Genomic DNA, 61,586 nt, shown 5'->3' with positions numbered 1-61,586 from the left:
TTATATACTCTATTGTATAAACACACATACTACTAAGTATATTATATACTTATTTGAAATCAACTAAACACGCACAACAATATTGTTGTGTGCATTGTTAAATTAACGACATGGGTGACAAATCGATCACGTATATTAGTATTACTGCATTAGGTAAGTATATCGAATATATAAAAAACAAACTGCGTTTATTAATAATATCCGACGTAATTGACAAATTAATTCCAAAAGCACATACGTACATTATACCTTATACTTTACGTTAGTCTATCTGGACATTATTATTTGTTTGGTTTTAGATTGATTTCAATACGAATTCAACAATTTCAATAATACGTACTTCATAGTTTATGACTATTACGATTACAATTTAGTTACAATGAAACTAACATTATTATAGTATAGTTAATATAGACATATAGTGCATTTGTACAATTTAACTAAAATACTAAATCATTTCACAGGCAGATGCTTGACTCACTAATACAATCAATACAACTTTTATAATTGCTATACATTTTTAAATGAATTTAATTATTATAAAAATATTATTATTATGCACGTTCAAAAATAATAATAGTATATTATCTAAAATGCAGTTGTACACCAATTGTGTAGTTCAGGAAATACAAAAAAAAATGTAATTGAACTATGTTAATGTATACAGTTGAAAACATCGCATTAATTTTAAAAATACCAATATTTTTACATTTTAATTGAAAATACAATATTCAAATTAGGTATAAACATCGACGTAACTAGGGGTGTCTAGGTGGCTTAGCCCCCCCCCCCCATAAGGTTTTACTTTTTAGCCTCAAATAGCCTTCAAATTATTTTTAACTTTGGTTTTCTAGGACTCTAGCCCTTGTAACTATTAAATCCTAGTTACGCCCATGGGTAAAAACATTTAAAGCGATTGGTGCTAATAAAGGTTTATTGTTTTATTAAATATGAAAATGATTTTATCTGTAATATGCTTATTTGCTAAATTCTTTCAATATAAAAATATGTTTTTATAATTAATACAACGTGTTTTGTGACTTGTGGCCACAATTTTTTCCATCTATTATTTATCAACTATCCGAGTAACAATCAAATTTAACTGTATAAAAAATATTTATAAATATTTATATACAACACACTAACATTAATTGTATCGAACCATTCAAACCATTATTTGATGCCTCTATTTTATTTTAATTAAATAAATATCTTATAGTGCGGTTAAGCGTTCGGGTGATATGATGGGAGTTTAAAGTAATACTTATATACTCAGTGAATAATTTTTGACCATAATATTTAACATTACCTAATTTATTTACTCTTTAATCTTTATGAATATGAAGTTAGGAAATCTATAAAAGTTACATAAGACCCTGAACCCACAATTCGTTTCAGTCAGCAAAAAGTTACAATTTAGTATTTATTGGCCATGTGTAAAATTATTGCCAATTATATGTTGATCTCTCATAATTACCTCTAGGAATAATATCGATAACGCCTCGAGGTTTTATTATTTTAAGGTTACAGTAAGAGATATTCCGAAATCATAATCCAGATAAACGACTCGACGGTCTCTGGCCAACCTTGGCAGCAACTTCAGAGTTCATGCGCGCTTAGACAACAAAGTACTTCAGACATGTACCTTGAAATGTGCAATCAAAACATACTCCTCAATATTTGTCTCGATTAAAAAGAATTACATCAAACATTTTAGATACTTTTATAAATAACTGTTTCCTATTATTGTATTTTAGGCTTATTTTACTCAATCGTAAATATTAAATCTAGCGTCTTCGAATAAACGTTTCTTGTTATATTAGATTAACCTAAAATACTAAATTTTATAATTTTTCATTACATATATTAATATATTATTATACTATTGACTTATAAATATTGAACCAATATATAATTGATCTATATTATTTTTTTATTAAAACATGATAATTAATTACCTACTAATTATTAGAGTCGTTTTGATTGTTATATTAAAAAATATAATTTTGATATGTACTTACATAAAAATTCTATATTTAAACTTTAAATTAATAATATTAATAAATGGTTAGTTTTAAAATATTTCATTTGGAATTTAGTTTATCAAGGATTACGAACGCATAATAACAATGTTATATTGGTAATTAAATATTTATTAATATTTGGGTGGTTGCGTTCATATAAATAATAATATAATGTATTTATAATATTTATATATTACGAATTATACGTACAAATATAATATATATAAGTACCTGTATATGTTTACAAATTACAATTTACATAATTTTTTATTAATTATAAATTTACTTTAAATAGCAAGTGAACCGTGGTCAATGCCATTTGATCACAATAGATTCACTGCATGTCAATAGCCGTAGTATTCATCCGTCACTATTCAATTTATTGACTTCATATTTAAATGTACCGTAGGAAATTAACAATAATTTGGTATCCGCAGACTGTACAATCACTGTATACAATTATTTTGCTATTATATAATAATTTTAAAATGGGTTATTTAATACATAGGTAACATTTATGATTAACACGCGTATTAAATGCGATACATCCACTTCATTATCTAAAATATTGTGTATAATTTTATACCGAATACATATGCAAATTATCCTATGAAAAATGTCCTTTAATTAATTATAAAGATTTAACTATTTTTTTATGTCTCCGCAGCCAAAATAATTTGACCTCCCCACATATGTTCTTCGATTTATTATCAAACAAATGTCAAGAAAACGTTTCTTTGTTTTTTGTTTTAGCTGCGATGTTAAAAATTTAAATAATGGCAACGGCCGTCAAAACGGCAATATGAAAACTAAAAAAAAAAAGCATGTGACACACAGACCCTGAAACTTAAATAGCACGATATTCTAAGTTTTTCTTCACAGTCGCAAGGGGACATTGCTATCGGGCATCGGTCAATTAATATTGTTAAGTTTAACCTCCCGCATTAATTCCTATACAGTTACAATATTATTACTACCTACTATAACTACCTACTTTAAGTGAGACAATATGATAATTAACCGTTTCTAGTTTATAAACTCTAAGAAGGTGATTAATAATAATTTTTAATAACATATATTACACTTATTCGAGGTTAAAACTACTTAACTACGCATACAGTTTTCAAAGTCATGTAAACGTATACTGCAGGCCTTCATACAGGAAAACATTATTATATATACCTATTTTTCCCCACTATAGTTACGATTAATTTCCCTATTCAACTTTTAGTTTCCTAATTGTTTTTTTAGACCATTTTTTTTGACTAGATTAAAAAAAATCGGGAATTCTACATTTGACTCTTCAAGTACCAACTACATTCAATGTACAACCAGTACTCAGTATTCACGCTCAAATTTTAAAATAAAAAGTAGAACAAAGACACAAAAAACACACATCATTATATAGAATTAATATATTATTCATCATTCAGCTCAAAATCCAAAATACAAAAGATGTACTTATCGGTAAATTATTTTTTTTTTTTTAATATGGATTTACTTCAAAATATGCAAAAATATGTAAAAATAAGTATTTTTTAATTTTATTCAGTATGTAAACGTGTTTATTTTTATCAAGAAAAAAAATTTGCATTCAATACAATTGTATATTTACATATAAAAATGCATTTTAATAAAATTATAACAAACATTACGTTATAAAATATAGTAGATCATATTATTATGTAGTCAATTACAAAATATTTTTTAAGATGAATATCAGACAAGCCATAGTATTATAGATTGTATTTCTAATATAAACTTTCAATAACAAATTACCATATTTTGTAATAAGTAATAAATAGTTTTTAAAAAAGTGTAGACGATCCATAAAATATATTATTTTCAATATTAATTAAAGAACCATTAGATAATATAGTTGATGTAAAGAAAATGTAATACCTATAGATAAATAAATTAAAACAAGTGATTTGTAAGCCCGTATCTATCAAGTAGCATAGTTACTCACTTACTCTACAAATAGCATATACGATATTATCACTAATTACTATTAAAAGTTCTGTTTTAAATTCAACAAGATTTGGTTATAAATGTATGTTACTGCGAGTAGGTGGTAACTTTTATTATTGTGGTTGTTTAATATGAAGTTAAAGTGTTTTTTTTTTATCATTTGTGATGTTTTATTATCACCTCAATAATTATCACTATATAGTCATCAAAAATTGACACCTGCAGTCATCGAGTAATTGGTTAATGGTTATTTGTCCAACAAGTTTAACCTGTTTTTTAAAACCAACATTTTATTCTCTTTTTAATTCATAGACCATAGTGTAATTGATTTATATTATTATATATTTTTGTTTTTCATTGTTAATTTATATATTCAATGCGTTGTATTATAATATTATATATTAATTCTTATTAATACTATAAGCGAATTCGTATTTTTGTCGCATATGGCACTAAAGTCTATAATTTTTTGATCAGTTTAACCTCTACTTTAACGTCTTTAACACATATGTATTCAACTAATGTTAAAGTACATGTAACCTAATAGGTGTGTCACAGGTCTAAATTATCATTGTGCCCCCTATGTCCTTTTTTAACAGAGGGTCTATTGAGGTTCGTTCCTTTTATTTTTAAACAAATTACTCTGTGTCTTGGCACGTGATGACCTAGGAATAGTTCCAAATGAACCGATCGACTGTCATATATATTTGTTTGGGGGGCTGAAATTGTTTCGGCTTTAAATAACTCTCGTACTGATGCAGACACGAGGGTGTGGGGACATTTTACCATCATACGGCCATAGCCGGTGACCAAAAAAAAAAAACGTATTCGAAGTACTTAATGAACTAGCCCGGAAAAAAAGTTACATACAATTAAGATTTTAAAAATAAATTTAACATCGTAAAATATTATACATACCTCTACAAGTTATATTATTTAAGTAATACCTAATACATTTTGCAAAAGTAAATTCAATAATATTAACATTTTCTGTCCAAATATAATACCTTTTCTATTTGTTATTACTTATTTAAATAATAATATAAATTATAGTTATTAGTAAAATATCACTATAATGTACCATATTCGTATAACATAATATAACTCAATTTCTTGAACTAACTATTTGTATTAAACTTTTTGTTAATAACTTATATAGAATAATGAATTACATAATTACTACTATACCATTAAATAATTTTTCATATATATAATATGATTAAAATTAAATATATTATAATAATATATAATATAATATTTAAATGATAATAGTAATTGGTAATACCACAATATTTTGTTTAGTTAAATTAATAACTACGAATACCTACATTTATATATTTAGATATACGTTTTATATATTATGAATATAATCAAGCATTATATTATGTATAATATGATGTATTATTTGTCTTTTTATCTTTTAATATTTAAATTAGTACGATGTGATTGAAATATTAAACAACCAAATGCAATAAGTAATAAACTAATAACTAATAATAAAAAGCGTCATAAACATAATATTAATAACAACAATATTTATGTTTTATAGTAAACATTCAAGCTACATACACGCGGCTGTTGTGCGCTGTAAATATAACGGAAAGAGTGTGCGAGAGAGATAGTATATGAGAGTGTGATGGTGTGTATGTATGAGACGAATATAGAGAGAGGGAGTGAGTTCATTGAAGGAAAAATGATCGAAACACTCTCGTGAATGTGATTACAACCGGAGTCGTTGAAGAGTGCTCGAGTGAAAGTGGTACAAACATTTATTGTCTTCCAGGACTCATCAACCTTCGGTTTTAAATTTCGACAAGCTATAAATACATTTTCTTTTTACTTTTCAAAATGCCAACCACTCAAGGCCATTGTCTATACATGGTACATAATATTATTATTATATATGTATAATACATATAAATAATATAATAGTATAATATGTACCCGTGTTCTATATGACTATAATATAAAACGCCTACTCGTGTCACGAGGGAATTCGGTCAGTAATGCGTAAACACGTTTAATCAGATGAATACAGTATCCCACGTCTCACGAAGAACTTACTAAACTCATATCATGACGACATGAAGTTTGATTTTCCTGACACAATACATTGCATTTGCGTTTCTGTTCGAACAATTCAAATCGTCATGAAATATCATAATATTAATATTATATGCACGATATACACATTTTTTATAACTAATTCGGTCAACTATTAAAAATTAAACCGATTTTATTTTTTTGTCATCGAATTAATTAATAATTACGACTACTTCGAATACATTTCTAACCGTCAACGGACCATATACAGCATCCTTTATATACTATATAAACGTATTCGTTTATCGCGACATCGTATTAAGAACTGTAGACAGTATTAGACAGACCCTGTGTATCAATGATATGTTTTTAGTTTTTACAATATAATCTATGAGTAGATGAAATATCCGTTTTTTGTCTTTCACCTCAGGTAGATGAATTCACACCCAACTCATTTGTATAATATCGCAAGTTGATTATAACAATTATACGAAAATGTAGGTATACAATAGTCAATAATATTAAACAATAATAGATTTAAATATTTATAGTGTAATGTTTATAATTATATTTGTTTCAAACAATTCTCTGATAGTACCCTACTACTGTTATTTATATTATCATAGCTAAACATTCAAGTAATTGAACTAATTGAAGTTAACCCTTATATCACTAAAATCGAGAAGGAAGCGTATTATCCATGGAGATATATGTTAAGTATTTATGCTATCACATCATAATCTATGATAGGAAATTAATAAACAACAACCACTTATATAAAATATTATATGATAAATAATAATAGTGGTGATAGTATATTGATCAATCAGAACAGTTCCGCTGACGCTGAAATTTTAAAACATCTTAATACAACAAGTGGGCGATTATGTATAATAACCTGTACAGGTAAATTAGGCATGATTTTTTTTATCAAGGTTGACTTGAATTTTACAAACCTATATTTTATACCCTCTTTATATTATTAAAATACATTATACAATAAATTAAACTAGGTGATAATGTACAATTACAGTAATAAAATCAATAAAAATACTTCATAATATTATATTTATAATAAAAATCATTTAATAATATACTTACAATATAGAGTACCTATAATATAAGTCAAATTAAGATTACCCCGTAATTTTAATAAGGTCTATAAATACAATAAGTTCTAAGCAACGATCGTAAAGGTGGCGTTTATGCAACTGTCCAACTTAAAAGCAGCTTGTGGATATTATAGTTGACTGATATGCGTTTTATACTTTGCCACCCGACGTGTATCCTCGAAAAAATGAAACAGCGTTCAGAGATCGAATATTATAGTGTTTGTTTTATTTTACTCAATTCGTTCGGAATAAAAGTAAAAACAAAAATCTATCACGGTGCCGCGAAGTCGATTATATATTATTATGTTTCCAGACATCCAGTATTATATTTATTTACGCGACGAAAATCGCGTGTGATAGGTCGATTAGGTACACTAAATAATATTGTCTGGTCGTTTAATTGTTTATATATAAAATGTATTTTAATAACTTTTTTGAATTATTATGTACACCTGAGTCCTTCAATAGTAGCACGCAGCACTATATAGAAGTAAGAGTGTATTGATGTCTCCGGTTTCTAAGAATTCAACTATTTTAATAGGATATTAGTAAAAGTAGTGATTTAAAATTAGTAATTACAGTAATATAAAATACATAAAATTGAATACTATATATGTCTAAGTGATATTATAGGCTTATAGTGTAATAATATTTTAAACCAATTTAATAATAGATTTTTAAAAGTCTCATTAATATTATATTACGAGTATATAACAAGACTTATTGGTGAGAATTCCAAACGGCCAAACAGGGATGAATATTTATACCTAAATTAACCTACTTATATCGATATTAAGCATAAGAAGGTGTCTGTATTCAAAAACTGTTTTGCTTCGGAACGCGACTGTCACTTGTGATCAGTACAAAACTGTATTCTGAATTCCAATGTTTCGCTTTTTTTCATGACGTGTCAACACTTTCGTTGGTCGTTCACAACATTATGTGTTCATATACAACGATGATGCTGCAAATCGTCTTGATAGATAATGATAAACCTATAGTAACATAACATTAAACCTAACTGTAAAATATCACGCCCCTCGATGGGAGACGCTGGGAAAAAATCGAAAGGAAATCCTAACTGCCGCGGCTGCAACACAACACGTCCAAGAGGAAACGCGAATCGGTCGGCCGTCGTCGCCCAACGCAGTGACCTAAATGTCCGATCCAAAGTAAACGTCATATTATTGTAATTATAATATTATAGTTGTTCAGATTTCCCGAACAATATTATCGCGTTGTACCGGAAAATAACATGACGTGTATGGGAAAACAATAATGTATAGGCATGAGAACCTTAATTAGCCGCGTGTGGGGGCGGGGAGGAGGGCGATTAAATTACTTTAGAGTGGTTCGTCGCGGCGGTGGGGGCGGTGGAAGTGTCGTCGGAGTGGGTTGCGTTGGAGGTGTCGGTGGAGGATGTAAACCGATTGCCAAGTTCACGAGCGCGCCCGCACGAGTGTACCTAAGTGTGTGTGTGTGTGTGTGTGTGTGTGTGGAATATATTTTTATTATTATGATCGTGCTTTATCGTGCCGTATTATATTCTAGGGGAGGGGATCGGACGGCCGTGTGGGTAAACGCTCGCGAGCGCCGAGGTAAGCGGACGCGGTGGCGTTGGTGACGAGGGGAAAAAGTGTGTGTCGGCGCGTAGAGCGCAAGCGCGCGCATCGACGGCGGCCGGAGCAGCGCCGTTCCCCTCGCGCCCCCCGCACGACCCGCTCAGCCGTCGGTCAGGGTTCAGAAGCCTTTTCAAGGACAAGGCCACGGGCGGCGGCGGCCGGTGCGCGGAGCACACAGCCGGCCCGATGAGGCGGTGGCGGTGGCGGTGGCGGCCACGGCCGGCGGGTCGTGGTCTAGCGCGGGTCGGGGTCTAGTACGGCGCGCGCGCACACAAACACACACGCACACTTAGAATGGCAACCGTCTGCGGGGCCTACTAACCAACACGAGGCGGCCACACACACACACACACACAAACGCGCGCGCGCGCGAACGGCTCGCACGCACGCACACCGGCGCGCACGCACGCACACCGACGCGCACGCACACACGCACGCACGCCGCGTAGCGAGAGCGCGCCGCCGCCGCGCACACCGGGGAGACACCACCGCCGCAACATGCGCTCACTTTCATTCCCGGTCCGCCAGCGGTAGCAGCACGCCGCGTGCGTTCCGACGACAAATCTACTTACGACGACTGTACGAGAGTACACACGGTGCAGTGTGCGCGCGCGAAGTGTGTTGTTTTCGTTTTTCGTTTTCGATTTTCGATTATTATTTTTTTTTTTTTTTATATATATCGCCGTTTTCGGGTATATTTCGCCCATCAGCACATATCGTCCGTCCGTCCGTCTGTTCTCCGCCGACGTCCACCGCAGCGAGTACGTACACGTATGCCGTCGTCCGTCGAACACCGTCCACTAGTGCGTCGTGCAGTGCGATTCGCGATGATACAATCATCATACGATTATAGTGACAATAATCTTTCCGTACTCTGATAATAATATAAATATTATATCACATCGTCGTGCGAGTTTGGGTTTTTCGATTTGCGTTCCGTTTTTTGTTCGTTCGAATTTTTTGCGGTCTCTTTTTTTTTTTCTCACGCTCGTCTTGGCCCTCCCCGCCGTGGGTACCGCCGAAAATGCAATTGTCTCAAGTGGTCACTAGCTCGGGCGTACTGATGCACGTGTACAGCGCCGAAAGACACCAACAGCAGCAGCAACAGCAGCAACAGCAGCAGCAACCGTCGCAACAGCAGCAACACGGTGGTGACTTTCGCGTACCACAATCGCCGGGCGTCGTGTCGTCTTCGACCGGTAGCGGCGGAGTACCGTCTCCGCCCGCGCAGCATCATCATCTTCAGTTGCAACTGCAACAACAACAGCATCAGCAGCAGCAGCAACAGCAGCAACAGCAACAGCAACAGCAGCAGCAGCAGCAGCAGCAACAGCAGCAACGGTGTTCTCTGCCACCGGCTCCGCCGTCGTCTTCAGCGGCCACGATGCGCCCACCCGCCGCCCCGGGTCCCCGGTGCAAGCCGGTCCCGTCGGCAGCCACCCTGACGATCAAGACGGAGTACAGCCGAAGCCCTCCGATGCTCTCCGAGGAACCGACCAGCTCCATACCGGACTTAGGTAAATACCGTCGTTTATATTGTTATCACGCTTATTATTATTACCCATAAATTAAAATTTGGTACAGCGATCTTACGCGATACGCGCGTGTTGATCTTCATCCGAGCATATAATGTGCATGACGTGTGAAATGCATTTCGGTGCAATACCCGCCCACCCCCCATGTACAGGCACGTGCGGTTCGAAATTGTTTCATGTTATGGTTATACCGCGGTCGTCGTCCTGTCGTGGATAGGTATTTAGAGTGAAAGTGGCGCCGTGCTGGTGAAAGATCCGAAAGGGAAACGATGGTTTTCGGTGGACAGGTGAAGGTTTTGCTTTCGTTTTCACGCGCGCCGAAAAAACTCCCAAGATATCGTCAAACCGTGTTATTATGATCGTACCTTCTCTGGTCCGAACGCTCGTGCTTTTTTTCTCCACCGGGTGTTTTCCTCGATTTCAGTCATATAATTTAATAACTATTATGAATTTTTCTTTTCGAGCGCGTTTTAATCGTTTGTTGAAACGCGTAGATACGTCGTAAATCGAAAACGTTTTAGTAAACCATTTTATTCTGGTCCGCTTTACGATAATTGTTACGTTATTGCTCATTAGTCATTAGTCATTACCAACGTTGTTTCAAGTGCGATTACGTTTTATTTCGTCAGGGCCATACGTTAATTTAAACTTGAACTTCGACAACTACTGTTCATGTAGTTTACATTTTTTTTCTCTATATTTTATCGGTAAATAGCGTCATCGAGGTCGCGCGCGATTGTAGATTCGCACTATATATATATACCAATATACCTATATAATATCGATATTTTTATGATTACTGATGTAGTATTAATATTTAATTTATTAGAACCCGGACAAATACACGTGCCTACTTAATAGTACTATTATATCACTCGTAACCGTGTCACTCATTTCCGTCTCACCGAAAAAACGTGTTCGATATTCCCAAAAATCTATATCGAATTCATATTTGTTTTTTATTAACGACGGGGGCCACGTGTGTAACAGATAAAATAATGTTATGTTTTTGTAATTATAATAACAACGACGGCGTGTGTTTTGAAATCCGCTGATGAAAAGTGTCGCGATCGCGTCTAGACCGGCAAAAATTGCACACGTTCGTCGCGACCTTAACCGTGGTTTGTGGGGGGGAACCACCGCACATCGCGCGGCGGCGGTGGCGGCGTAATTATTCGCAACGTCGTGAGAATATTGCCACTCCTCGGTTTACTGTGATTATTATTAACTTTCCGTTTGTTATTGTTATGACGGTAATTTTTTTCTCCATCACACTGTCTCTTAATTTTTTGATTTGGAAATCGCATTTTTTAATTTCGTTTAATATTCATAAAAATTCACTTCTCACGAATTTGATTATTTCATTTCATTGCTAGTAACATCTCTGACCTTACAACGTACCTAATTATATGACTGAGGATTAAAATTTTTCTGGTACTGGAAGACCCCTAAAATATTTAATTGACGTTTACGGTGTAACTAAAACATTGCATCTATTCATTGCAACCATCATGGTCCAGCATTGATAACTACAGTTCGGGGTTATTATACAATACCTATATATATTATTATATATTATTAATTTAGTATTGAAAAAATCCATATTCAATGATATTTCCTACTCATGAATACGAAATTACGAGTTATCTAATGTTTAGTATATAATTATCAATATTTGTCTTGTTAAATAAAGTTTTACAACTTTACACCATACATAATAGTGTGATGGCGATGGCAGCGTCTATGGAAATTATAATTTATTATAACATATAATAAATAATCTATACATTTTTGAGTTATAAAGTTATGAATAAATGTAATGTATAGTATAGGACGTCTAAGTAGTTAGAATTTTATGTACTATGAGAATTATTTTGTCGAGAAAGTAAATGGGTGACCTCGTACTATAAGAAAAAAAATTAAAATACATTTTCAAAAATAAAAATGAAAGGATCCTAAATTCTAAAAGAGCCGCGTGCGCCCACATAATATGCCAGTACCACTTTCACTTCAGTAGCTTCTTCGATATTCGTTTTGTATATTATAATAATAATATATATATATAATCGCGCGTTTGGCCTGGGGCCGTTTTCCTCATGTACGAGAAGCCGTATCAATTTGGTTTAAATATATTTATTGATATTGCTTGCTACAGTCATTTAAAATAGCCAATATTAATTTTAGCCTATAATGTATGTTTACTACAGCGTATTGAAGTGTGTCATCTATAATATATAATTATTATTATTATAAATTTATTTCTAAAAATGTTAATTTAATCGTCGAATTTATAACATCTGGAAAAAACGATAGTCATAGGTACGTGTTTACAATAATAACTTGTCTGATTAATATTTAATCTGGTTTAAATTTCAAATATTGTTGCTATCAGAAAATATGTAACATGTGTAAACTTATCCATAATCTTTAGTCTTACAGTTCATATTATTCAATGTTGTGTATACTCGGTGTACTATATTACATAGTGAGCTACGTTGTTTCTCGGAGATAATATGATTTAATTTGTTCGACCTTAATATTGACACGAGATAAAACATACGCGCACTATCTATATACCAATATGTGTATGGTGGAATTTCGGCGGCGTGGTATCTTGCCATTTGCGGAACAGGAAAAGACGATGATCGATTTTATTTTTATTTTTCCCGGGTGCTTGAATAAATATAGAAAACGTACTGGAAATCATGTTTAATTATTATAGTCAGACTCGAACAGATCATTGATACGTATAGGTACATCACAACATTGCATAATATATTATATATAAATAATAGATGTATAAATATATAGTAAAACCCTGACGAATCGCAATCGGTCTCAACCCATAGTTTCCGGCGTTAATAACGAGTTGGTCGTTGCCACAAAAAATAAAAAAAAATAAAAACACAAACAATACGTTCGTTCTGGATACACTTAACCCCGGCGCAACAGGAATGTTTTTTGCGTCGTACTAAATACATAAAAACACTATGTTTATCGTGCAATGCTACGTCAGGTACGTCATTCGCGTGGATCGGAGTTGGTTAGGTTGTATAATGTATATATTATATTATAAGTGTGTATGTTTGTGTGTGTATGTGTGTGTGTGATAGGCAAGGGTAAAAATATTATTACAGTAGGTATATAAGCACGTGGAGAGGGAAGTCCAATGATCTACGAAGGACAGTGAACCATCCGCCGCCGGCTGCAGCAGTGCAGGCGGCGACGGCTGCGGTATAATAATAATATAATATAAGGTCAATGTTTGCGCGTTGCGTGCGCCGCCGAACTTGGCCACGACGGTAGTCACACGGTACACATATTAATGCGGGCGGCCGGGTGGTTACGTCACCCGCCCCCACAGTCCAAATGGCGAGGGATGTTTTTTCTCTCTTTCATTCTCTATACACACTCTATATAATATAATGTTTCGTTCAGGTGTGCCGACGCTGCTACTGCAGGCACAATGGTGTATATTATGTTATAGTGAATAATATAATATTATGTATAATAATAATAGTAATATGTTACATTATATATTCGCTCGTTGCGTTATACACCCGATTTTCCATCTGCTGGTAGAGGGGGAACGCGCGCAAAAAAACATCAGGTGCGAAACGATATAGTATTTGTACTTGTGTGCATATATATATATATATTATATATATTATACATTGCATTTATTATATACGTAAGTATGTACACCCGCAACCCTTTCGACCTCCAAAAATAGGGTTGCGTTCGTGTGTATGTGCGCGCGCGCGCCCGTTTATAAACACCCCGCGGGTGCGTTTTTGTCCGAAGGGCGTCTCCGCGAGGTTTCACTTTTTTCCCTCTGTCTCTTATTCGGGAAGCGACTCTTCTTTACAATATTATTTCATATTTGTACGCACACGGTCGTTGCGTCGCAGCCGGTACCTACATACATCACTGTGACGACAGACGTATTATTGCGTGTATATAATAATAATAATAATAATAATAAAATGTTTAAGTATAATAATGGTGGGCATATAGAAAACGAAAACACTTTCCGCGGTCATAAAACCACGGGGGTCGACATTGAAATTTTTCAAGAGAAAAAAAAATGGTCAGTGACCTTCGTTAAGGGTCCAAGAAAGGGAAACGTCTGGGGAGATTTCGGGTCCAAGGCTGTTACACATATAAATATAATATATGGCTTTGGTTTTTTTTTTTTTTTTTATTAACCTCTTTCCCGGGCGAGCACCTAAACAGGTAAGTATCGTATATAGTTTCACGGTCATCTCACGCCGGTATTGTTGCCCCGACAGAAGGTCGACCTCTCCGATGACGATGACGGCGATGATGACGACGTCTGCAGCGGCGGCTGCGGAAGGTGAACGCAATATTGGTAGTACGATTTTTTTTTTATTATTATATGAAAGACTAGAACGAACAATCAACAATAATAATTATATTATATTATTCTCTATACCTGAAAAAGGAAGGTCGCGTAGAACACATGTTATATGGAATTTTTCTTTTGCACCGCAGACGATAATGGCGAGAAAGGGTAAAAATCCGCGATAGGGTTGTAGACGGTGACGGTGGTGTCGGGAACGTCCCAATTGTTATTTATTTCTCCATCCGGCAGCTGTTGTGCAATACGTCGGCAACAACAATAATACTCACAAACACACACACACACACTCGCGCGCGCCTACATTATATTTTCTTTTATCTTCCACACCGTGGTCTATATATTATATCTTTGTACTCGTCAGAATATTTCGCACATGTCTCCAAAAACAAGCCTCGTGCATGTTTAACGTCGCGTATCCGTCCGAATTATTTGCATTTTGCCTCCTGCAACCTATATATTTTGCCAAGCACAGACGTATTGTATATATACGTGTGAGTTTGTGTGTCTATCGCATTCTTAGAGCGTAAAGAGTTTGGATTTTAGGCCTTTTACCGAGGGTGGAAATAAATCGATAATCCGCGCCGTTCTTCGCAGTATATACGTAATATATATATACGTACATTAATATATAGCCATGTAGGTTTATATTATTTATTATTCGGTCGATAGAACGGCGAACGCCTTGCGAGAGTCTAGCCTCGTACATATTGTATCGCGTATACACGTCGGCATCAATAAGTGACTTTGAAACCGCAACGTAATATTCACGGCCAAATCAATTGAACGCCATCATTGGCAATCTAATGTGGAATAGATCTGGAGAAGGGGCACTTGATATTATTTACTCGCCGTGCAGAGTAGGTATTATATATTATTCGATTATGAGAATTATATTTTGAAAAAAACCTACGCAACCTTGGTAAACGAATATAATATTATTATACATAGATAAACGGTCTTTGTGTAGTATTTCATTATATATACGTTTTATATACCTATGTTTTCGGTGTTCTCGGCTGACACGGTTCGGCGCTGCTGCGGCGTGCGAGTCAACGCTCGAGTAGGTACACCCCGTATCCGAGACACGGTCGTAGACACGCCGAGATGACACACCCCGGTTTACATAATAATTCGTGTTTACTGTTCGTGTATACATCCTTGGACGAATCACACGACTGCTGTGGTCCCACTGCGGCACGGCAATATTATAATCGATATGTATCCGTCTCGTATTATATCTGTATATTAAGCATAATATACCATATTATTATTATTGTCATAAGGCCTCGTTGCGATTTCGGGATTAATAATTCGCGTCGCACACCGTATATAATATGTATTATGTTAAGCATTATATATATATATATATTGTATTATAATAATGTTCGTTCGAAACACGTGCTCATCAGACTTGAATAATTTTTGTCTACAAAGAATCACTTGTGGTATAATAGTAGTGTGGTAGTGTGGTAGTAGTCGTAGCAGCGGTATAATAAAATGGTTTCGTAGTATTATTTAGTAATCCTGTCCCGCCATGTCGGCGTCGTCGTAAATGCAGTCTTCGCACCGGCGACGTATCGATTGCTCCTTATATACGACGCGTAGTTTACGCTTGGGGTGCGTCCTCGTGCTATGGGTGTTTCGGTGTGTGTATATATATGTATATATCTATATAAGTATAACGACGCGCGTCTGGGAACCCTTAAAAATAAGTTCAGTGCGCGCGTTTAGGGAGGACAAGAGTCCTGCAGAGAGTGAGACAGAGACAGAGACAGAGTGGGAGAGAGAGAGAGAGAGAGCGATATGAGGGATAAAATAAAAATAGGGGCAGAGAAATAGCGAGACGAGAAAAGGGGTGTGCGAGCGGCGTGGGTGCGTGCGTGCGTATATAAAAAGCGCGCGCCACGCCGAGCCGTCGTCGTCGGAAGCGATGCAACCGGCTAAGTATAAAGCTTATACGGCGGTTTTCGTCTGCACCGGTATAGGTCCCCCGTCGTCGCCGCGCAGTAAACAACCGTCTCGTGTCCATAGCAACGCCCCAGCCTGCCGCGTATATTATACGCACACACAAGTCCGACACACTCCCCCGCGTTATGTGTGTACGCGCACGCAGACCTTCGCAGTCATTCCGATGCAGCGTTATTATTATTGTTGTTGTTTATATATATATATGCGCGTGTGTTTTCGTCGTATTTCGTCTTATAGGCCTACACGCCCTCGAGTATACGTTATATATATATATATACGATGTGGGGAAAGCATACACACACACGTGTATATAATATTATATCGTTTTCCAACGGCTTCCGCGCCGCGTTGTCGCTGCGGTGTATTACGGGAAACCGGCCGTAAAAATAAAATTTTATAAACGCTCGTCAAACGCACGGTTTTCAGACGTCCGGACTCGGATTTCCCGCGACGGTAACCCCTCTCGCCACCTCCCCCGCGCGATATAGTTTCCTGCACGCCCACTCGCCGCGGCGGCGGTACGCGTAAAAAAAATTTATGCGGTCACGTTTCGCGCGCGCGGTTGTTGACCGCTCGTCACCGCCGCCGCTGCCACCACGCCGTCCGTATATATAATATACTGCTGCAGTCATCTACGTCCGGCGGCCGGTGGTGGCAACAGTTGTAGAAGTCGTAGCTGCAGCAGCAGCAGCGGTGGGCGTTTTCCACCACGTAATACTATACATAATATTATATTGTTATGGTGCAAGTCTGCATGCAGCGCTAAAGACGAAGTCATTATTGTTGTTGTTGTTGTTGTATCATTCTCAGAGTATGGGCGCGAGAAGCCGAAATTTTTCGAAGGAATTCAAGTCTCCTGCATGATATTGATTTAAAAAACGTGTGGCTTAGTTCCCACACCCTCGTCCGCAGTTATCGGCACGAACATTTTAACATATTATAGATTATTATGGTTTACGTCCATTATTTAAGTATTTTATAAATATACACTATATATACGAACAAACGGTGTAACTGAGAAATACACATTGGTATTCTGTATGGTAAGATATTACTTTGATCGAGTCATTGTAATGTCATATTATTCTCTTGCCGAATTTTCCACCAAAAAAATATAACAATTCTTATCGTCTGTAGTGCTCAGAATCACTTATATCGGAAATACTGTAAAACAAATTTTTAATATTTGTTAATTTTTTTTTCCTGTAATTTTTATCGGTTTTTCATTTCAAAACTGTAGATCTGAAAATAATTATATTTACTCGGTTACTAAAGTTTACTCGATAGTTTTGTCGTCTCCGAGACCCCCGAACCACCGGCTTCATTCGCCCCGATGATCCTCTATTACGCGCTTTGCAGCGACGACGTTTTTATCATTCACGTAACACCGTCGAGAAATTTATTTCCCCTCGGAGTGGGTTTTAAACGTATTCCTTGCAAGACAACGGGGTACACATGAAATCGATACGATTCGAATACGCATTATACGAACGCTGTGCCCGCATGGCGCGGACACGATATCATAATAATATCATCGCCCCGAGACAGACGGTTCGGCGTTGTGCGCATATACATTAGGGGTAGCCCTTGAACTCGTTTCTCAAGGGCGCGACCGCAGTCGTGCTTGGGGTAGTCGCCCCGATCGGCCCCGTGGGGGAACGTACGCGCCGCCCCGACGGTCGTAATAAAAGTCCGGCGCCGCGGGAACGGACGAGGGGTAGTCGTGTTTCCGAGTGGTATCGTCGTGACACGCATCCGATGTGAGCGCGCCGTCGTCTTCCTTTTTCCTGTCCGGTATTATTTCCGAAACGCTTGCTCGGACCACCCACGCGTCCGGACGGTAAAATAAAATAGTTCATGACGCACACAGAATATCGCGGCGGATTGATCGCCGATTTTTCGTCGACAAATCGTGAAAATGAAATCTTTCGAATCAGTAGGTGTATTCAGCGACATTTGCACTCACAGTTTCGTCGCACGAATCCGATTTTCGCAGTATTACGCTTGACAATATTATGATTCGCAAACGAACGAAATGACGAATGTACCGAGTGTTCGTGGGCGTGCGGGGGCGTGTGTTGTTTTCCTGACGATAGCTCGTGAACGGGGATCCGTACGCGTGTGCCGTGGCGCGCTCTAGCCGTCGATTCGTGACTACGCCGGCTCGAGACTAAACGCCGAACAGAGTAGTGGTACGACGACGACGGCGTCGGAGGCCACCACCGTCGACGATTGAGCGCCGCGATCGTTTTTGTCGGACGTTTTTAATCGAAAAACATATTATATTTTCAAACGGACGATTTTCCACGGTCGTGGGCTCCGCGTCGTACAAAATACAAATAACACGGTTTGAGTTCCGATCGTTTGGCGCGAAAACGGCACCCATTCGCCGGCGCACGGATGATGCAGGCCACGCGTACACCCGTGCGAATTGCGTTGCCTACACGGCACCGGTCCGGGCGCTCGTCAAACTCCTCTGCCGGACGCGACGCGCGACACGGTAACAATAATAATATTATTATTATTATCGTCGTCGTCCGTCGGATGTTTTTTTTTTTTAAATTTTTTTCCCGTTTCGAACGCGCGAACGAAACAATATAGCGCCGCGCGATTCGCGTTTGCTCACGTTTTAATTCGTAGCCGTTTTTTTACGTATGTGTGCGCGTTTTTACGTCCCACTTACGATGATTTTTGCAACGCACAGCGCCGGCGAGGTCGACAACCCGGCCATTGAATGCGCGTAACAATAATAATATTGTAATTATTATTATGTCGGCGATCGCCACGCGGGATATCGCCTATGCCCGCCATTTATTATATATATATAACAGTATAGATTGACGCCGCGTAGGTATCGTAACGTACATATTATATACGAACACACTGCACTGTGTCGTATTATACAGTGTTATACGGTCTGCACATAATCGCATTCAACACACACACACACACACACATGTACATATATAAAATCACACACGCGGCCCTCGGCGGTATTAAACGCCTTTGTGTCCGGCAGCGGTATACCTATACGTTTTATATATATATATATAGGTCAATACACCGAGGCGGCGCGAGTCTTTGACCCGTCGGAGGGGCGGCCGTAAAAACGTTAAAAAAAATATAAAATACCTCATATCGTCATCGTTATACATATACAATATATATTATCGTATACGCACACGGATATAATATAAAACTATAACAAGTGTAATAATGGGACGAGTATATATTATATATATATTATATATTATACACACAGGCAGTGACGGCGGCGTCAGTGGGTTTATTACAGAACTCGAGTGCGTGTGTACAAATATTTTTATTGTTTTTTTTTTTAAGGGTCTCTCTCACAGACCGTACGGGGTCAGATGTGATTGACCCGAAATTATCACGCGTGAAGGACAACCGGTCTTCGTGTTTCACCCTCTCGCGCGTCGGCGTTATCCTCTCGTCCTTATGATGATAATATTATATAATATCGTGTACGCGCGTACATAGGTATACGTTATAATAAAGGTACAAACGGCGCGCGTATACTTGTGTGTGTACCGCACGGGTAATAACCTAATATAACACGTCGTATAACGCGTGTGCCCTCCACATAACAAGGTCAAGTCGGCGGCGGCACGTATATATTATATTATACACCGACTGTGCTGTGCGCAAGACGAAGGGGTTGATTGAAAATAAAACGATTATCTCCTTGTCGTCGTACGCGTATACATATATATAAATATAATATATAATATACTTCCATTGTATACGCGTGTGTCAGTCGGCCGGCCGGCCGGTGTCGGGCCTTTGTCGGTCGCCGACGTCTCGGTCCAGAAGGTCATCGGTAAATGGATATATTATGTTGTTGTCGGTCAGGAGTTATGGGCGGTATATGTTTTTTAAGAAAATCGAAAGGACCGTCATCAGAAAAGGGAAATCGAACAACTTTGTTTGACGTCCCCGTCCACATAATAAAATATGTAATATATTGTGTACCTTTATAGTAATCATTGTTAAGTACATGCTCTTTAATAGTCGGCCATCGCGGCCGTCGGCGATCATTATGTTTGAAACCAATTTGAAAATATTATTGTGCACGTATGCGTTCGAGTAATATAATAATATAATAGCGTACTAATCAACTGTCAAGTTATTATTGTTATACGTCACGCAGTCGATAATTTATTCTGGTATAACACTCGTTCTGAAAAAATATCGTAAACCAAAATAACTCATAATAATATACTCCGATGACCATTTGTTATAAATGATAAACTTTAAAAACGCCTAATAAAGCTGGATATTACACACCGTCAACGGATTCTAAACCATTTGGGTATATATAGTGGACAACGAAATGTATAAATAATATAAAATTTAAATTCATTATGTCGAGACTTAATCAGTTGACGTGATATCGATTTGCTATAGTACAATATAATATTGTTTGTCGTTTGGTTCTCGTATAGTAGGTCAAAACATTTTACTCCGATAGATGCATAAACTTTTATGTAGGTAAATAGGTCAATAATATGGATACCACACTTATTTACACTGTTGAGACTGGCTTTTTATTTCTTATAGCTCTTATACAATTTTGTTGAAATACGTGTTGTGGTCCATTACTTATCGCAATGTGCAAAACGCTAAAACATATATACATCATAAAAGTTTCGAATTCAGTTCACGTCTATTGCAGTGTTCGGCGCAAAAACGCCGTGTGTCTATATTTAAAAGAGACAGATGTATAATTTCACGAATATATGACCTTTGAATGCTTTCAATATAAGTAAAACCTTGGCGGTTTTTTCAATACACGTGTGCATGTGTGTTGTTGCGTTGGTTATGTAGGAATGTGTGTGTTTTGCGCGCTTAAAATATCCCGTCGAACATCTATTCAAAAAAACGCACCATGCATGTATGCGTATGATATATTATGCACAGATTAATATACATTTTAAAAATGTAAAAATTATCGTCTGGATATGTAACGTGCCATGATGGTTTGTTTTAAATTTTTTTTTTTTTGCGAAAACGCCGAACATGAATTGTGGAGTAGTCAGGTATATACATTATGTTAATGCCTACGATGACACATAGTGTCACTTACTACTCGTGTGTGTACGTAATGCGCTAATATGACGTCGGTGTTGAGTAAACAGCGCCGTACACGATACATTGAACCGCGATTTTAGTGGGGCGAAATTCAATGACTACCAAAAATTACGCATATTATAATATGTATCTATAATATACACGGTATATATGTATACCGCAGCCGTGTAAGTATGACGGGTTCGCTTATACGTATGGAAATTGTGCGTTTAAAATTATAATAAAACCTTGGTAGAAAATAAAACTAAATTATGATTTATTATTCGCGTACGAAAAGAGATTATCTGCATTTTCATCTCCTGCAGTGACACCACTGCGTTTTATCTACCTATATATATATATATATATATATATATGTACACTGACCTATACGCATCCGTCTCGAAAAAAAATTAAACGCCAAGAAAGCGGTTGATTTGTCGTCATTCCCGAGAGGATTATTCATCATATCACTATCGTTGTCGTCGTCGTCGTTGTTGTTGTCTTATTTACCGTTATATTATTATTACGGACGAATCCAGTCAGATGTATATAGTTGTTTTTATCTCATTATTTTCACTGCTCCGTATACGCATTACATTTTCTCTCGCTTGGACTCGATTATTGGTTTCCTCGAAAGACTATACGGTTGTTTTTGTTGTTGTTGTTGTTGTTTTCCGAGACGAAAAAACCACTTAACCAGTTTTCTCGTACGGTGATCTCCATTATTATTATATACCCCCGCCGCGTCCCGCGTATACTTAAATACACCTCTATGTACGGCGTATACGAGTGTCTACGACCGGAGTACCGTTAGATAGCCGTCGCCGCCGCAGTTGTACGGTTAAGTACAATTATTTTTTTTCACCTTCGTTTTCGAAACGAAAGTAACGGAGAAATCTCATCCGCGTCATTCCGGTCGACGGCGCGCGCGATCGGCCGGCGAAATGGAAATTTCGCTTTCGTCGGAGGCAGTGACCGCTTTTTCTCTCTGCGTCTCTCTCTCTCTATCTCTATATACAAGAGTATCTACAGGACATTGCTCTCGATCGCCTATATTCCCATTGTCGAGGTGCGCAAATTCGTTTTACCGTTTCTCAGAACTCTCCGTTCCTCTACTTCACACTCGGTAGTAGTAGTAGGCTTAGTTGTCGTTTGAAACGTTTCCTGCAGATTTTGTTATTTTATCTTTACTGGCTTGACAAATGTTAACACATAACGCGCCGTACTATGGACCAACGTCCCGGTAATACTGCGGCGTTTGACCCATTTTGGCACACTGTATGGTCTTATCAATTGGATAAATATATGTATATATTATACATATATGCATAGCATAAACGTATATTTACGTATATAATAACAATAAAACCAACCGTGTTACCTTGGACGACGGCGGGCGAGCACATATGTCATGGAAAGAAAAAAAATTGTTATAACAATGCCTGGGTGTATAATGTATATATGTATACGTATTATGTGTATAGTTATATAAACTTGCGTATCGAAAGTCAACATCCGCTTGTAATGGTTCAAATTATATTTGGCAACTGTTTATTTTTCATACATCCTACTTAGAGGCCATACACCTGTAAACGATTATCAACAATAATTACACTCATGTATAATATATTTTTGTATTACATGATCTCGTCATAAACTATTATAAACATATTAAACACATATATTGTCGTGACATGTAATTATGTGCATTTGGTTCTTTATAGTATATGTCCCAAAAGTCCGTTCGTCTCGTATCAATTTAATTATCTCCGTAACAAGTCAATAAATTGAAATGTCGGTGTTAAGTGTAAGGAACGTAACTCATTAGTCATTATCCATTACCTTTAAATGTGCTTATAAAATGTGTCCCATTTAATTTATTATTTAAGATTTTTCTATGCCGATATGCCAAGGCCTTGAAATTGAATCTGAATGAACATAATATTTCTGCTCCGTTTAAAATAGGCAATTTTTCAAATTTCGAAATTGTATGATTTTAGAATATTTATTTTGATAAAAATGTTAAAGAAAACGATTTAAGGAATATTTCCTTGCCAAATGATACGTAAAAAGAAAATGTATACCATTAAATATATTGATGTGCCACGGTCTCACATTAGAGACACTAGTGGGATAATACTGGACTTTTGGGACATACTGTAGGTATTCTATGTTTATTACTTCTACATAGTTTGTAGATTAAAGGATAAACAAAATGACGGGTATTAAATAATATTGATGCATGATATGTATAACTACAAAATTTCCTGACTTAATGCCTCTTCACCCTTTTCAAAATAATATTTGTCTAAGTGTATAAAACATCTGTGACTGAATTATTATTTATTTTTACAAATATTATATGTATTATAATTTATAATGTATGCCTACCTAAATGCATGTTTGTTCATACTTCATAATATATACAAATATAGGTAATATAGTGTATCGTTATAATTGTGTCCTTGGAATATAATATTTTTGAAACACTGTAATTTATACTTATAGGACTATTTGGTAATTGAAATTAGTATACGACAGGTGGCTAATAGCGGTCGTTCAAAGAGTTCAAGGGAACCTAATACATCTATATTAATGTATACATATATATACAATATACACACACTGAAGTATATAATAAACTGTTCAATGTACAAACCATTTTTTATACATCGATTAAAAAATGTATCAAACTCAATTACTCATAGAATATAATTTTATAGTTATGGCTGAACAAAACGTGTATTCGGTTAACTTCTTAGAAAAATGTATTGTGCCATTGCACAATATGTATATATTAGTATATAAACGTTTTATCAGTTAATTCGCGATTTAGCAATGACACAATTGTGAATTGACTTTTGTTGTTGTGCCATTTTTTAAATGTGACACTTGAAAAATAGGCTTATCTGTAACAAAATTGTAGTATACATTTAAAGAGTCAATGACACCAAAGTACTTTACCGTCGAAATCAATTTTAGTATGCCAAGTACTTTTTTTTTGCATATTGTTTACAAAAGCATTTCGACAAAACAATGTCATAATTACGTTCATATCAGTAAAACCCATCATCATAAATCTTAAAACACAGTACCTAATACTCTAATTATTTGTCTAGGACAAATTGTATATTACTCGAGTATAATATACGATTTTATTATATTTTAATCATAAATTGCTTAATCATTAAACATGAAGTGGAGCTATATTTAATGCATGTAACAATTTGACCGCATTTGGCAAATTATTTATTTCATAAATTGATTTTGTTATCAATATCATATTATATGTATAGAAAATGAGCATAATTCATCGATAATCTGTCGACCCTGCAACTTATATAAAAAAAATTATTTGTATTATTTATGGTATTATGCTATTTAATTATATTATGCGTACCATTATTTTCATACTCTTCGCAATAATAACTTGGTATTATAATTCTATACGTATATACTTCAAACAAATTGACGGTAAACCCGTTGACGGTTGTTTTGAAAATTCATATCTCGAAAGCACAAGTAACGGATTTATTATAATAAATGTGTATAATGTATGACCGTTATGATGATGATCTTGATATCGGTCACGTTTCGTTTTTCTAAAAGAAAAAAATTATAATAATGAAAGAGAGAGGATAGGGTTAACGGACTCGTGTGTTTTCGAATTGTTGACCCGTTACATTGACGGGATGGGGGTCTCGGGGGCGCGCGCGAGCGATGGAAGTCGGTGAAAGTAAAACGACTGTTAACGAATCGGAATACGAAAAAACGGATAAAACACTAATAATAATAAATATAAAAATAATAGTAGTAATAAACGGTGACCGTTATAAACCGTTAAGACGTGGTCCTCGGGAGAGTGAAAGTGCACCACGTCATTGAACTCTCGCGGGAAAGCGGAGCGGTGGCTTTATTATTTTGCATTTTATTCCGAAGAGCCGTGTGTAGGTATAAGAGAAATTTCTCGTTTCGAGCTCTGCGCGTCTACAATATTACACTTGACCGTCGCCGCCGCGACTACCACCGCCACCTCAATGGGTACAGTAACGTCTCTCGCGCGAGTAGAGAGAGCGAACAGCGATCGGTCGGGGAGAGAGAGAGAGAGAGGGAGAGAGTGAACAAAAGAGAGAGACGATCACACGACGACGGACGGACTGGCTCCTCGTGTACCGGTACGGTTTTCACTTTCAGTGTCATCTCGACAGCTACACAAATAGGTTCTTTCTACAGGACCGCGATACGTGTATTATACTTTATTATATTTGCAACGGTAGACGATATTCTATGTAAAACATAATATACGCATAGTTGTTTATAGTACAGTCTTATCGTATATCGACTCTGTTTTCTTTCAGTGCGTTTGAATTTTTTTTTTAATGTATCACAACAATTGTCAATATACACTTTCGTTATTCTAACCCGTTTTCCGGCTACCTATCTACAACTGTAGATATAATACGTAGTATAACGGCGGAGTGCGATTCCGAGTTTGTTGCATTTAAATTTCGCCGCCGCAACGATTACGACGCGCGCACGCCAGTGCAACAGTGTTTTGAGCTGCGTACCGTCGTCGACGCCGCAGTGTTGTAATAACGCGCGACGTAAGCTCTTTTCGATCTTTACACCCGCGTGTCCGTCTCTCTTCGCTGCGGTTGTAGCTCTGCGCCGTCTTGTCTAACGCGCGAAAAAAAAATATCAGTGCGTTTATATAATATGGACATCGCCATTGTCTGAACCACGGCCCGGGTTAACGGAGACTACACCGATTTCGGGAACGTTTTTTAATCGGACAAAGGCTAAGACCATGACTGTTATAAATTTCAAACCCACCGCGGACGTCGTCATCGAACAGCATCGGTCGCCGCAGACGACGGGCGAACACTTGCTATTGGGCAGAGTGTTAGCAGGTATATATTATAAGCACATAACATATTATTATACGCATTCATTTAATTTACGCTTTCTGTCGTGTATGTATATTAGTTAGGAAAAAAAATTGGACAAACGGGGTGTCTCGTGTGCGGTCGTCCGGTTCGGGGTGCGCTTAAGTCTTGTGTAACAATAACTCATAATAATAATAAAGCATATCGCCGAGGGTCGTCCACGCGGGGCGGGGGCGACAGGGGGTGACCGCGAGTCCCGCGATCTGGGTCAGGTCGTTGCTCTCTCTCTCCCCCGTGAACCGACTCCCGCACCGCGGCGGCATTTGGCCGTGGGTTTTCGGGAGAGCGTTGTTTCGTCTCTCTCTCTCTATATATATATTTATACATACATATATACATATTATATATTATTATCTGCGTGCGCGAGCGCGTTTTAATACGCGTTATACGCGCGCCGCTATTGCGCATGCGTGCACGAGATCATTCGCTCGCCCGCCCGAAGGAGGTCAGCAAACACAACAGGGACCCCATTAGGTTATTCAACTCGGCCGAAACTGGGGCAAGATGTTAGTTGCGAACGGCCCGGTGCCGTGCGTCCGAACCCTATGCCCGCCCGTTGGCCGTCGCGAACACACCGCGGTCCGTGTAGGTTTCGCGATTACGCTCACGGGCCGCGCGCGCGGTCCGCGTTCGCACACACACACACACACAGGCACGCTGTTCTAGGACACGAGTTCATTGGCACCGCCGCCGCCGCGGCACGTTCTCGGCTCATGGCGCTCTGGTATATTATAAGCCGTCAAGGTGTTTTTCAATACGAAATGTGCTTATATGAACGTGTGTGTGTGTGTACAATGAACAAAATACGCAGACATATTGCATATTATATATATTTGTATGTACATAATATCTCCTGGCAATGATTGTGTGCCGTTGTTCTCACTCGCTCTTCTGCTGCGTGCACACGTCATTATCGTATTATCGTATATAATATTCTTTATGAATTATAATAAAATAATAATACATATAATACATATTTGTTTCATTGTCACCTTCGCGTAATCGTAACTGCGTTGCGTAACCCTGTCCGTCGGCACACACTTATGTATTTTATTACTGCCACATAGTATTATGTGCAAGTTCCCATTGTCAAAAGCCACAGCCGTCGATAAGGCCAAATATGAATCGATGGAGAGGGATGTCAGGAAAACTGATATTTTTCGGGTGTAAAAGGGAAACGAGACGACCGGACGATTCGTTACGGGACGCGCGTGTTGCGGTTTAGACGTGTTTGGAGTAGGATGGGTGGGTGGGGCGAGAGGAAGTCCTATGTGAGATCCGGTGCAGGAACGCGTTAAAAAAGTGAGAGTTCTCCACGATACCGGTGAAAGTATTATATTATTTTTTATTATTATCATTTTTTTTATGTACGGTTACTTCGAACCAGTTTCACTTTCGTGTATGCAATGCGCAAGAGGTCATCGACCAAAGTGAAAACTCGGCTAAACCGTTATGTTCAGTTAAATAAAAATTCACAATAATAGGACATAATTATGATATATATATATATATATATATATTGTATAGGTATTTAAAGAACTTCGGCGTATAAAGATAAATGATATATATATATATATATATTTGTGTGTAGACCTAGTTCTAAATTCTAATATATATAATAATAATTGAAAATGATCCCGAATGTTATGTCAATTTTTATTATATTCGCCAAAGATATGAATCTTATTTTCTAATTCAGTTATAGTTTTCATACACCCCACTCGTTAGTCGTTATAGTTAATCGCGCGTATAAATTATATACATTATGATGGGATTCGTATCCAATTTTAAATATAAACCTTCGGTGCGACGGCGGCGGCGGCAGCGACGGCCTTGATATGTTTTTATTTTCAATACGTGTATCATGTGTGTGTATGTATATTTTGGGCTGTCCGCCATTCTTCTCAACGATGTCCGTTGCCATGGGATACCCGAATAACGCGCGCCCTTGTGACCGAGAGCAATGCCCTGTCCCGTTCGCCCCGATCCCCGCCCGACTTGACCCGAATATCGGCGGAAAAATCTCCACGAGAACGATGACGGGCGAGCGCGCGCGCATACTTTATATAACGATGTATATAAATTATAAATAAATATAATATATAATACCGGTGACCCGGATTTGGCAAGGTGAGAGACCGTTCGTATTTAATTTTTTTTTCCTTTATCACACCGCTCCGTATACGCAACATTATTATGGCCCACGCTAGAAATTTAATATTGCTTATCAGTTAGTAATTATTAATTTATAACTATAAAAAAATATTTTGCACATCATGACTCTTACCCTGTTATATTATTGTTGAGTAGGTGTTGGAAAAATCGTTGGATTATAATATTAAATGTAAATGTATAAATGTTATATAGGTGGTAGGTGGCATTATGTAACGACTGCACTAAACTTTACTATAGGTGCATCCAGGGCTATTAAAAAAAATAATAATAATATATGAATCGTTGGTAGGTTTTTATAGTAATAGTTACAAAATAATATTACGTATTATATAATATATATAGTCAATGGCATGGTTATTCATTATATAGCATGTCTACAGTGTACACCCATAATGACGATTGGCGATGAGGGGCTTCTTCAAAAATTCGCACGTCTTCGCTTACCTCCTATAATCGTATCTACCGTGGTAACCGTGGTAACGCAGCCGCCGACCTGTTCCCCGGCCGTCGTGCCACACATAAAGTTCATCAACCCTTTTTCGTGTCACGTGCATTCTGTTTCGGTTTAACGCCACCGGGCGCCGCTACCGCCGACGGTGATTCGCATTATGTGTATATATATTGTGTTGTATACTTTTATACATACGCACACGCTGTATACATAACATACACATAACTATGTATACATAAATTGTATATACGCACACAACAGGCTATATCGTTGTATGGTCACCACCGCCATCCCCTCACACTTCTTGTGCGTGTGTGTGACCCGATGTTTTTGTGAACTTTGAGAAAAGTACACTGACCTCGATATGATTTGATTTTTATTAAATATTTTTGTATTATTAAATTGGGCGGGTGTTTTATTATTAGTTTTTATTTTATTTTTTTTTTGCGATTGTGTATTGTAAATTTACTGTACTGAACTTAGTAATTTAATGTACTGTTCATGTGATATTTTTATTTTACTCACGCCCCGCCCCTGGCAATGATCGTTATAATATTTATTCCATCACAATTTATTTTTTTTGCGAATTTATATCAATAATAGTAATAAATTATATTATAATAAAAGCAAGCCACGAAATTTAGGTTTTCGGGTCAACACTGCGTGTAATCTGTATTTGTATTTATATGCATATTATAATCTACTCGTAGCAGATAACACACACACAAACCCATATTATAATCGAACATGAGCTTAAAAAAATTGCTTTAAAGCAATAATAATATTTAGTTTATGTACACAGTTTGCCAATTTCGTTTTAGATTATATAGCTGTACTACTTGTGTGCGTGTGTTTGCAGATTGCCACTGTACAGAGTGATGTAACTTAATTTACTATTCTATAAGACGGTCGGTATAATAAAAAATGTAATGATAATACCCGTTTCGTTGCGCATAACCCGCGCGCGTTGTATAAATACTGTATAATACGCGCGTAAACACTCATTTTGTTTTACTGTTGTTTTCGATCGGGCAAAGTTCGCGGGCGTGCCCGCACCTCCGCGCCAGGCCTACGGCGGGTGTATTTTCGTGCGCGGTACATGTGTAGGGGTGCGAAACTGCGAATTCCTCTTGAAAGGAAATCCGAGAATGAAATACCCAAAGGGTTGTATAGGGTGGGCGAACTTTAAGCGATGGGGTGTGCGGCCGGGCGGGCGCGGTGTATGTATACACAAAAATAAATATATACAAAAATGTGTGTTTGTGTATATAGGCAGTGCGCGTGTAGTGTATACATGACGTCAACCGCTAGGCCGCCCGCGGTGGCGTTCAGCAAACCCTTCGGTACGACCGTTTCGGCCCCCTCCGCGGCGTAACCCTGGAACGCTCGTGAAGGACATTGACCCTGCTGCCGAGCGCGCCCGGCACGCCGCCGCTTCGGTGGTCCCCGCGCGCCATCACAATATACATACACGCAGAACGTTTCGGGACGCACCGCGGGCGCGACGTGCTTTTATTTACCTACCTATACATGTACACTATTTATAATATATACGATAATAATAATAATAACAGTGTGTGTATATATATATATACGATCGGAACGCCGCGGATTGATAACAATATTGAGAATAGCTTACAACGATTTCATTAGAAATTCTATGTGTATTATAATAGATATAAGTAAAGGCGTTTAACGCGTGAACATACCGTCAACAACATAAAATTTACATTACGTATCGACATATATATATTTGATTATCGTGGTTTACGCGTTATTTCCGATGATGATTAGTCACAACGAAGACGATACCTGCACGGACGTCACGGTGGATAAGCAAGGTAAGGGAGTAGAAAAACAAAAACAAAGCGCAGTATTATATAATAACATTTTGATTTTTTCGATTTGGGAACGGCGGTTGAAAATTAATTATACGTAATATATAATTTCAACGCGTTTTTTGAATTTATAAATTAGTTTATTTTTCTTCTATTTGTTGCGTATATATTATTAGAGTGCGAGCTCGTTCACTGTTGTTGTATATGCGTATATGATACATACATAATAATAAGCGTTTCGTGCGTTTGTGTGTGTGTATGTGTGTGTGTACGAATATTACGAACGACCGCGAAGGCGAATCGTACCGTGTAAATAGTGCGTGTGTGTGAGCGCGCGCGAAAATGGGCCGGCGGGCACATGCGCAACAGTATTGAGCGACCAGACACAGACTCACTCAAGGCCGCGTTGACCCACAATCGGGCGCTCGGTCAACGACCGATCCTTGGGCTGCTTCCCGCTGCACCGCCCGCTCGGGACACTATACCCGCCCCCACCATTTCGTTGGTTAAAAAAAACGGTCCGCATTATGCGCCGCTGTATAGTCCGCGCAAAATCGGTGTTTTATTTTACAACGGCCGTCGTCGTATCCTCGAGATGGCTGCTTTACGCCTAGTTTTTGTTTTTGTGTTAAACCGACATAATATATCATTTACATAATAATATGATATATTAAAATATTAAAAAAAAAAAATACAAAAAATGCTTAAAACACTGCAAACGAAATTTAAAAAAATTGGTCGCCCCGTCCAGTCCACGATAGTTATCGAACAATATAATACATTATTTACTAATGATAACGTGACACCGTTAATGAGATCTTATAAATACTATTATACTACGCGTGTATACAGTGTGTACACATAATACACTATACCTATACATATATATATTATATTATTTTGTAAACTATTATTATTGTGCGTGCGCGCGCGCGCGCGCGTATTGTCTGACGGTGGCATATAACTGGGCTGCGGGCCAATTAAAATATATTATAATACTTCTTGCGCGCGCGCCTCTCATATACGCGTGGTACAAGCGGCGAATTGAGCGTTTGAGCGAGCGGTGCGCGCCGTTTGAGAGTTGCTTGACCCGAGCGCCCGGCCGCCGGGATCAGTTCAACGGCCCACAACTGGGTCATGACTGTAACCGTGTCGCTACTTACGTAACGGCCTCAACGGCGGCGGCGGCGGCATCGACGGCGTGCAGTAATATTAGTGGAGCACGCGTTTCGCTCGCCCGCCGTACAATTGGTGGCGCTCTGGCCATTTAATTTTTTATTATTATACATAACCTGCACTGCTGGTGCAGTCCACCGCCTCTTCTCGCAACTGATCTCGAGCCGTTGTAAAATATACGTGTGATGATAATGACAATATTTATTTACTATTTTACATAATGACGGTAGGTCATAAGGGGGTGGGGGTAAAACCAGCCCCTTAAAATAAATAATTTATTTTTTGTTTTTTAAATTTCCACCGCAGAGCACAAAAGAATCGAACAATAGTAGTTTTTCGTCAACGTCGTCAAAATGTCAAATTATTATTTTTCGCACATTCGTTAACGAGCTTATATAATGTAGGTTATATTAATATTGAACACACTTTAAGCGGTAAAGCGATAGTAGCGATTGGAACACTACGTATTATTATTATGGATCTGTGGCAAAAACATCATTGAATAACAATAAACAAACCGACCAAATGATTGACGGGTTGACTGGTGGGGGTGGCGGACGGTGTGCGATTGTAGTGGGGAATTCGCTGAAATTCTAGGACTAGTTGGCCAATGCTAGGTGGTCGGCGCGAGGGGTCCGGAGAAAGTGCAACGGCCTCTCCTCGCGTAACACAATGCTAATGGGTTACGGCAATCTCAGGTTATCGAACTGCCGCCACCGCCGCCGTATGTGTAATTTTATTTATATATTACCATTATTATTATTTTATAATAATAATAATAATAATAATAATGTGACACACATTTCATCAGGCGTTCGAAGGACAACCCTAAAGATTTTCGGTCACATCGAATACCACTATATACACCAACTAGCTCCGCCGTTAGTTTTTCGGTCCGTTATGTGTGTGCGCATATAGTGTTTTGTATTATTCGCCAAACGCAATTATAATATATAATACAATAATTAATATTATAATGGGTCAACGGCATTGTATAGGCACATAATCACACACACTACACGCATATACTACACGCGACACGCCAGTCATCACGTTAAACAATATATTATAATGTTCCGCATTTGTAAATTCATTTGGCACTGCAGTTGTCATCGACGCCACCGGACGTTAACCCGGACGACGATCCGTTTTCCGAACACAATATACGCATATATTATCCCCGACGCGGACGTATAATCGACAATCGTTGTAGTTATTATAACATTATACATTAAAATATACACCGGACGAAAAAAATGAGATTTGTATTATTATATTATGATAGTTTGTGTGTTATTCGCGCACAGACTTAAACGCCCAGCGACCGCAGCAGCAGCGGTGAAATATCCTCCGACCTTCGGGCCACCGGGTAACTAAGTCAAGGTCGATGAACCCGTGCACCGCCCGTCCGAACGTCGTGGGCGTGAACGGCCCCGTCCGCCAGCGCCAATCGGAGCGCAGCGGCGGTGGCGGCATCCCTCGCGCCACCTCGACACTCAGCCACCCTTTGGTCATCGAAACACCCTCAGTGTTCGATCGTGAGGTGTGTGACAACGACGGGTCAACGATTTCCGGACAGCGAATATAATTTTAACGGCCGCGTTTTTATGTTATAAACAAAATAATCGATACGCGTTTTGGTTGCGCGATGCTGGACACGATAATAATCCGACGGGATTTGAATGAAATTTCCGGTTAGATCGGTGTTTATTCTATAATATTAATGTATTTATGATAAAAAACGGCTAAAATTATTTTTTAATGTCTGCTAAATTGCAGTTTATCGATAACAATTAAAATTATGATTGTATTAAAAAATAACAGCGATGTATAATTTTTGTTTTTTTCTTGTTTCAGAATTTGACGGTGACACGGTACTGTGCCGAGTGTGCGGCGACAGGGCGTCCGGATTCCATTACGGCGTACACTCTTGCGAGGGATGCAAAGTGAGTACACATTCATGCATAACAGCTATATTTAATACAATAATTATACTTAGTATAATTATACCAAAATTCACGTAACACGTTGCGTGTATCATGTTATATATTTATGCGCGTGCGAGTATAAATTTATTAATAACAATAATATACACACACACAATAGGTGGATAGGTTTTTTGAACTCTGCAGTTCGTCAAACTCGAGGGGAAAGTATGTATATATATATATATTTACGTCAATAGTGGGAGAGGAGTATACGCACACATAGTGTTTTATGACAGGAAGAGGAGGACGTGATGTAACGGATAGCGCGTACTGCCGCGTCTTTGACGTCAGCGAAAGTCCTAGCTTATTCGGACCGGTCTACTTTCTTCTTCACTTTCTTCCGGCGTAGCCGCCTCCGTCGCGGTAGCGGCATCAGCGTTCACCGTTATAATACCTATATATACTCGGCGGTGCAACAAACCTGCAGTTATATAAATATATATATATCATAACAATAAAAATAAAATACAAAACCACTCGTTTCCGCCTGCTGGATTTTATATGTGTTCATAAGTATATATAATATTATTATAACATGCCGTAACTTCCTTGCCGAGAAATTTTTTTTTTGAATTTCGCCAAAAAATTAATTTATAGCGATCCAGTAAAGCCCGCGGGTTGTGTTCCGTTGTAAACTCATAGTCCAAAAAACAATATACGAAACCAATAATAAAATAATTATTATTATTGCACGTCGCGCGCTCCACGGTGTTATCTTGCCAGCGGCTTTTTGTTATATACGCTTGGCGGTCCATTGTCTTTTGTTCGCATTTCTCGTGCACATCTATATAATAATATGCTATACACATATATTACACATTTGTACATGTATACTGTATATACGTCTTCACGGAGACCTATACCCACTATTTTGTACCGTTATCCTAGCGGCGCCGCACGCGGTGGCATTTTCGAAGGACACGTTGTCGTTACATTATCGTCCTGTCGCGTTGCTCGTACATTACGGGATCGAGAACAAAAAACAAAAATAAGGGTTGACATACAACAAAAAAATGCGCGCGAGTACCGCAAACGGCGGGCGGTCAGTTCAGGGCTACTTTATCATCGTATAAGCCACGCGTGCTTACAATACGTATGTGTATATATATTATATTATAATATTATTATAATATTACAACTACTTGTTGTCACTGACCTCGTCGGAGGTCCGGGGGTTGTTGCAGTGAATCCCGTTAGCCTTTTTTATTCTTACATATACACTACACATATCTATTATACATAACGCGCACACGTTGTTGTGTTGTTGTCGTTGTTGTTGTTTAGGTTTTTGTGTTCCGTCCCATATAACTGTAAAAATTCGAGTAGAGTGATTTATATCGCACACAGCCGGACGACCGAGGATATTATATCCTTCTCCCTCCCGCACTCGAGTGCGGTCGTTTTTGTTATTTTTGCTGTATTTTTTTTTTTCACTTAACGCTATTCGTCATCCATATTCGTATTAATAATATCGTAATATATGCGATGTACGCACTTGTTTATCAACGACGTTCTCTCGCGTGATTCGGAAATCCCCGGGAGTTATGACCCGGCCACCACCGCCGCCGAGTGCGTTGACACCGCTCGGTGCGCCGCAACCAGGGCGGACCGGGTATTCGTGATGAAATTAGGCCGATATGACGTCATAGGCCAATGACTTTTCGCCAGGCCAACAAACCGCACACACTCGCACGTTTTATATTATAATATATTATATTACGAATGTGCCGTATGCATATACGTGTATGGTGTTCTATTTGCATGTTTATCAAAACGGATCTGTGTAACATTTTTTTTTCGCAAAATCCGTTTTCAATCGTCCATCATAATCGATGACGACGATGGTTGTTTTTGTATCTCTGAAACTTACTCGCCTATAATATTCTGGTGGTTGAACGGTTTATTATTTAATTTTTACTATTTTGGTTTTAGGTCAATTGTCAATTAAATAATAAAAAAAAAATAAAACGACTGGCTCGTCGTCGTTCCCCACGCAACATTAAAAAAGTTATATGCATGTTATATATACATTATACATACCTAAATATATATATAATGTTATATGAATTCATCATCGCATTTTGTCCTTCGCATATTTTTTTTTACGACACAGATAATATTATCCCCACGACTGACTAAATATTCGTGTGTCGTTTGACCTGTCATATAAACATTATCATGTTATGCCTGCTCATATGTACGCAAACAATATATAATATACAATTTGCACAATTTAAATTTTTTAACGCTCTAGTTTCATAGTGATTTTGAACACGCATACAGTTTATATACGTGTGCAAATATTATAAGACAATATTATCGTATATCGTATATACACAGTGATAAATTTAAGGCTATGGTATATACGTGTGTCACCGAGTTCATTGATCGAATACCGCATTTATCGCACCTATATAAGTATACACCATTGCACGCATTCTAATGCCCATAAAGTGGTGTAGTATTATAAGTGTGCGGTCGAACAAACTGCTGTCAAAACAGGAAATGTTAAGGTATACACATAATATATTATAGTATATATCATATATATACGGGTGGAATGGGGCTTACGTTATTTTCATGTATTTACTGCAGTCGCATTAGATTTTTCGACAAATTTTATTGTTTCACGGCACGGTCATCGCAATACAATAACGGATAACGAGATAACTATGTTATGTCACCCCTTCCCTGCTTTTTTGCGATAAAAACTCGTACACATAGTGTTGTTGACTCCGCTGTTCAACTATATTGGATGTATATACGCGCGTGCCATTGAGTGGGGATGCTGTAAAAAGGTTACCTATATTTATATTATATATTTGCAGTATTATAACGCGCACCGTTATGTACTTTTACTTGTATATGTAGGTATATGAACACGCACAAATATGAATATATATATATAGTAATAATAATAATAATAATAATAATATTGTGCACCGCCACCAGCTCTCTTCTCCCCACCACGAGTATATTATAATATTCCGCAGTCGCGCTGCATCTTCTGTGCGTCATATAACGGGCCTTGTCGACTTGCAGGTACATAATATATATATATATATATATGTATAGTCAGGTAGATTATATATTATATATATATAGGTACGTGTGCGTGCAGTTTTTTGCACCCGCGCCCGGTGGGAGTCATTCCTCCCGCCGCCGCGTTGTTTTCTAGACGTTATTATAACAGAGCTGAGCCGCATAATATAATAATAATAAAAATATATATTTTTACTGTGGTGGAGGTGGTGGTGTTACGGCGGCAGCGACGAGTTTAACGTACCGCAATTGGGTCATCGCAGCCGCCGCCGCCGTCGACCGGCAGAACCGTCGCGCAAGCCAACCGGAGTAGTGTGGCGCGTATATTACAATATTGTAGACGCGCCTGCAGTCGCGAACTGTTAGCGTTGGTGATTGTGTGTGTGTTTAAAAGTGTGTGCGAAAAAGCGGCGAAAATTTTTTCTTTTTACGATAGGTATATCAAGTCTCTCCGCGATCACTTATTTTACACGCTCAAAAATTGTTGCTCATATATAGTATAGTGAAAAAAAATCTATCAGATAGGTTTTACGCCATTATTTGTTAATGATATAAAATATACTCGCACGTATTTAATATATAATATCATACGCTCATCGAAATGCCGCCAATTTGTACGGAAAAAACGTCGTCTGCGTGCTGGCGGTGCGCCGGCGATTCCGGCGCCGAGTCCAGCGCGGGGGACACGGACGATTCCGACTGCAGCACGACCAGTTCGTCCAATAACTATACGTCGACCACCGATCGGTTACAGGGTTTTTTCCGCCGGAGCATCCAGCAGAAGATCCAGTACCGACCATGCACCAAGAACCAACAGTGCAACATCTTGCGGATCAACAGGAACAGGTGTCAATATTGCCGACTTCGCAAGTGCATCAGCGTCGGCATGAGTCGAGATGGTGAGCATAATAATGATGATAACACAATATTATACTAATTATAACATACAAGTATATAACATATAACTTTAAAAATTACCATAATATACACTATACACATTTACGAAAACCCGTCTGCCCGACTATACATACGCCTAACCTTCAGCTATTTAAAATTTTAAATTTACTCATAAATAGTGTCTATATAGCTTTCATTAATATAACATGTGAATTGGACCTTTAAAATTTTCCATGACCTATACCTAGCAGCGACCTAGTCGCGATTATAACCCGTTGAATGTGATTTTTAAGCGTCACCGAAATGACGTCTCACATTACTCTATTAACTAAATCATAATATTAATTATTGGTCTTTGTCATCTTGTCAATAATGGAATTACGTGTTTTGCATAATGTTATTATGTGCACACATTTTGCGACACGTACATATTTTTCAACAATTTCGGCACACTCGACGATGTCATATCGGTTATACCGAATATAACGTCATATATCATTTTATTTGTATGCTATAACACACATATACATAGTATGTACGTGTATACTGTTTATAATACAGAAATACATACATACATACATGTATATACATATATATATATATGAATGTATCATGTATGGCCGGTCTATCTGTCGCTCAATGTGTGTAGCATAATATAATATATGTGTGTGTGTGTAATCGGTCAATGACGTAACGCAGCCGCTGAGTGGTTTATTATGCGCATACACAAAGAACGATCGCAATGACCTGTTTTTTAGCAGTTCGTTCAACTCTCGATGTCGATGGCCGCCCCATTGCTCTCCCGCCAGCCATATACTGCACAACAACCGCCGTCGCCGATACTGTTCACTCGGCCGGCTCTATTAGATAACGATATCTTTTTACGACAATGCCCTTACAAGCCCATATATTTTCGATTGAAAAATCTCTGATCTCGAACACCTCCGGATATTAAGAAAAATAATATGCAATACCGTATAGGGGTGTTTTTTCCAACAGAATAATGTATAGGGTTGAAAAAAAATCGTTTTGAATTTGGGGATTGAACTTTTTATTTCGATAAGTGTTTGATAGAAAAAAAAACAATAACAGAAAAGTATATACAAACAACAATAATAATAACTGTCGTTTCGCGTCGAACGGCGGCGACCTCTAGCGGCCCGGCGGCGCGACACCGTACGCCTCGGGCCGGCCGCCAGATGGCAGTACCGGTGTGCGCCGTGGACGACGAGAAAAAATTCGCGATCCGCGATTCGATCCCATAAGAATAATAGGTATCAATAACACGACTCTGCGGAGGCGTGTTCGGAGTGTTCGAAAAATATGAGGACAGTAACTAAAAGAGCGACACGACAGCCGACTGACTGCAACAACACCCGTAATAATATTTATAACGTACCCGACTGTAACCGACGTTATTACAATACCATTATCAGTGTTATTATTCCGAGTTACCGACCTTGTGCGCGCGCCTACAACAAGTGTACGCCGCCGCCGCCGCGCTATCGGTCGACCTCGGAGCAATAATATTTAGCGAGATAAACTCGTATTATTTTTTTTTTTTTTTGCACGGCGCTCTCGTTCGAGACGACGACACGGCCTTTGTGCGCGACAACTAAATAATAGTAATAATAATAATATTGCAATATCGTCGACCGATCGGGTCCAAACCGCCCGGGTGGTAGCCTCGGGTAATATTATTGCGGTCCCCAAAGGCGCAATAACACGAATACCGTGTTGCTTGTTAATTATCATTAATACATTATTTTTATTATCGTGTACGACACGGTGTCGCGAACCTGCAAATGCGCGTCGTCGACGGACGTTCGTCTGTCCACCGCCGAGAGGTGTCGGTCGCCGTACCGTGACGGCGTACCGGGGGGGGGGCGGGAAGAGTGTCGTCTTTGAGCGTTTCGCGCTCGTTGCCGCACGCGCCGCGTACCCAAGTTCAAGGGTACGCGATCGACCGAAGCGTGTGTTTCACCGCGCGGCGGCGGCGTCGTCGTCGTCGTCGTCGTGGTTTGTTGGGTGAGTGGGTGGGGGGGAGCCGTGCCATCTCGTACCCGCCGCCGCCGCCGACCCTACTCTCTTCTCGAAGAGTGTACAACACTGCCGCCGCCCGGTCCCCACCAAACGGGCGCCGCCGAATCGAACGCGGTGGCGGACGTTGGCGTGTGGCCGTGAAACGGGCTCATTGTGATCGTGAACCGCGTACGCTCGTCCGGTCTCGTCCGGGAAATGTCGTCCGTCGTACGCCGAAACTTGGTCGCGTCGCGCACCGCCGGCAGTGTTGCTACCGCGTGATATCGGTCCGTGCGAATTTTTTTTCGAATTTCGTTTCGGCATTTTTCACTGATCGCCACAATGACAGACAATAGTTACTTACAACCGTCGTCGTCAACGAACTCGGGATAATTGCGATTATTCGTAGTGCCATTTTTTGTTCGTTCGCGCCGTGTTCGAGTACGGTTTACCTATTATATTATATTATACGATAACAAAGTGTGTGTTTTAAAAAAAAAATTTTCGTTTCTGTTTATTATCGTATTTTTTAAAACTATTATACCAAAATGAGTAAAAACGCGTCCATCCTAAAGGACATACTCTGCAACGGAGTCGTACGTTACTCCAATAACGCCCGTACGTATTTATTTAATATCTGGTTTAATTGTTTTTTTTTTTGCGTCGCCGTTGTGTGTAACCTTAATTTACAGCCGTATCGGCATTGACAACACACGCGTTTCGCGGCATTGTACGGGAAAAATGTGCACGCTCTCGTGTGTTTGTTTTTTTTTTGGGGCCACAGCGCGCTTTCGTCGCGAGCGCACCGCCGCAGTACCGCGCGTCGGCGGTTAGGTCCCCTCTCCGGGCGCAACGTTATAGTTGCGCGCGCGTTCGTGCGTGTTGTCGTACGCTTACTTTCTAGTCGACCTCGGTAAAAGTGAAATTGTGTACCAATTTCTCTCTCATTCGCGCCCCCACGAGAACGACGGCGACTGCGACGACCCAAATCGTATCTCGGGAGAGCCGCGTGAAAAAAAAATAATAGAAAAAAACCGACACGAATGCGCTAATATATATTTTATATTATTATTATTGTTTGACTTTCACCGTCGCGATTTTTCTTCTCCTCGTCTTCTTGGTTTTCGTCAACTCGCGCCCACACATAAACACGCGCGCGCGTACATCACGCGGTTTCGTCGGCTGTCCGGATCGATTCGCTCGGTTCGATTCAAGGGCATAACGAGTCAAGGGCAAATATCTACAACCCCGTGGGTGGTACGTTTGAATATGTGCGCGCGCTCGCCCGTGTGTGTGTGCGAGTGTGGTTGATTGCAGCCGCCTCCTCGAAAGGGACAGTGCGCAGGATATTTGCCCGGCACCTGCTGCTACCGCTACCGCCGCCGCCGCCGCCGCCACCGTTGCTCGTTTCGTGTGTGCAGCGCCGACGGCGTCCGTAGAGAACAGTGTAACATCCGCGCGCGTACACGACGGTCGCATCATCATGTTGGCCAAATGCGATTCCACGACAAAACGTACGAACGAGTGACCTGGTTTTTTTTTCTTCCCTCAGCCTACTTTAATTCTTTTCGTTGAAATATTACTTGTTCTCACCGATTAACTGATACATAAAATAAAATTACAAACTAACTAAAAAAAAAAAAAAAAATGAAAATTTATAACTATTTTTGTGCGCTTGGTTTTGATAAATATTTTTTTTTCTAAACGGACCGTGTTTTTCTCTTTTATAGCTGTACGATTCGGCCGTGTACCAAAACGGGAAAAGGCTCGTATAATGGCCGCCATGCAACACAGCAGTAACTCCAAAAGCCAGGAGAAGGCCGCCGTGGCGGAGCTTGAAGACGATCAACGACTCGTTGCCAGCGTAGTCAGGGCGCATCTAGAGACTTGCGATTTCACGTCAGACAAGGTCGCGCCCACGTTGGCCCGAGCCCGCGAACAGCCAAATTACACCTTGTGCCATCCGACACTGGTGAGTTCACTATACAATAATTATCATTATAGTTATTACATACAATAGTAGAACACTAGTACATCTACGTTATTTAAATTAGATTTTATGTGTACGTATTTTGTTACGTTATTCGTACGTGTACCTAATAATATCGTTCGCGTTCAGGAAGAACCTTGGCGACGTGTTTTGTGCATTAATCAACAAGGTCTGCTGGTATGCAAACGTTTGTGTACACAGCTCGGTGTTTACAAAACTATACATTTTTTAATAATTTATTTTACATTGCCGTATCATGTATTGCCATGTTTTGCGTTGAGTGATTTTAGATTCATATATAATTCAGTTCAATTTTTTTTATTTAGCTTAAATTATTTTTTTTGAAATTTTGTCGTTATTTTTAATTCTCTCAGCTACCACCGCGAGTGATAGAGTACAGCGTATTACCAATTTCTCCGCGTTTCGTCCTTGGCCTTGTTGCCACCGAAATTTCCTAAACGACTTTATAATTATTATTATTTTATTAACTGCTGTAGCGCGGGTGACGCACGCCTCTCACGCACGCACTCTCGCCCCTCCACGAAACATTTTCCCGAATGCACCACAGTGACCAGTGGCGATCGCCGCGGTTCAAACGCCGTTGTGTTCCGCTTGAGCGCGATGGTGCAACCCGTTTGAAAACCCGATACTACTCTCTTATTATTATTATCGTTTTGTACATACATATTGTAATTTTTAATAACGTTGTCGGCCTTGACGCGTCGCCGCCACTATCAAGGCCACGATAAATATAATAAATCATTGCACCTTTACTCATCCTACACCGTCTTTTTTTTTCCATGTGCAGGCTTGCCCTTTGAACCCGAGTCCACGACCTGTCACCGGACAACAAGAACTGTTGAACGATTTTTCGAAGCGATTCTCGCCGGCTATACGTGGCGTGGTCGAGTTCGCCAAACGTATACCCGGTTTCGGGCTACTCGCCCAAGACGACCAGGTGACCTTGCTCAAAGCCGGCGTTTTCGAGGTGCTACTAGTTCGCTTGGCCTGCATGTTCGATTCTGAGGTAAGTTTTTTAGTGATTGTGGACCAATCTATACTCATACTTATACCCGTATAATGTATATCTACGTATTACTGTGTTTACGGCATGTATTGACCTCGATTTTTCTTTTTTTTGATCTGCGCAGTGTAATAGCATGGTGACGCTCAACGGTCAAGTGTTGCGCAGAGAGTCGGTTTGCGCATACTCCAACGCTAGATTCCTCACCGATTCCATGTTTGAGTTTGCCGAGAGGTTGAACGCAATGCGACTAAACGATTCGGAAATTGGTCTATTCAACGCCGTCATCGTGATCGCTGCCGGTAAGTGTCGATCTATCCTTATTCTCTCGAACGCGAATAACGAATCGTTTATTAAATTAATTACATATTAAATATTTTTGTGGAGATATTTTTTCTAAAAGATCGTTTTTATTATTGTTTTTTTCAAAAACAGATCGCCCAGGCTTGCGCAATATCGAATTCATCGAACGTATGCACAAACAGTTGAAATGCGCGTTGCAGTCGGTACTTATGCAAAACCACCCGGACCGACCTAGCTTGTGCCAGGAACTGTTGAAGAAAATCCCCGACTTGAGGACGCTCAACACGTTGCACTCAGAAAAACTGTTGGCATTCAAGATGACCGAACAGCAAAACCAACTTGACCAACAGCAGCAACAACACCAGCAGCACCAGGACACCACCACCACGACTTCCATCGCAGCCGCCGCGGTCCAACATCATCAAAACATTCAAAACGTCGGTGGCATGTGGAGCCTAATGATGAACGGCACCGACGACTTCAACCGAAAGAGCCCGGAGGAGGCTGGCTCGTCGTCGTGGTCGGACGAGACCACTTCCGTGGAGGACATGAAGAGTCTGGCCATGTTGGACGAGGTCAAGAGCCCGCTGGGTTCAGTATCCAGCACAGAATCCGTGTGCTCGGACGAATACCACCACGGTCCGAGCAAGCACGCGGCCAGTGCTCCTCTGTTAGCAGCCACGCTAGCCGGGGCTGTGTGCCCAATCAGGCGGCATGCGGCCGCGCCGTCGGACGAGCTACACCACCAAGTGATCGTCCGGCCGATGTCGTGCCGCCGGTATCAGCGGAAACAGGATTCGCCGACTGACTCTGGTATTGAGTCGGGCACGGAGAAGCTGGACAGACCGATGCCGCACAGCGCGCCCACATCGGTGTGCTCTAGCCCGCGGTCCACCGTCGAGGACGCCATCATGTCGGCCGACTCGCACCATCCGGCGGCTATCGAGGACATGCCGGTGCTGAAGCGCGTGCTCCAGGCTCCGCCTCTGTACGACACCAACTCGTTGATGGACGAGGCGTACAAGCCGCACAAAAAGTTCCGAGCCCTACGCAGCGCCAAAGACTCGGCCGAGGCCGAAGCCGTCCGACCGTCGGTGGCGACTACCGTCCACAACAACAGCACCCTCCTCAACCACCTCCAACAAAACCACCACCACAATTCGCCGCAACTGCACCATCACCTCACGTCGTCGTCGTTGTCGAGCACGCACTCGACGCTGGCCAAGTCGCTGCGCGAGACGCCGAAGATGACCGCGGAACAGATCAAACGCACCGAAGACATTCACAACTTTATAATGCGCGAGGACACGGCGTGCAGTGGTTACCAACAACAACTACCGCAACAACACCACCACCACAACAACAACCAACAGCACCACCACCTACACCAACAACAACAAGCACCGACCAGGTGGCAACACACGCCCGTCATAACTTCTGCTTTGGCCCAGAACAGCTGCAGATTATCACCACCGCCGCCCACCAGCAGGTATGCGTCGTCAACGGTGAGCAGTGGCGGCGTTTTGGCGCGCGTCCTGTCGCCATCGTCTTCGTCGTGTGCGTCACCGCCGCCGTCGGCGCTGTCGATGGTCATGCGCCGCACGCCGTCGCCGAACGTTGTCAATCTCCAGGTGGGCATTACCAACGCAGCCGCAGCCGCTGCCGAGGCGGCGGCCGCTCACCAGCAGCCGCTCAACCTGTCCAAAAAGCTGTCCCCGTCGCCGACGCCCGCGTCCGCCGTTGGCAGTGGCACCACCACGCCACCACCTCCTGCTCCCGCTCAGGTGGCCATGGAAGCGTAAGCCACCCAAGCCCCGCCCACCACACTCCCCGTTGCCGTACGTAACCGCATCGACTCGATCTCACGAGAGTCAATCTCTAGACCAAAACACGAAAAATAATCAACAATTGGAAACAAATGGGGTTTCTATACGCAAACCAAAACAGGTGCGGTGATCGTTTTCCTATTTTAATAATTTTTTTTGTTTTAATTTTAATTATTATTATTATTATTTTTTTTTTTGTGGCAATAAATACAACTTTGTGTACATATTACTATAACATATTAGGCCTTACGAGTTTAAGTTTAATTATATAATATCATTATATATATATATATACATATATATATTTCACGCTTTTATTTTTCTTTCTCTCTATACATATATATATATATATATACTATCTTTATTCTATTTAATAATTATTATACAAACGTTTTCCGCGTAACTATTTTTTGAATTTACGAGAGAAATATTAAAACAAAAATGTACAAATTTATAAATCGACCGATTTTTTTTCTGACGACGACAACCCGCATGATATATATATATATCAAATTATAAAATATTTATGTTTATGTAGAAGTATAATTATATATAATACATTTATTATGAAAACATTTATTTTTTTCTTTTTATTTTCAAGTGTGATATACATTTTAAGGATCGCATTTGATTTTATTCTGTACATATTACATTTTACCGTGTAAGTTACAAATATGATTTTTTTTCCATCATAGTTAGCTATGATATTCATCCTGGTATATAGTTATTAACGGTTTAAACCGATTTGACGTTTTCCTTTTTGAACATTACCTATATAATATATATATATGTATATAAATTTATATACTATGTATTGATAATTATATATAATGGTTAAAATAGTGACCTCTTTTTTTTCTTTCTTATTGTTGTAAATACGATTTTAAATTTACGAAGCAAAAACACAGTATAATATATTATAATATATACGTCATTTTGAATGTTTTCGAAATACATTTTTTGAGACTGAGGGAAGTGTCAAGCCATTTTTATTTTATGACTGGCGCGGTTTGGTTTTTTCGTTTCTAAGTATGTAGTCTGCTAAAAATAATATTTCTACAACAATCCCTATATATACTATATATATTTGTGTTTTTATTTGCGATATAAAAATCGAGTTGGCCAGTACAAATTTTCAGACCCGCAATATTGTTTTTTATTTTATTATTATTATTTTTTTTTTTGTATACAAGCCAAAAACTAATTTCCTTTCCGCCACCACCACTACCACCACCGCCAACAACACTTCTACGCGTCTTGCCGAAACAGAATTGTAGACATTTTATTTGTTTCCATCACTACAGCTGAAGTGAGATATTATAAATTTCTACACAGAAAAGAAAAGAGGCGTGTTTGATTGGCATATTATTTCGACTTTCCGTACCAGCTGTATAAAGTTTCACGTGACACTTATGAGTAAAATGAGAAAATAAAATTAAATTAAAAAAACTCCGTTTAAGATTTCTGTACCACGAATATCAACTGAACGTTTGAAGGGCAATGAATGAATGTGTGTGTGAGTGTGTGTTTTATAACACAATGAGACATAAATTATAGTACACGTGTCGTCGAGTGAAAAACATGATTTTTGTATGTTACAAAAATCGCTGCTCATCTTGTGATATACTTATATAATTTACTATCAACGCGTACTGAGAGAAATGAATAAAACATAGAGTAATGGAAATTTTTTTTAATAAAATAGGTCGAGTACCTATATATAATATATTTAAATGTTTGTGTGGTGTGTTGTGCATGTGTGTGTAAATATGCATATATGTATAAGTGTTTAACTTTATACTAGACGGTAATTTTGTGTTTTCCCCACTTTTTTCCTCATCAATTCCGGTAGGCATATCGTATAATTAACTAAGTACAGTTTTTTTCGCGTGCATTGCAACCCTCTGTATAAATTAATATTATACATTTACATGTATACATACATATATATAAATATTGATAATCATACAATCAAAAAATAAACTATATACGAAAAAACCAACATCAATATATTAATATAATATTGATATATTACATATTAAATTAGTATTCTGTTATATATACTATATATAATTATATATTATTATTATTATTAATAATTATTATATTATCAATTATCATCATGTTTAAAGATGTGAAGAAAACAATTATTGTGTTAAAAAAATGTACCAATGTTTATTTTTTAAGTTTAAAATATTTTTTTCTCGTGTGCTTATGACTGTTAGCATTGTGTAATATTTTTTTTGTTTTTTCCTTTTTAAGCTTGGGATTATTAATTGTATTTTTTTTGTTTTTATCCTTTTCCAAGGTCTTTGCGTGTATATGTATAATATATATATGTGTGTATGATTTAATTATTATATGTATATGAGAATTGAAAAAAAAGAGAAAAAATAATAAAAACTGTCTGATTATTGTAATGAAAATAAAATTACTGTCGTTTTTATTTAAAAATATATATTATTTATAAGATAACATGCGGTTCGTACGATAATAATTTACCCATCATACATTTCTCCCCTTCTTCAACAGTCGGTCCTGGATCCGTTATTCTGCGTAGATTAACGCATTTTAGTTAAAACCGAGTTAGGTTGTCGTTGTATGTCGATGACGTACAACTATAGTCACCCGCTACGGTAGTCGAGACGAACGCTCTGTATATGAAACAATAACAGGACGATTTGATCCTGCGGCGGCGAGCAGGATACGGATTTTCAATGCCATAGCGCAGCCGCCGCCGCCGCCGCCGCAGCAGCCGTCTGATGACCTACTTGTCCGGTGCGCTATAAAAACTAGCTCACTTTCCCGTGCACTGAGAAACGCTGTACGATGGCCGTGCCATGACATCGGCAGCTGTTATTATTATTTTTAATATTTATCGTGACGTGCACTCACATCAGACGACAACGTCGGTTATTTTAATGCAAATATTATATTGCTTATACGCGGATTACAACCCATCGACAACTAACACTCCAACGGCAACGGGAGAGGAATGGTCCGCATTATATCAGGACGAAAAAACGACGAAAGTGGCGACTCGACTGCCGAGTGTCGATGAAACGATGTGCGGTAGGTAATAGGTACGTGCCCATGATGCCGAAGCTCGACGTGAGGTGTTAGGTATAAATGCTATAAACAATATTATATTATTTACATAAACCGATTAACCTATACGTATAATATTATATTACCTAATAGCTGCAGGTAGTGTAATATAAGTATAAATTAGTATTGTTTGCAGAAATGGCAGAATGGTCGTCGCACACGGGTGCGGTACATGGTCGTCGACATTGACCTTGAGACGAGATTTTAACAATATACTATCGATAGCACATACGTTTATGCGATTTATCAATAATACATAATATACCATACACAACGATGATATTGTGCGCTGCGCGGCGACCAATATAGACCGTCGTGTGTGTACGTGTGATAAGATGATAAATACCACCTCTGCCGCGCGGCGAGAAAAGTGAACGTTTTGAACTCGTTTGCGATGGTATGCGTATATAATAATAATAATAATATACGTATGGCGTACGCGCGATTACATAAATGAAAACTGTTTGCGCGAGGTCAAAACCGCGCGACGGACGGATTATTTCACTGTCGGATTACTCGGATTATATTGATTGTCACTACAATAATATTGCTAAAATGATTATGTTTTATATAATATCAATGCGATAAGTCCACAATTGAATATTAAGATCTGAACCGCCCTCCTGAATCAATGTATACATCATTTATATATGTATATATATTTGGTACTCCTTATCAATGAGCTATTAAACCAAGTAACAACATATTATTATTATTATTATTATATTTCGTCATTTCGTGTATAAAACTATATTATATGAATACGCGAAGTTGCCGGGGTAAAAAAACCTTTTACAACTATTTTAATCCGGTCACGACACGCGTTAGCAGTGATAATAAGGATAGACTCGGAATTCGGGATGGTGAGCTAGATGTTGTCAGTGGTCAGTCACGTGGCACAGGGTGATCTGCCGCGATTCACCGTTTACCGGTGTTGTTTAAATAATGTAAAAACGGGAAAACGTGTAGAAGGGGGTGACACCCCGGACATAATATTCGTAAACGGAAAGTCATATCCGGTAGCAATTCAAAATAAACGGTCGTCAGGAGCCCGACTACAGCGGCTCGACGGTTGCCGACTTGTCCCGTGACTTAGCTGATGTATGTCATGCTTAATTCACGGGTCGTATACGGTTATTTTTCTGTGTGTATAAACATCGTTATTAAAAATTATAATGTAGCGAAGTCGTATAGATTATATATTGTATTACAACTGCAGGTGTTCGCTCTATAGTATTTTGCAGAGGTAATTGAGGTGTTACACCTCAGGTGTATATATACACTAAATGTACGTTAAATACCAACTTATAAGTTTTTATCATCTCGTGATATCGCCGAGTTCAAGATAATATAGGTTGCTATTATAACAATAACTATAATATTGGATACATGATGAGCATATTTTTCATTTATAGGGGTAACTTTATAATTTTATGTGTACCCACTACCTATCCTATACCGATATAATATATATATACATTGTAGATTAGTACACACGACGAGATAATGTAGCAGCTTGTTAATGTTTCAATGGAAAATCGTGAAACGGTTTTTATAAAGCATTACTTGGTGTATAATGGTGTATAAGCTTATTTATGTATGTGTGCAGACTTTTTTTAATACCATATTATATTATAGTATGCTACTGTCACAGTGGTTTTTTGTTTTTGAAACAGAAACGCAGGGGGGCTAGAGTTTAACTCGCACTACTGAGTATATATGTCAAGTATAATAGAATAATATACTTGGATATTAGCAGACTGGTGGTTGTATATTGAATAACGCAGACAACGATTAGGGATGTCGCGTGTGTATCTTCGAATACATTATATTATGCCTATATATTTCGGTGCCACTGAAGTAGCGTGCTTATAACAGAAATATCAAACAAGTATATGAAAAAAAAACCAAAAGGACAATATAAAAATATACAATTTTAGTATAATCATTCAATACATGTCTAGAATCAGTAAAAAGTTATTAATGTTAATCTGTGATGTTATGTTATAACGAAATATTAACTATGAAATTCAAATTTTTCCTTCTCAGAATATACGGGCAATATTAAGATACCTTTTCTTGCAGTTTATCTTCATTCTTCGTGTACATATTTCAGATACTATTTTCCGGAATGTTTTAAATTACACATATTATACTATTACATCAGGTAGAGTATAACATCTTCTCCGCATCTTTATTAGAATTTGTAATTTTCATATTTTACAATGTTATATTATGTAAAATATAAACAGCTTAGTAAGTAAGGTTGCACAATACAGCACAATGTTTCATATATTCCTGTTTAAACTTGGGTAGTATACTAGTATAATATAATTATAAAGCATAATATTATTAATTATAATAATATACAAATAATTATATATCTATCGTCATACCCAATAAAGTCAAAGGTTAAATTAATAATATTAAACTATCAAAATATGTGTTTTAGCCAGTTTTGTGGTCTTGTGGATCGTATATTCAACGTCTGAAAATAGGTAGGTCGTAACTATATTTTATACCCATACAGATGTGCAAATAACTCCTGACGACGGACACAGGTGCAGTTTAAAACGTATTCGCGATAAATATAATATTATATACAGAAGTTATATTCTGACTATATCATTATAATATATACAATATACTGCCCTCCCTCTGGCAGCTCATAACCGTCATAATATAAAGGATGCTTTTTTTATCGAACAACTCGTTATTTAAAAATCTATTGATGTTTCTTAAAATATTTTTTACATTATTTCCAATCGAAATACTTAAAACACATAAAAAAAACGTATATTCTATAATATTTTTAACAATTGTTATCTTTATAATTTTTTTTCTTTTTTGAATGACAACATACAATTTCGTATTCCGGACCAAGATATTTTTTTGAATATTTCGATGTATAAAAATCAAAATTCGAATGAGTAGTTTATGAGTTATAAGTGTTTAAAGCTTAGACGAGCGGAGTATAGAGTGCTACAAGGATATTCCGCAAAATGTTGGTCTATTACACCGCTTACCGATATAGAAATATAGTTATCGTCCAACTAAGACTTCTGTGCACGCATAATAATATACGAGCGCGTGCCTGCTATATAACGCACGTGTACGCGATGGTATAACCGTAATATAATAGCTACAGACAGCTGTACACATAAATTATTATAATGTTATTAAATAAATATGAAAGTCGGCTGGCTTGGAGACAATGGGAGTGTGCTGTGAGAAGACCACGCTTGAGTTCTTGTTTTATTAAATATATTGGCAGGGAGACTGCAGCTGCGCACGCTCGTTCTGGAACCTTCGCAAAACATCGGTTCGGGTTGTAGGAAAACAAAAATTTTGGTTTCGGTTAGGATTCCGGTTTGTAAGACTTTCATTAGGTATCTACCGGAACAAGTTTTCGCCAGTTCTAAAAACTTTTGGGAACTTTTGATCCTCAAAATACTAACTGGATCTTATTTTCGCCAGCAGTAAACCGCTCTAAAACTTTACAAATTTTTTTTCGTGGTTAAAAGAATCTTTAAAACTTGAAAAAATACTTCATTCTAAATCAATGTACATTCATAGACGTTCTGCTCAAAATCTAAACCTACGTCGTTTGTTATCGATACATCCCACGTTGTCCTACTTCATTCCTTCGTTCTAACCAGCCGTTGCTAAGACTGTAAGGTATATGTACATAATAATATACAAATACTAGAACGTATATTTGTTGAAGTGCATACGTCGCATCTAATTTAAAAAGTTAACAAAAATAGAAGCAATTAAATAAATAATTGAATAACACTGAATAAGTAAAAAAGTAGCTAAACATTTCAATTGTTATTTATCTTCTACATATAGTCGTCGTACGTTGTATTTTTTTCCAAAAGTTCTTAATATAGATTTTTTATTATTCTAAGAAGCTACTGATATGTATATAACAATATTGTAATGTGGGCACTGTTATCTTGTCAACCCAACTTTTTAAAGTTTTAAAATCGATTATTTATTTTACAGCGTCCTTTCGCTCGTCCGAAATTTTCCTTTTCAATCTTTACATAGCTCTTTTTTTTAACGTAAAGTTTATTAAGTATAATGAATACCCAGAATACTTAAAACAATAAATTTTTTATAATATATTATGATACGTGATACATTTTAAAATTATTCGATTCGAAGGCAAAATTAATTGTTATGTCCCGCGGCGTTAGATTGCATACACACACACGCACACACACACTATACACATATGCATTATACACAGTCAATTTATATACCTAATAATTTTTTAGTTGACATTATATTATGACTGCAGCCTATGTAATATATGTATTAAATATATTAAAATAGTATAAATTATGAGTATAATATATGGCCCTAGACTTAAATTCGGTATCAGTCTACTCTACAGTCATCACCAATCTCAATGTCAGCACGGGACTGCAACAAATATATATTTTACACCTATATTATTATACACCCATAAAATGCTTAACGGTATATTATTATAATACATTTTAAAATATCAATTAATTAAATAAATACGTGGAAGGGGGGCATATGTCCTTGGGAAAACGGCACCTGCTGCAGCTCGAGTGTTAGTTATAATATTATACATATGTCACATTATATTGCTTTTACGGCTTTACCATATATGTACTAATATGTTGATATATAACTATATTTGTACGTTTTATCACGTACCTATTTTATAAACCGATATTTTAAGCTTATTACAATTATTATATTATTTTGCTTCTCGACTTTACAAGAAACAGTTTTGCACAAACAATGATAATCATAAGCGCTTTAACAATGATTAATAATATTACACATAACATCACAGTTTAAGAATTCGATTAATTTTTATCTAATCTGTATTGTCTATAGATTAAATATATTATATAATTAAATATATTACTTATCGTATGTTTACCGCACTTTGCTCGTTTATATATAGTCAATAGTCATATCCGATATTAATTGACGACCCTGAAACTGTTGCAAAGCTGTAATTATTAAGACTCGTGTGACCTTTTTTCGCATATATATCCACTAACCACATTTTCAATTAATATTGAAGAATATTCAAAATTGCACAAAAAAAAAGGTTTTTGTTAAATTTAGCAACACGCATGTCTGTTTAATAAGAAAGAAAAATTTTAAATAGAAAATAATTTCAAAGGGCATATTTATTAGTGGTATGAACATGATGGCCGTAAAATGGTCCAAGTCAACTGACATTATGATGTCCTCAACAGTAATTGTACACGTTATATAATTAGATGTACCTACATCTTTGATGCATTTGATCTGGTTTACATTCATGCGACTTGTCAGTGTCGAGTGCGCGTTCAATAATCGAAGTAAGTATCATTTGTATAATTTGTGCTGTGATCACGAAGGGATCTTTAGTAAAGTGGTTTGAAGCTATTAATAAACATTTTAAAATTTCAAATGAAATATATTCGTTAGTAATTTACTATTGACGCATTTTGTACCTTTTATCGAACATTAGTAGGTGCTCTAGTGTCTTCGGAGCTATTCTCAAATTTAATTAGATAGTTTTAAAGGGGCGTCACCGTTTTCGGCCAAAATGTACCCTTCCCTTTTCGGCCAGTGTCACTTTTTGGCCAACACTTACAGTTCCCTTTTCGGCCAGCACAGTTTTCTTTTAACAACTTATGAGTTATGATTATATCAAAAAATGTGATTTTTTTTAAAATTTTTATCTACCTAATACTTTATGAAAACATGATAAAATAACAAAATGTTACAATAAAATGTTATAATATAATACATTATTCGAATAAAAATTAATAAAGTATTAATTATAATTCTTTATTAATTGATATAACTATTAACTATATAGGTATTAACCTAAAATCAACGAAATGAAGCTTACATTGAAGACTATAAAAATAATAAAATATGTCGTTACAAAATTGTCAAACAAATATCATATAATTATAAAAAATAAAACTTCTGAATGCATATTTTATTATTATTATATTTGTATTCGACTAATGTATTATATTATAACATTTTATTGTATTGCCAATTATTTTATTTTATTATTATAATTATTTTTATATAGGTATTATAATACTATATTAATTTTTATTCGAATAATGTATTATATTATAACATTTTGTTATTTTATATTATTTTATTTTATTATTTTTTCATAAAGTATTAGGTAGGTAATAATTTTTTTTTAAAAACATCATAGTTTTGGATACAATTATAACTCATAAGTTGTTAAAACTGTACTGGCCGAAAAGGAACAGTGGCCGAAAAGTAAACTGTAAGTTTTGGCTGAAAAGTGACACTGGCCGAAAAGGGAAGGGTACATTTTGGCCGAATAGGGGGCCGCCCGTTTTAAAGACACACCGACTGGGTGGGTGGGGGAGGGGTATAACGTATTTTTGACCCAAAACCAGTCCCATCGATTTTGACTATATCAGTGCTTATTTGTGCTCTTTGTCTCATTGTTATTGATATACTCATTGCATGGCATGAAATTCCAATTATACGACGATTCTTATACGTTTATCAATGATTCAACGAAATTCTCGCCAGTTTTCGATTTTCTGAGCATTACTTGCTAACGGCGAGTTATAAGGTACTCGTATATAATATGTAGTCACGTGGCACATCACACCGGAAAGCACTACTATGATTTTGGTGTCTGTTGTTGTCATTTTCATAAAATAATATGTTGGGAGTTGAGCGTGAGGCTAACCGAGCCATTCTGTCATTCTGACAAATGCCGTGGGCAAGTACAAATCTCGGATCGTTTAAACTGTTTAAAGTTACGAAACCAGGACTGAAATCCGCTTCCTTTCAATGTATTTTATTTCACATTTGTGGTTAGTTTAGTTACTTTATAACTTATATTATAGGTTATTATTATAAGGTTTAAAGTAATAACTTATCATAAGTCCAATTAAAAAAAAACTGAAGGCTTCACCAACCCCAGCTTTTTTTTAAATTTAAATTGCGTTTCTGGACTTTCGTGGGTCTATGAAAATTGTTTTTAATATTGTATATTATTATGTAATATGAATTTATGTAGGAATATGTTTATAATGTTAATCTTATAATTTAACAAATAATAAAATACGCCTTTGTTATATTTCACCGTGTCTCAGCGTCTGCTTGCAGTCTATATGTCTGCAGGTTGCTGTTGGGTCAAACTGAAATACGCCCGAGTCGTTTATACACATATAATATAAACCTATGTTTGCAATGTACGTATTTTATATAAGCGCAGAAAAAATACACGTGCATGTGTCAAATAGGCAGAAAAGTCAGAACACGTGCAGTACCTAGCGTAAGTGTCAAAACACCAATTCAACAGGATGTTATAAAGAAGAAAAAATAAGTATAACGGTATATTGTTTATTACGTGCGGCCTATCTATATCATATTAATTTTTTTTTAAGCGAATTTGCTTTTTTGAAAATTCAGTGGGTGGAAAATAAAAATCTTACTAGTGAAACCTAACACCTATGTGTCTATATTACATTACCTGTGCAATATAACAATATTATATATGCTTTATGTATGAATACTCGTTTCTCGACGTCTATGTATATATTATATGCTTATCGCACTTACAGGTGGCCGTATAGAGGAAGTTGAAAACAAAAAAGTCTCTATCCGATCACCGTGTCATATTATAATATATATAATACGTATATTTGTATGTGTGTGTGTGTGTGTGTGACTGGTCATCGAGTAGTTTACAGCTGCACATCGTATATGTATAGGTTGGAGGTCACTAGGTAGCCGGACAAACGACCGACATCAGTGCACGTGCGAAAGTGTACTTACTATAAATTAATATTATGTTATAATATGTATAATATTGTGATGTACATTATACACTAATACGTCATGTTCTATAGCACCTCCACCACGCGAGGTAATAGCGCATGTGCGAGTGCCGAATGTCGTGTTGGATGAGAAGAGAGTGGAAAGGGCCGTGGCCTTGATCTTGAATTAACCTTAACATTCGCGCAATATTCGTACATGCGAATTACGTACACGATGCGCGCGCAAACGGTCTTTTTCGTCATTAATATTTCGTTTATAATTTTTACGTTCCGTTTATACTTTTTTTATTTCATGGCCATCGTCGTCGATTTATTTTATTTACTTATTTGTTTAGATAGGTTACAGCGATATGTTTTTATTCGCCCCGAAGGTCTCAGGCTGCATCGGCGCTTAGAGGGACGCTCGCCGACCGGAAAACAATTAATTTAAAATCGCGCGCCAAGTAAAAAATAAACAATAGATATATACTTAATAAACGTTGTGCAAAACTGCAGACCAAGCGGTAATAGACAGAAACCGAGAATTTTTAAACGCGAAATTAGCACAATCCCGTTTGCAATTCTTTGCATTATGCGCGTGTACCAGTGTACCACTGCACTATTGTATACCATACGTCATATTATACCATATTAATCTATACGATAATTGATAAGGACGTAAAGCTGGAGTTAATTTGTTAGGTATTGCAGTTCTCGCGTCCTTATTTTACGGCTGACAGAGAGATAACCACGTGCGACATTGACACGTGAACTCAGTTACGTCAGATGTCGTCGATATTGCATGTATTCAATATGCAAATATAGTGATTTGTATTGTGTGCATATAAATTATAAATACTAAAACGACCAACGAGTTATTTGTCTTTTGAATAGTTGTTATACGTACTATTATATCAAACGATTATATTTGAATTTCACATTATGTACGTCTGCAGTAGCTAGTATATACCTATATATTATATAGGATCGACTGTGTCGGTATGTGTTTGTTATAATATAGGAAATGAGTCTTCGGCGATATAGAAACGAACCAAGAAAAAATGTGCCCCGTGTGCGTACTAGCACGCTGCGATTTATCTTATACAAAATATTATATATTATTTAACACGAGGGCGCGTGGCGATGTAATTATTATCTATAAAAGTGTGTACGATACGCGTGTATGTGGGTGTGACGGGTGTTTGCAAACAGGGCGTACGTGTCGATACATCATATATGTATTGACGGCGCGTGTCGATGGCGCGTTTTTTTCAAAATTGTATTTTCGCCGATGTTTTTTTTTTTTTAGGTGGTGGCGGTTATGGCGGTGGTGGTGGCCCTACAATAGGTACACGTCATAATACATTACATTATATATGTATATTTATTTAAATCATTACAACTAGAATTTAGGGCGTACAATATTATTATGTATTTGATCAATTACTCAATTGCAGGAATGAGATATACCTACCGTGCGGCTGGCACACGGTAATTGCGGCGAAGGAAAATTTGCCATAAGAACATTTCCTTATCACACCCACGACTATTGTGCATTATGTATTTGTGTTCGCGTGTATAGTATTATATAATTATAGGTGTGCAATGTGCATGCAATTATATAGGTTTTTCATGTGGTGACTGATTGATAGCGGACGGACCCGGCGGGCGACTGTCATATGCGCGTGCGTTTTTATATTTCGCACAGATATCGGAATCGTCGGGGTTTTTTTTCTTATCCCCACGCGAAATCGTTATTGTATTTATATATTTTAATTTATACAGCAAATTTTTCTACTGCACACGTGCACAAGTATAATATAAACATTATAAACATCGCATTTATTATACTTTGCGTAGGTATTATACCGTGTGGTAGCATGGTCAATATAATACGGTATAGGTATATATGGCCGGCGCCCCGTCAATCGGTCATCATCTGAAGGTCCCTCCCTCGACTGCCACTGATATATTTTAATAATAATATCACAAACGTTATTTCAAGGTCTCTAATTATATTTATACGCGTATCATGTATATATGTGTGTTTATGCACGGTGACACAATAATATTTATAATTCAAGTTCGCGAGGTCCGTTTTTTTTTTAAGATAAAAAAAACAACTTTGGCTAATATATACATAGAGCTGTCCGCAATTGCACTGCGCGAGTGCTTGCACCGGAAGGTCAAACTCTCGTTTTCATCCTAAGCCTTCGGCCCAGGCGTACATCTATTATAAACGTGGACAAATATTATAAACCCTCCACCGCCATCAATCTTAGGTATTGTATATATAGTATAACGTGTCATAATAAATCATCTTCGTATTTATTATGATAATTAATTTTAATATATTTTAATTGGATACAAACATAATGCTGTAACGCGACACTTCTTATGTTTCTAAAAATATAATATTATTAAAACACGTTTAGTCCATTGTCGCTCAGTGTATAATATTGTATAAGCCAAGTATTATACTATGCTGCAGAACTAAAAATGCATCCGGTCGACTCGATAATAGCAATAATAATATAATTTCGTGTTATTACGTACGGGGTCGTCGTCGCCACTGCCGAGTGCCTGCATGTCAAAAATAATTTTTCTCATGTGCGAAATGTGCATGCAAGGTCGTTCGCGTTTAAAATAATAATCGTCGTAATAATATTGTCCTATACACATGATGTATATATAAGTGTTTTAAAGCTCGTGCGCACACGACGGCCCCACGCAAGTGCGTTGAACATATACATCATATTATTTATGCAAAATAATATTAAATTTGTTATTTTTTTGGCGTTTTGCACACACGTCGTAAGCGCCTACTCGGCTGTCTATTCACATCACCGCTTTGTCGACTTTTCGGCCGACCAACAGACACTTTGATATTGCGCTATCAAAATATGTGTTTTACTATCTCGTCCGTATCTCGTAGTCCGTATCTACGAAAATATTAATAATATATTGTAAATGATATCATTGTTGAGTTTTATTATGTGTATGGCTGCTGCAGCGTTTCTCGTCACGTTTTTTTACGATGGCGCCAACCTTGAACTTGCGATGAATTTTTTATTCGCGTGCCACAGCTCAAGACCCCAGCCTAGCTAAATATATACCGTCGTATTTGTCTTACACATACACACACGATTACTTATACACATATACTTTTGTATAGGTACATATAATTATAGTTGTTAGTATTTATATTATATACGCCGTTCGTATCTTCAAACGGAACTCGAAGGAACTATCAGATCCGGCGTTTCGTCATGATGTGTAACTATGATTTGGGATTTCGGACTCGTCTCTGCGTTTACAAATATACACTTGTAATTTTTATTTACCACGTCGTCTATGGGTGTTCAATTACGTACATGTTCCCTACGTAATAACCTAACTTACGAACGAATTGTTTTCATTATAATACAGTGAAACTTACAATTAACGGTTACCGAAGGGACCATAAATAATGACCGCTATTTAGAGGTGGCCGTTCTATAGAGGTGACAATACATGATATAACACTTGATGGGACCAAAAAACCTAATCGTTACATATAGGTGACCGTTAACGGAAGTTTTACTGTATATATAAATACGTCCGCTATGACATGTGTCGATTACAGACAAATTTGAGCTTATGTATGTTTGATGTATATAAGTGCACTATTTATATAAAAAATAAATGTCTGCGTTGTAAATAATTATTGATCAGCTATAAAATTATTTTTTCTGTAAAAAAAAAAACAGTAGTTTTATTAATATATTTTAGTTCATTTTCGGCGTTATGAACTCTAAACTGCAAAAACAACATTAATTTACATGCTATAATAAAAGTTTTATAAAAGTATATAAAAAATATGTATTTTAAATGTATAGGTACCTAGATATCTAGATGTATATTAAACAGTTTGACTGTCTAAAACACTGCAGTACAATTTAGAATTTTCCAACGGGTGAATATAAGATTACGATGTCTAGCGCTTACTATATAGCTGTCTTATAATATTATGGGTTAATGTGTTATGTACAACAATAATACATATTTTAAGAACTATGGCGATAATAGTGATAATAACGATATTGTGCGATGTCATACGAAATATGATGTTCAATAAAGCAATAAATTATTTGATTATTTCGTCCTGTGTAACTGGTAAACGATATTCTCAGTTCCCACAGTGTGCAAATATTGTTTTTATGTCACAATACGAGTTAATCGAAAGAATTATTATTGCAACGTTAACTATTTACGTCTATCATATAATATGTTTTTATTATAATATGTTCGCACCTATACTGTCTACATCAAAACAATATGATAACTACCACATTAGAGAGATAACACAAGATTTATTTTCTAATTACAATAGTAATAACTTACAACTTATAATAGGCCATAACAGTGCGTAACTTATTTACCTATACGTCAGCCGCTGGGTTCGGAAACCAATGGATCATCAGATATTTCAGAAATATAAAATATCATACCTGTTCGTCCCCGAACAGACGCAGAGAGAGGACCTAACGATGATGATATTAAATATCATAATAAATAATAAATGTTATTATCTTCAGGGGGAGAATAAGAGCTTATACAATATTGGCACGCGCGTGGCCTGGCTCGCCACTTAGCTGAAGTGGCATCGTTTCCGAAGATTGCTAAAAATAATGATAACGTAAAACGAATCGAACTCAACGGCCACTGTTATTTGGTCGCAACAGATGCGGCCGTACTTGCAAGCCTCGAGGTCGTCTGTTTCGTAAACGCAATGAAATATTGTGTTGTTGTATATTTATCGACGTAGTGAAAATGAGCGAAAAATGGTTATAAACACTTCCAATTTCGCAAATGGTTTTGAACAGAATCCAAAAGTGAAGATAAAAAAATGAGTGGGCGGGGTAAAGAGCTACCTACACTTGCGGTGAAAAACGATCGGTGGGAAATTGTGGGACCTCTGGGGATCGAAGTGAAATTTATAAATAGGTGTTGTGTGAAGCGAATACACTACTGTTTTATCGTATTTATTATATTATTATTATGATTATTATAATATCATGTGTAAATATCATACACGTCATCCGCGATTGCGGCTAAGAGTTCTATGAAAACGAATACATCCGCTGTAAATTACATAATATAATATCACGTAATCTGCCGTCACGCGGTTATCGCGATGCACACACTTGTGTGAGGTCGGGTTTATCTTTAAACACCAAACTTGCGAAGGGCAAAA

At 37.6% G+C, this 61,586-nt stretch overlaps 1 protein-coding gene across 1 annotated transcript; it reads left to right on the top strand.

Moving 5' to 3' along the window:
* The first annotated feature begins 9,277 nt into the window (after positions 1–9,277).
* Positions 9,278–47,906, top strand: LOC132921086 (ecdysone-inducible protein E75). Its single transcript, XM_060983921.1, is given in 9 exon segments — positions 9,278–10,289; positions 34,197–34,285; positions 38,124–38,268; positions 42,019–42,260; positions 43,087–43,305; positions 43,430–43,604; positions 43,738–44,714; positions 44,717–44,788; positions 44,790–47,906. Coding segments are annotated over 9 exon segments (3,030 nt in total). The 5' UTR covers positions 9,278–9,796; the 3' UTR covers positions 45,408–47,906.
* The last annotated feature ends 13,680 nt before the right edge of the window (positions 47,907–61,586 follow it).

The sequence above is a fragment of the Rhopalosiphum padi genome, chromosome 2, assembly GCF_020882245.1.
Source record: "Rhopalosiphum padi isolate XX-2018 chromosome 2, ASM2088224v1, whole genome shotgun sequence".
NCBI lineage: Eukaryota > Metazoa > Arthropoda > Insecta > Hemiptera > Aphididae > Rhopalosiphum > Rhopalosiphum padi.
This window is presented reverse-complemented; position numbering and strand designations above follow the sequence as displayed.